The following is a 72089-nucleotide window of genomic DNA, read 5'->3' as shown; positions in this document are numbered from 1 at the left end:
TGGATTCCCAAGATACCGCTCCTCCATCGATTGTGAATACATACCCACTAGTGGATTTGGAATCTTTTGTAGCTGATATCTAATTAGCATCACAATATCCCTCTAAGACAGCGGGATACTTTCCGTAATGTAATCCATAGTTTATAGTATATTTCAAATATCTAAGAACTCGCATCAGTATTTTCCAATGGGTGTCGTTTGGATTACTCGTAAAATGACTCAGCTTGTTGACCGTACGGGCAATATCCGGACGTGTGCAGTTTGTGAGATACATCAAGTTACCTATTATCTGAGAATATTCCAATTGCGATATGGGCTCACCATGATTTTTCGCTAAGTGTTTACTTAGATCCATAAGTATTTTTACTGTAGAGAGATTGTTCGCATTGAACCTTTTCAATACTGACTCTACATAATGGGATTGTGTCAAAACTATCCCATCGGATGTCCTGATAATTTTAATTCCCAATATAGCATCTGCTAAACCCATGTCTTTCATATCGAAATTCTTGGTCAACATTTCCTTTGTACTCATAATTACCTCATGATTACTGCCCATTATAAACATGTCGTCTACGTATAGACAGATCATTACATGACCTTCAGGTGTATTTTTGACATAAATACATTTGTCACATTCATTTATTTTGAATTCGTTTGACAGCATTATTTTGTCAAATTTTTCGAGTCATTGTTTAGGCGCTTGTTTAAGTCCATACAACGACTTAACAAGTCGACACACTTTTTCCTCTTTTCCTGGAGCTACAAACCCCTTGGGTTGCTCCATATAGATTTCTTCTTCCAACTCACCATTTAAGAACGCATTCTTAACATCCATTTGGTGTATTTCAAGGTCATACAGTGTTGCAATGGCTATCCGCACTCGTATGGATGTAATTCTTATCACCGGTGAGTAAGTATCAAAGTAGTCAAGACCTTCCTTTTACTTGTACCCTTTAGCTACAAGTCTGGCCTTATACTTGTCAATTGATCTATCAGCTTTATACTTGCGTTATAGTATCCACTTACAACCTAATGGTTTGGTACCAGAAGGAATGTCTACTAGTTCCCAAGTATGATTATTTATGATGGACTCGATTTCACTATTGACAGCTTCTTTCCACATTGGAGCGTCGGGACTAGAGAGAGTTTCGCTTAATGTTCTAGGGTCTATTTCCGACTTAAAAGTCATGAAGTCTGGCTCGAACGATTTCTCAACTCTAGCTCGTTTGCTCCAACATAGCTCTTCGCTTTGATTGTCAATAGTCCTTTTACGACAACTAAGTTCAGAAACATTATTTTCGTTAGAACTTCCGTTGTTATCACTTTGAATGTTTCCCTTCTTATTCGGGAATATGTTTTCAAAGAATATCACATTCCAAGATTCTATGGTTGTTCCCACATGAATATCAGGAATGTCTAACTTGTGAACTATGAATCAATATGCACTACTGTTATGGGCATATCTAACAAATATCGCATCGAACATTTTAGGTTCGATCTTTACTTGCTTTGCCTTAGGTACTTCGACCTTTTCTAAGCACCCCCATACCTTTAGGTATTTGTACGATGGCTCGCGGTCTTTCTATAGTTCATATGGTGTTTTATCATTTTTCTTATGAGGGATTTTATTGAGAATGTGGTTTGCTGATAGTATAGCTTCCCCCACAAGTTCTGGGGTAAGCCTGAATTTATCAACAAGGTATTCATCATTTCTTTTAGTGTCTGATTTTTACGTTCAGCAACACCATTTGATTAAGGCGAGTAAGGCGTTGTTGTTTGATGGATAATGTCAGATTCTGAACAAAACTCATCAAACGGTGCACCATATTCTCCTTCTCTATCGCTACGAATTATTTTAATTCGTTTATCAAATTAATTTTTAACTTCTGTTTTATAGGTTCTGAAAGCTTCTAAGGCTTCATCTTTATTTCTTAAAAGAAAGACATAACAGAATCTCGTGCAGTCATCGATAAAAGTAATAAAATACTTTTTACCTCCTCTTGTTTGCACAAATTTTAAGTTACATAGATCACTATGTATTAACTCTAGAGGAGTCGTTGACCTTTCCACCGAATGAAAAGGTAGTCTCGCCATTTTTGCTTCCACGCACACTTCACAATTGTGTGTTTCGTCAACATTGATGTTTGGTAATAAATTTAACTTGACAAGACGTTTCAGAGGATTATTATTGACATGCCCAAGTCGATCATGTCATAAATTAAAACATTCAACAACATGCTGGAAGCTTTTATTTTATTATCATCAAATTCACGGTGTATAGTCATTACAATCATTTTGAACAGACTCTGTTCTAAGTACCCTTTAACCTATAAATACATCATTTTTCGTAAATACAAAGTTGTTTGACTGGAACACTAGTCTGAAACCGGCCTTAACAAGTGTTGATCCAGAAACTAGGGTCTTCCTGATGTCGGGAACATGGAGCACATCAATAAGCGTTAGCTCTTTCTCATACGTCATTTTCAGAACAACTTTCCCGAGTCCGACAATCAGGGATGTCATGGAATTGCCCATATAGAGCTTTCTTCCACTTATCGGAGTATACTTAGATAACATCGCCTTATCATAACAGATATGACAAGGTTCTCCAGTATCGATCCATCACTGTTTCGGGTTATCCACCATTGTGTTGGCTTCAAACACGATCGCAGTGAGATCCAATTCCATGTTGTCAGAAGTTACGACTTGGTTCGCAACATCCTTCTGACTCTTGGTTGGTTTCTTTGGGCGTCTGCAATCCTTGGACATGTGTCCTGGCTTTCCGCAGTTGTAGCATGTGCCCTTGAATTTCTTGCCTTGAGCATTCTTTTTGGATTGCTTCAGCTTTTTGGCTTTTGGCTTAGCCAGGTTGGACATCTTGTCGACTACCCGCTTCGTTCCTCTGGAGTCGGACATCTTTCGATTATCTTCCTCTATTTGTAGCCTCAGGATTAGGTCTTCAAGTCTTATCTCCTTTTGCTTGTGCTTTAGGTAATTTTTGAAATCCTTCCACGACGGAGGGAGTTTCTCGATTATCGCGGCTACTTTGAACGTCTCGTTCAGCTTCATGCCTTGGCATCCAGATCATGCATTATCAGTTGCATGTCTTGGACTTGAGATGTCACGCTCTTGGAATCCAGCATTTTGAAATCCAGAAACCGACCGACGATGAATTTCTTCAACCCAGCGTTTTCAGTTTTGTATTTCTTTTCAAGTGACTCCCATAGAGATTTTGTCATCTCTATTGAACAATACACGTTATACAACGTGTTGTCTAATGCGTTGAGAACGTAGTTGCGGCATAGGAAATCTCCGTGCGACCACGTATCGCATGCAACCTTACTATTGGAATTACCTTCCGTAGCGGTTGGCGGGTCTTGATGCAAAAACCGTATAAGGCTTAATGTTGTCAGGTAGAACAACATCTTCTGCTGTTATCTTTTGAAGTCGGCTCCGTTAAACTTTTCCGGCTTCTCTCCGGTTGGAACGACGGTTGGAACGTCGTTGATTCCAGCCATCAGTTTGCATGAAGAAAATTCATCTTAAAAATGTTGGGTGCTTTATTGCTGATGCAAACTGAGCGCAGGTAGAATGACGGTATACCACCGTTTTCGGCTAAGTCAAGACTAGAGTTAGACTCTATCTCTTTAAGACGAATTTTCCCCACACACGGTGCTCACAGAATATGGCAATCGTCTCCCAAGATACAACAACTTTTGTCTCGCGATAGCAGCACTACAAATCGTAAGACCTCTAAACCGAGGAAGCTTCTTGAACTCTTCAATGCAAGAATGCAATGCTTGCTTTGCTTGGAAGGAAGTGAGTGAATGAATGAATGAGTGAATGAGTATGTGAGAGACTTTATTTATACATATGAAAGGGTATAAGAACCTCTTGGTTCAATTAGATCTCATCCATCCATTTCAAAATGGGTGATGTAGATCACATCCTTTCCTAAGAGGCATACTACCTCTTCATTAGATGCACCCTTTAATCATCCAAAAGGTATTTAAACATTTTTGATTATTTTTTCATTTATAATTTCTAACATATTGTCCAGATCCTCTATAGCACGAAGTTTTTGGGTGTTCGCCGACTTGACCTTGGAGTCAAAGTCTTGGGCTTGCTTATTCAGCCAGTCGAGTAGCTTGACCTGATCCTAGCTCTTATTCTTCTCGAGCGCCACCGCTCTCTCAGAGCCAACGAGCTACTCTGAGGATTTCTCCAAGTTTTCTTTGCGCTTAGCAACCTCGGCGGTGAGCGCTCCGATAGCTGATCGAGAAGCACATGACATCTTGATCGGAGCCCTCAGTTGCTTATTCTCACACTCAAGGAAGGCCAACCACTGACACATGGTCAGACTTTCTACCTAGTACTGAAAGAAAAAGGAGTCAGAGCGGTGAAGCAGAGACAAAAACTTTTGAAGGACATTGCTTACCCCAGTAGCTTTCTGAGTAAAATCGTCAGCGAGTTCACCGGGCGGGATGGTCATCGCCTTGTCTTAGGCCTCGACCCAGGTCTGGGCCAAGGGACCCTGGATACGGATCGTGTGCTCGTGAGATTGGGGCTCGACATCGTCCAAAAAGCGCTAGGCCTCGGTGGGCAAGCGAATTAGAGTCGTGATGTGCCTACGACTGATCGGATTAGTGGGCTCGGAAGTCACCTGACCCTTGGATTTGGACTTAAGGGAAGAGCGGATGATTGAAGTAGGGGCCGCCGGATCGACCAGTGGTGGCGGGAGATAGGAGACCGGTTGCGCCAAAATGGTACCAGCCAGTAGCTTGAGCAGGGATGGAGTCCGGTCGGAGAATGGGGGCATGGGCAAAACAACCGTCCTTTTGGGGACAACAGAGGAAGAACTTTCACCCCTTTCGGAAGGGGGTCGGGAAACCGGCTCGCTTGCTGGAGCTAGAGTAGATGCCCCCGAGCAGGAGTTATCCTCCGGGCAGTGCCTCTTTCTGTGTTGGCGGTGGAGTAGAGGCTCACCGGAACTAGCCGACTCGGACGGGACCGATTCAGAAGGCACGACTACCGAGACCATGATAGGTCATGCCAAAGGAAGTTTCCTCGACTACAAAAAAAACCCCGTATAGGAGCAGTTGTTTAGGAGTGATTTTAACACTGCTCTTGAAAATCGACCAACTGAATTAATTTGAACTAAACTGTTTCTATTACTTGACCTTTCATAACAATTTTGAAACCGCTCTTGTTGAATAGCTTTAGCGTCGATTTGAAAAAACTCCTGCCGTAAACCGCTCTTAATGATACAACTATTAGAAACAATCTTAAAACTGCTGATATTGGGTACTTTAAGGAGCAGTTTTGGATTAAATGTTGCTACTAACCATTTCTGTTGCTCTAACTTCTAAGCGTAATTTTCAAACTGCTCATATTGGATTCTTTGAATAAAAGTTTGTGTAAATTGTTACTACAAACCACTTCTATTACTTTAATGGTTTATAATTTATTTTTAAACTACATCTATTGCATAGTTTAGCATTGATTTACATAAATGCTACTATAAACCGCTCTTATTGATATAACTTTTAGAAACAATTTTGAAACTGCTAATATTAGATATTTTTGGCAAAAATTATATGTCAAATACCACTATTAATCATTTATATTGATCTAATTTTTAGGAGTAATTTACAAACCGCTCATATTAAAAGCATTTAACCACGTGTTGTGCAAACTGTTGCTATAAATCACTTTTATTGCTCTATTGTTTTAGGATTGATTTTGAAATTACACCAATTGCCTAGTTTTAGCATCAATTTGTATAAACCGTTCGTATTAATATAACTATTAGGAACAATATTGAAATTGTTCAGATCAGATAATTTTAACGATGGTTCTATGTAAAATGCTGATATAAAATATTTTTATTGCTCTAATTTTTAGTAGCAATTTACAACGACTTTTATTAAATGCTTTTAACAATGATTTGTATGAACTGTTGTTGCCATAAATTGGCTCTATCGCTCTATTTTTTAAGAATGGTTGTGAAACTACATCTATTTTGTAGTTTTAGTGATGGTTTATATAAATTGTGGCTATAAGTTGTTCCTCTTAATATAACTAATAGGAGTAATTTTGAGACTACTCATATTGAATATTTTTAGAATTCTCAAAATACCCTTATTTCTTATAATAATATCCTAAAATCCTCATCTTTTTATCCACTAAAATTATTTTAACCATGTGATCATTGCTAACTTAAGATCGTTGATAAAAATAAAATTTAAATAAAAAGTTTAAAAACGTATTAAAAATAAGAAATTTTTAAATTTGATTTTTTTATTTTTTTTAATAAGGGTACTTATATAAAAAAAAAATTGGCCATGTACCTAGTATTTGAAAATGATACAAATTATTTAATATAGATAATTATATATTTATATTATTTTTCTTTTTATTAAAATTAAATTAATTATATATGACTAAATATTTATAATAAAAATATTATTTTAGATATACAAATATTATGCTCACACGTAATGCCAACAAAAGGGAGGGGGTGTTTTACTTAAATTTTAAAAAGATAGGGTTGTATATGATTATTTACTTTTAGTAGGGAGTTTTATGCTCTTTCTGATTTTTTACATAGGTAAAAAAACATGATTTTTTCCAACAATTAATTAAAATTAGTGCTTCAAATTTATTTAATTTTACAATACCTTTTATTTACCTTATACATTAGATTCCACACCATCTGAATTTTTTTATTGATTTAAATTTTTTACTTAATACTATACTCTGATTTTTAAAGATAAAATTTTATTTATTTAAAAAATTAAAAATAAAAAGGCGTCGAGCAGTGCACGCATCCAGCTCAGAGTTGGTGATTGATTCTAAAACTAAATTTTAATTAATTAAAACTAAAACTAAGATTTAATTAACTCTCCACCTGCGTCTATTCTGCTCGTTATTTCACACAACGTTTTGTTCAATTGTGACAAAAAATAAATACATTCATTTCCAATATCCCCATCAATCCGTCCCAAATGTAACTTTCAACATCCCCATCAACCCATCCCAAATGTAACTTCCAACATCTCGTCAACCCGTCCCAAATGTAACGCTTTGTTCAAGCAACAACACCTTTGCATTTGCCTTTCTCCCCTCCTTCCTCTCTTTCATAGGTCCTGTCTAATTAGGAACCGCACAATCATGTCCTATTATTGTCGGCCATCATTTTATTTCATCCGTCATGTGCCATATATTGGATTATATATATTTATTTTAATATTTAAACTAATTTAATATTTTTTCCTTTAATATTTAAAGTTTAATTTTTTTTTAAACTCAACTAGATAAGATTTTATATTCTATATTTTAAAAAATTAATTTTAGATTTAATAATATGACTAATTTTTTTCTTTTCTTAATTTCTATATGGTATCATAACAGTTATTCTTCTCTAACCTAATTTTTTCTGTCACTCCCTGTTGTCGCTATCGTCTCCTATTGCTGCTATCGATTTTGATGTGATATCTTTTTTTACTGATTTCGGCACCGACACCTTGTGTTGCCAATTTCAGTGCAACGATCTTTTCTGCCGATTTCGATATCGACGTTCTATCCTACCGATTTCGGCGCCAATGCTCTTTTCTGCCGATTTCGGCATCGACACTCTTTTCTGTCGATTTTGGTGCCAACACCCTGTGTTACCGATTTTGACATTGTCGTCCTTTTCTACTGATTTCGATACCAACGCTCTGTGCTGCCGATTACTACATTTGACATTATTTTTTGCCTCAAATTCTTTGTGTGATCATGGGTCATCATAACACCAGTTTTTACGGATCATACAGATGTGTATCCTTACAGTTTGGTTATTCTGAGTATTATTCGTTCTGCCATCATGTCTGATCGTGCAAATGCTTCATGAAAATTTGATCCGTATATATTAGAACAGTTTCAACAGTTCCCTACTTCACAACCCTATATTATGTCAGCTTCCTCTCATATAGGTTTGTCATTGTCTAATATTTCGGGTATATCTTCATCCTTATGGATTTTGGACTATAGTGTCTCCCATCACATGTCATCTAATTTATCATCTTTTATTTTTTTTTCTCCCCGTTCATATATATCTATTGTAACTGCTGATGGTACTCCTATGTCATTAGTAGGTGTCGGTTTAATTATTGCATCTTGTTTATCTCTTATCGATGTTTATTATATTCTCAGTCTTATTTTCAATCTGGTTTCTGTTAGTCAATTATGTAAGTGAGGATACCTAGTCTCTTTTTCTTTATCCAATTGTTATGTTCAAGATCCGCAATCTCAGAGGTTGATTAGGACAGACCGTAGGCAAGGAGGACTCTATATTTTAGATCAACTCAAAGTACTAGAAGTTGTAGCTTCGAGTGTGAATTTATCATCTTTTCGTCTAAGTCATTCATCTTCTGATTTTTATTTGTAGCATTCTCGTTTAGGTCATGTTTCACATCTCGTTTGCAGTTTGTAGCTTCTACAGGAGTATTATGACTTTTAAAAAGTTCTGATATTTCTTATTGTAGTGGTTGTAAATTAGTCAAATTTTCTGCATTACCATTTTCTAAAAGTCTTTCTTTTTCTACATTTGTTCTTATTCATTCCGATGTGTGAGGACCCTCTCCTATTCCTACAAAAGGGGGGGGTCAAGTTATTATGTTTCGTTTATTGATGATTACACTCATTATATTTGGGTCTATCTTATGAAACACAAGTCTGATTATCTTACCATTTCAACCACTTCAGAACTCTTGTGAAAACTCAACATTCTAGTGTCATAAAGTGTTTTCATTGTGATTTGGGGATTAAATACACTTCGAATCATTTTTCATAATTACTTGCTTCTGATGGTACTATTCATCACACCTCTTGTACAGATACTCTTGGACAAAATGGTATGGTTGAATGAAAATATAGATATCTTGTTGAAACAACTCGTTCATTTTTATTGTCTGCCAGTGTACCTCGTATCTTTTGGGGGAAAGCAATCCTTACCGCTGCTCACGTAATTAATGGAATTCCAACCTCACACAATTTATGCTTGTCACCTTTTGAAAATTTATATGGTCATGCTCCTCTCTATTCCTCTTGCGTGTTTTTAGTTGTACTTGCTTTGTTCTTCATCCACATGTCAAGCGTAATAAATTATCTTCTCGGTATGCTTTTTGTGTCTTTTTGGGTTATGGTGTTACTCAAAAAGGATATCGTTACTTTAATCCCGTTAGTTAAAAATTATATATCTCTTGTCACGTTATGTTTCTTGAGCATATTCTATTCTTTTCTATTCCAGGTAGTTTGCATAATATGACAAAGTCAGATTTACTTTGTATTAATCCTTTCAATACCGATATCGAGGAAGTTTCATCCACAACTCCTACTGGTAGCTAACTGAATATGGTACTTTGGTTCCCGAGATATCCGCTCCACATGCTCCTTCTTCTGCCACTACCCAATCATCTCCTAAGGTTGCGGATGATTCTTCTCTCCATCGTCGTCAATCCACTCATATTCGTAAGTCTACTAAAGTGCCAGATTTTGCTTACTCTTGTTATTTTCATTCATTTGTTGCATCTATTAATTGTCTTTTTGAGTCTGTATCATATAGAGAAGTTGTTTGTAACCCACTTTGGTAGAGTGCTATGGTGAGGAACTAACTGCTTTGCATCGGACTCACACATGGAATTTGGTCTCTGTTGCCACAAGGAAAATACACTATTGGTTCTCGTTGGGTATATAAGATTAAAACTAAATCTGATGGATCTACGAGCGATACAAAGTTCGTCTTGTTGCTAAAGGTTATTCTCAGGAATATGGCATGAATTATGAGGAAACATTTGCTCCTGTTGCAAAAATGACGACTGCTCATACTCGATTGCTGTTGTTTCTGTTTGTCGATGGAGAATATCTCGGATGCATGTTAAAAATGCATTTCTAAATGGTGATCTTCATGATGAAGTTTATATAACACCTCTTGGTATTTCACACCAATCTGGTAAAGTTTACAGACTTCGTAAAGCGCTTTATAGTCTCAAACAAGTACCTCGTGCTTGGTTTGAGAAGTTCTCTACAGTGATTGCTTCGCTTAGTTTCCATCCTAATAATCATGAGTCAGCATTGTTTGTTAGATGTAGAGTGCAGGTCGTATTCTTTTATCATTATATGTTAATAACATGATTATTACTGGTGATGATTCTGATGGAATTGCTTCCCTGAAGTCTGAGTTGGTTCGTTGTTTTGCTATGAAAGACTTGGGTATACTACGCTACTTTCTAGGCATTGAGGTTGCTTATTCTCCGAAAGATTATCTTTTATCCCAGTCAAAATATATATCTGATCTATTTAAGCATGCTTATCTTACTGTTAATAGAGTTGTCGATACTTTTATTGAGACTAATGCTCAATATTCTCCATCTGATGGCTCACCTTTGTCGGATCCTAGTTTTTACAAAACTATTGTTGGAAGCTTTGTTTATCTCACCATGACTCGTCTAGATATTGCGTATGTTGTTCATGTGGTTGGTCAATTTATCACTGCACCAACTACAGTTCATTGGGTTGCTGTTCTTAGTATTTTCAAGTATCTTCGAAGCACTTAATTTCAAAGCCTTTTATTTTCTTCTACTTCATCTCTTGAACTGCGTGCATACTCTGATTCAGATTAGGCTAGTGATCCTACGGATCATAAATCTACCACTAGCTTCTATATTTTTCTTGGTGATTCCCTCATTTATTGGAAGAGTAAGAAGCAATATGTTATTTCTATATCTTACACAGAAGCTGAGTATCGTGACATGACCTTAATTACTTGGTGAGATAGTTTGGTTGTGTTGGTTACTTGCGAATATGTGTATATCTCTTTATCAACCTACTCAATTATATTATGATAATCAGAGTGCTATTCAAATTACACATAATTCAGTTTTTCATGACGGACGAAACATATTGAAATTGATTGTCACATTATTCGACATTATCTTCAGATTGGCACCATCATATTGCATGTTGTTCTTTCAAAGCTACAAATTACTGATATGTTCACTAAGTCATATTCTGCTTCACACTTTCGTTTCTTATCTGACAAACTCTCAATACTTTTAGCTGTAGCATCGTGAATTTGAGGGGACATTAGATTATATATATTTATTTGTTTATAGTTTTTAGGTTAATTTGATTTTTTTTATATTTAAAATTTAAAATTTTTTAATCGAATTATATAACATCTTATACACTGTATTTCTAAGAATTAATTTTAAATTTAATAATATAATCAACTTTTTTTTGTTTTTTTTTTTAATTTCTACCAGACCAACGGCGCAGTTTGCCACTGCTGCCACCAAAAACTTATGGAATTTTTGCCGCCTGTCCGACACTAGCCAAATACAGCCATCAATCCCAGGTTTTTTTCTCTTCCCACGTTTTTTTCTTCATTCATCTGTCTTTCATTGTTTTTTTTCTCTTCCCACAGTCGCGGCTCCACTGCTCTCTCCCCTGCTAGGGAAAAGATTCATGTCCTTGTCGGGGATCGGTAATGCAAAGGATGGCGTACACGATGTTGCAAAGGCCAAGGATGAGCTCTCTGATGATGACATACAAGCAAGGGAGAAGAGGAGGAGGCTGAACATTGAATAGGTGAGGACACTGGAGAGTAGCTTCGAGTTGTAGGGAAACAAACTGTAGTCAGAGAGGAAATTACAGTTGGCCGCCGCGCTAGCGCTGCATCCAAGGCAGGGCATGGTCATAACAAATTAGAGGATGGAAGTTTTTATAACTTGCTATACGGCATGGGGGATCATTATCGGGTACCCTTTTGGTCATGGTCATAACATCTCGGCTTCCATTGACGCATCATGAGCTAGCTAGGAATGGAAAGCAGTATTTGTTGTTTCATCTTTTTGTCTGGGAGGGTCTGACTCCGTGTTTGATTTAGTTTTTGTTCCTTTGGTCAAGGGTTTGATGTTTGTGTTGATGTGCGGATGTACACGTGTGCGTTTCGAAATTAATGTATCGTGTTTTAAAAAAATACTTAGGATGCAGGAGAAAAGCAATAAGTTAGAGGCTACAATAATTCTTATGCAATTCTTCAATTAGCAATCCAATCATGCTAAATATGAAAGAATTAAAAACAAAAAACGTCACAAACTTTGAATAATAAATAGTGCAATATGTTTGTTGTGACTTTTAATTTGAAAATGGCATTCGGTGGCTACTGGCTCTAAGGGATGCCAAGGTGTGTCTTGCCCCCCTATAACTTTGTGTTAATCTTTGTTAGAGAAGACAAGTCCCTCTGTTTGCTGGATTTCAGAAGGATATCATATTAACTCACCAACTATTGACTATTGACTATCTATTGGATCCTAGTTGATTTGCTGGCAGATGACTTGCCAATAGCTACTCATTGTCACCTGATTTGCTAAAGCTTAACTCATCAAAAACGGACTCGGTTGAAGGATAGTAGCTGATTCATCCAAGGAAAACCACTCGGCAAGGAGTTACCCCATCCTTCATTCTCGAACAAGAACAATACCCTTTTATATTTTTGTCCTATAAAATCTCATCTCCACTGTCGCTTGAGGCGAGCACATCCTTCATCACGTTCCATGAACCCAACAGCGAGCTCATGATGGCTGTCTATTGCGAAATTGTAGCTTGGCTGCGAGCTTATAGTGGCTGGTTGACCATGATCTAGCTTAGCTGCTCTCCGACCATGTAAAAATAAATTATATTACATTTGAGCAAAAGATGACGATGTCCATCTCAAACACCTAACAAAATATTTTACATCCGGATTTGATTTCAAGATCTATTGAAGCAGCTACTTTTGTTTTATTACATTGTGACAAAAGGTGATTTGTTCGCTCCAGTGTCTCCATCAATTCGTCCATAGACTAATACGGAGAAGGTAAATCATGAAAGTTACTAGCCCGGATAATGACTAGTACATAGGAAAGGACAGGAACCTGACTACTAGCCAGGATTTTACCCCAGATCACTTTTATTCTATTACATGTCTTATTGCAATGTGGATAAAGATAAAATCATGTATTAATTGTGATTATGCTCATCCTAAATATCACTCACCGTCCCTCAAATTATATATAAAAAATAAATTATAAAATTAACTTATAATCGATAGTCGTTTTAGGGTGCAAGGAGTTTTTGTTAAAGTCATACCTTAACTCATCTTATTACATGGGTCATTAAAAATATCAACTCAGTGGGTAAAGGTTTGTGGGTAAATTTGCATACAGCCCCTAATCATAAATTCATCTTTGCATGCAGTCCCCATCCATAAAAATCTTTATTTCCACTCCATAGTCAAATATATTTACCTAATTGCTCATGATACTTTTCGGTATAAAAAGTCTAAAAATAAATATATTTCCTTTTAAATTCAGTACATTAAATTAGAATCTAGTATATTTTCTATCAAATTGATTATGATTCTTTTTTCACCTCAATTGGATAGAAAATATACTAGATTTTCTTTAAATGATACTCAATTTGATGAAAAATATACTAGATTTTTTTTTAAATGGTAAATGGTGAATTTATGAGGAATTATATTAAACAAGAAAAAAATCGTGCTCAATTTAATAGAAAATATACTCAATTCTAGTTTAATGTGCTGAATTTAATAGGAATTATAATCATTTTTAGACTATTTGTACCGAAAAAATATGATGGATAATTTTGATAGAAAATATACTCGATTCTATTATAAAGTACTGGATTCTAGTGTAAAATGCTGAATTTAACTCCCTGCATGAGGGGCAATTTAGGTAACAATATTTGCATGAGGGAGTTGAAACAAGTAATAATTTATATGCAAGGAGTGGAAACAAAATTTTTTGTGATTGAGAACTGCATGCAAAATTAAGGGGGTGTTTGGTTCTTTCCTAGGAAAAGGAATCGGAATGAGAATTATTATATTGTGGAATGAGAATAGGAATGAGTATGAACATGATATCACTCTTAAATGCAATGTTTGGTTAGTTGCATATTTTCTATCGGAATAAATCAAAATTTCATTTTTTATCCTTAAAGGAAAATAAGAGAAAAAATTATATGTGAGAGAAAGATGAATGTGAGAGGAAAATATGATGAAAGAGAATGATGAGAGAGAAAGTGTGATGAGAAAAAAATGAAGAGAGAGAAAGTGTGATAAGAGAAAATGAGAAAAGAAAGTGTGATGGGAGAGAGCGATGAGAGAGAAAATATGATGCGAGAGAAAGTATGATGGGAGAGGATGAAGAGAGAGAAAATGTAATGAGAAAAAATGAGGAGAGAGAGTGATGAGAGAAATTGAGGAGAGAGAAAGTGTGATGAGAAAAAAAGAAAACAGCGAGTGTGATGGGAGAGATTGAGGAGAGAGAAAGTATGATGAGAGAGAAAGTGTGTTGAGGAAAAAAAGGAGGGAGTGACAAGAGAGATTGAGGAGAGAGAAAATATCATGAGGGTAAAAATGTGATGAGAAAAAAAGAGAAAAGAGAGTGTGATGGGAGAGATTGAGGAGAGAGAAAGTATGATGAGAGAGAAAATATGATGAGAAAAAAAAAGGAAGAGAGTGCGATAGAAGAGATTGAGGAGAGAGAAAGTATGATGAGAGAGAAAGTGTAATGAGAAAAAAAAGGAAAGAGAATGTGATAAGAGAGATTAAGGAGAGGGAAAGTGTGTGATAAGATGATGAGAGAGAAAATATGATGAGAGATAACAAGGAAAAAGAAATGATATGAAAGAATAAATAAATAAATATATTTTGATATTTGATATTAAGGGAGAAAATTTTAGTTTTAGGTCAAAGGTATTTTTAGAATAAGGGAATATTTTGATTAATGAAAATAGGGTAATAGCTCATTGAAGGGGAGGTACATGGGAATGAGTTATTATCCAATTTCAAGGATTTATTCCCTTATTTATATTCTTATTCCTATAATCCAAACATTAACAATGAGAATCAATGATTCACAATCCCATTCTCCTAAATCAAACATATCCTAAAAATTTTTCTCTACTTTACCGAAGGTTTGTTGTACTCGATTATTACACACACAATAGACAAATACTGAATAGATTTATACAGATGTTTTTCTACTAATAAAAAAATTTTAAATAATAAAATCAGAGGCAATTTATGCCTCCCTCTTCTCCTATTTTCGTGCTTCCGTGGGACGGCGAGGGTAGGCGGCGAGAGGTGGCGGATCTGAGAAGAGATAGAAGAAGGCGGCTAGGAAGTTGCGGACGAGATCGCATCAGATGTCCAAAGGGAGCGTGGTGGTCATCGACAATGGGGCGGGGCTGTGCAAGGCGGGGTTTGGCGGAGATAGGGATCCCGTGGCCATCGTCCCCAACTGCGTCGGTAAGTCTCCTGCCTCCAAGAAATGGCTGGTGGCGGACGAACTCCGCGCCGCCGACACCGACGTCACTTCCGTGTCCCTCCGGCGGCCCTTCGATCGCGGCTACCTCGTCAATCCGGAGCTCCAGAGGGAGGTGTGGGACAGAGTGATCCGAACCCTCCTTCGCGTCGACCCTAACCATTCCTCGCTCCTCCTGGTGGAGCCTCTCTTCAACCCTCCTTCTGTCCAGCGCGTCACCGATGAGATCGTGTTCGAGGATTTCGGCTTCCGCTCACTCTGCGTCGCCGATTCCCCCTCCCTCGTCCACCTCTTCGAGGCGAGTCGCGGCCACTCCCACTGTCATCAGACTCAATGCAGCCTCGTGGTCGACTGCGGCTTCTCCTTCACCCACGCCGCCCCCGTGCTCCAAAACTTCACGCTCAACTACGCGGTCAAGCGCCTCGACCTCGGTGGCAAGGTCCTGACCAACTACCTCAAGGAGTTAGTCTCGTACCGCTCCGTCAACGTCATGGATGAGACCCTCATCATTGACCACGCCAAAGAGAAGCTCTGCTTCGTCTCTCTCGATGTGTCACGGGATCTCCGCCTTGCAAGGTTAGTTATCAATTGAGCTGCCCTTTGTCATTCAATCAAAACGCCTATTTTTCGTGGATATCCTTGCCAGTAGTGTTGAACCATTATGTTCTTGCTGAAAACATAATGGTTTATCAATTTTGATGGAACATTTATCTTTCCATCTAAACTATGGGAAAATATAGAAACGTTATATCCTGACAACAACATTTGGGCAACCCCTTAATCCCACCTACTTGGGGTGAGCTACATGAATCTTATGCCCTCAACTCACATCTATGATCTTAAAATGTTTTTCAGAGTTTTGAATTGTTCTTTTATTTTTGGGAGGTAGTTATTCCAGAGGGTATTCAACTTGTTTTCTTCCCGTGATACCAATGAGTTAGCACATGAACAACAAGCATTCCTGCAAAACAAGATACTCTGATATGTACCCTTCTTGGTTAGGGTTGCCTTTCTTTTATTTTTGTTTTCCACTACTCAGTTTGGACCTGCTTTTTCTATATAGCTAAAGATTTGAATGGTGAATGAGACTAGTTCTATAGGTTTTATATAGGTGATGCTGTCTGAGTAGTGAATTTCAAATATGGATTTGTTTCCTACAATGTGTAGATACTCTGATCTACTGAAGTGCATGTATGAACTTTTTTGAGCATTCTGTTCCTGCACCTAAAATTTTATGACTTCTGAAACATGCTTGTGCATCAAAAAGAAGTTACGACATGTTAAAAAATTTGGATAATGTGGTGCTAGAGTAAAAACAAGTCATTTGTCCCAATTATTTGGATCAACTAAGTAGATCTCATCACACCATTAAAATTAAAGGTTAAGTTATTTTGACCTGGTTTGATCGGTTAAGCAGCTCTTTTTTACATGATTCATCCTATTTTGACTTGTTTTATTTTCAAACAAAATTGCATCTAATGTTTTCTATTGTCTCCTAGTAATCCTACACATCTATCTCCAGAATTTATTTCTTTCTAGTAGTCCTACACCTCTATACTTTTCTTCATCTTTTTCATCTTATCCTTTATAAGCAACATGTATTTTTTTTTTTTGTAACCTATTGCTTTATATCTATTTAAAATTCTTTTATCGTCTTTATGATTGTAAACTTGAATCTATGTTCTTATTTTCATAATATTTTAACTAAACTGCCTAGACCCCCACCTAGGACATGCCTTCTGATTAGGCGCTAAGTAGTGGGTTGACTACCTACTGCTTAGAATTGCCTTTTAAGTTTTAATATCTTGATTTTAAATCATAAAGTAAGATATATCGTAACATAGTTAACTGAGGGGGTTATACGACAATTTCATGTGATGCAAAAGTTTTTACCGATGCTAATTGTCCACTTTTTATCCTATTAATGGTATCTTTATTAATATCATTTCAAAGTTTTATATTGGTACCAAATGATTGTACCCTCTATATTATCACTGATTGTGTGTTGCATAGTTCATAAAATTAGTATTAGAATTAGATTAGTCAAATGAAAGACCATTCTGACAATCTTATTGATTAGTGGGGAGGAATGAGGAACACAATAATTGTGATAAAAATAAAACAAATCGAAATAAACATTTTTTTAAAATTATTAATTATTTTGTAATTATTGAGTTGTAAAGTATTAAATGTAGAGCTATAACAAAAAATTATTGCATAGTATTAAATTATTAATACTAGTTCTTACTATTTTATGCCTAAATTGATGTATAATGAAATTTTGATATTTTACATGATATTATATAAATTATTATATATTATCAAGCGTAAAAATCACATTGGTGTTCATTTTGAAAATTATAAAATGTGTGACCTATCTTGATTATTGTTGAAGGATACCCATCATCTTTAATATACCCATTAATAAGGTTCAACATCTCGAACCATATTGAAGTTTCAGTATTTGATTCAAACAATATTGTTTTGATACTAATCCTATCTGAAGGCTGCGAGATGGCGTGTTGGCTCTGGCTAGTTGAAGGGTAGTAGACTTCTTGAGATATGAAGAAACTCCTCAACGATCCTGCGCACAATCAGATGATCTAACAAAGCGTTAGTGACCTAGCACCAGGGTAGGGATCCCTAACTAGACCCTCCGACGCTCAAGTTAGTACAATCTCCCGGAAGTGGATGAAGAACAATAGTGGAAGTGTTAGCGAGGAAGTAGAGTTCAGATGCGAATGTTTGAGTTCGTGTACCTTGCCAGCGGGGAGGATCCCCTTTTTACACCGCCTCACATAACCTACGCGATCATGAGGTGGTCCCCGGTTTGTTAGAGTTTGTTAGGTGATGGAAGAAAGTACAACCTGTGTGTTTCATGATAAACCAAGGAATCTTTTTCCTACCCAGAGATGTACCTCTTTTATCGTTTATACTCTGCACCATTACTGAGGTAGTCAAGAGAATATGCTGCTACAATTAATATGAGAAACATAATAATCTTTGAAGAAAGCCTCAAAGAAATATTCCCTGACAAGTTCTCAAAAGTCGTTATGGTGTTGTCGATTGTTGTCTGCTGAGCATATCTCGGTCGGTATATAAGGCCGGCCATATTATATCACTTTGTTCTGTCATATATTAAATATTGCAAATATCTGTTCAGAAACTTATATAGTGTACAGGGTACCAAAGATCCTTTTGAGAAACCATAGGATAAATTATGTATGTTAGAACTTCCTTTTAGGAGTAATATATCATCAGATATTTTAAACCCTGGTCGAGCCTTGCCTGATCGAGTGTTCACAGAGTGCCTTATATTTGTTTGACCTTTATTTGGCCACGCGCCTATTAAGTGCTTTAGAAGGCTAAGTATCCTTAAGTCCGCCCGGTCTTTGCTAGGCCATGCGTACAGAGAAAGTCTTATATTCACTCGGCCTTTATCCGGTCGTGCACCTATTAAGTGCTTTAGAAGGCTAAGTGTCCTTAAGCCCGCCCGGTCTTTGCTCAGCCGGGCACACACAGAAAGTCTTATATTCGCTCGGCCTTTATCCGGTCGCGCGCCTATTAAGTGCTGTAGAAGGCTAAGTGTCCTTAAGCCTGCTCGGTTTTTGCTCGGCCCGACGCACACAGAAAGTCTTATATTCGCTCGACCTTTATCAGGTCTCGTGCCTATTAAATGCTTTAGAAGGCCAAGAATCCTTAAGCCTGCCTGGTCTTTGCTCGGCCGGGCGTACAGAGAAAACCTTTTATTCGCTCAGCCTCTATCCTGCCATCCTTACATTGAAAGAGACATATAAGATTAAGTATCTCTGGGCCTGTCCGGCCTTTGCCCGGCTGGGTGTTCACAGAGAACTTAATATTTACCCGGCCAGTCGTTTTATTTTTTATTTTTAAAAATAATGTACTAGGGTTCTTATATCCGACCAAGTTTATAACCAGTCGACCCCATTCGAGTGTTTTACACTAGAATCACCTTAGTGAGACCCAAAAGCTAGGTGATCCACAGAATTAGATGGAGATTGCTTTCCTATTTCGACCTTAACCCCCACATCACCTTGACCAGAATCTTTACGTCATCTCCGGAACCCGCTCGATACAACTCGTATCAGATACCATGCCGATGTTCAGATGTATAGTGTCGGTGGCCAATTGGAGGGGAAGGAGATGAAGAAAAAAAATGATAAAACAACCATATCCCTAAGTTTGGATTTTGTATTCCATTTACAATGGTACATTTTTAATAGTGTTGTTATGAACACAAGCTAAAAAAACCAATGTTCATCTTGATGCATATTGTTGTATGCCAAAAGTTGTCGAATGTCGACATGACACGGTACTCATCAATATGACATAACAACACAATATAGATTACTTGTGCTAGGTAGTATTGAGTTTCAACACTACATCAGAACGTTTAATTGTGTCGCCTGACACGGGATGAGATTTCCAACCATTCCCATTATAACCCTTTTATTCAAAAGAGAACATGTTCCATGAAGTAGTTAACATTTTTTAATTTAAAGTTAAAACATTCAAATTTCTTCTATAACTCTAGACTTGTGCTATAGGAGAATATGCACTCAGCACTCCTTTATTAAAGACAATTGCAATTTACAAATGTCTTCACTATTGCTAATTTAAGTTAAAAGCTAGTGATAGAATTAGTGACATGATTAGGGAGGTGGAAAGCTAAAAATTTAAAATTATAAAAATTGACTACTCTAGTAAGACCAGGTTTAAACAAAGTTAGTACAACATAAATAAAATAATGACAATGTAAACAAAGTATTTAACGTGGTTTGGACGCCCTTGTCCGACTCGACAACCTAATGATAGGCGACTCACTCTTGAAAATTCAGAGGCGAAAAAATCTGGTACAATTTTTTTTTTCTTTTACAAGATAAAAGAAATTGGGGTTCAACAAGAGCACTTGGGGGTTGTTAGAAATATAAGAGAATAATTATTCTAAGGTGTAGTAGTGTTGTTCTTGAGGTCCCCTTAGCCCCTTTATTTTTACCTTCAAATCAAACTTGGATAAGTTTTATACAACCATTCTCTCTAATTTAGTCGGTTTAAATGTGCTCCACTTGACTACTATGTTGATCACTAAAGCTTTATCTGCCAACAACTAATCTCTAATTGGATATCTGTTCAGTTGATCTTCAATTCCATTGTAGTCAACTCAAACTTATCCATTTGATAGGTACTTTCACAAGTCAACTCAAAACATCTTCAATTGACTCAATTCAAACGACAAGCAAACTATTTTCCTATTTTCATTAGTCAATTTACCTACTCAACTCAAGTCACTTTAGTTAACTGAACTTTCAATTGATTCAAGTTGAAGTAGAACCCTTTTGTTTGTGAGCAGAACGCTTGCATTCAACTATCCAGTCAACTCAATTGTTCAGTCAACTGAAACATGCCTTCAAATGACTAGATCTGCTAGAGGATCACCAGTGTACTCAAGGTCTAGCTTTTTCGTCAGCTACAACCCAGAATAATTGTTCCTTGATCGAATACACAACCAGGTAGATCTCTATCTAGAAGCAAATCCAAGATTATAGGCCCTTGTAATCTCTCAAAACTCACTTGTCTTCTTGTCTAAAGCACTTGCCTCCAACTCTTCATCCCTTTCCTAAAGTATCCTTAAGGTCTTCGTTCACTTGCCTAGAAGCTTCGTCTCTAGGTCTTCATCCATCTGCTTTTAAGTCTCGCCTCCAGACTTTCATCAATTTGCCAAGAAGCCTCACCTTTAGGTCTTTATCCATTTGCCTAGAGACTTTGAGCCTTTAGGTCTTCATCCACAATACCTGCCATGCTCTTTTCAACTTGACCTTTTAAGTGTCCTAAACCTCTTAAACTTCTGCATCACCTGCCAATCAACAGGACCTCTTTGGATTTGTGCCAATACTTCTTAGACTTCTCTGTCTGCCAAGAGCTCTTGAACTTTTTTCTCTACTAAAACCTTTTGCACTTTTCTATCTACCAAGTATTTTGTCAACCTTGACTTAATTGGAATCTCTTGTATAAATAATTCTTTTACAATGTGTGGTTGGTTGTTGGTGTTGTCCTTCCATGCACTGTTCTTCTGAATTTTGTTTATATTGATTCTTCAGGAGAAGTGGAAAACAGAACCCATTCAAGTGCACATATGTTCTCCCTGATGGTATTGAACATACTAAAGGCTATGTCAAAGACTTTGATGAAGCACAGAGGTACCTTTCTCTGCCGTATGAGACATTGCCCACAGTTTCAGGACAAAAGGAAGAGCTGACACTCTCACCCTCCAATTTGGAAAAACCAGAACAGAGGATGAAAGTTGATTTGTTGCAAAATGTAATTTATCATAATTCCTATATCTAGAACTTAACCAGATTTTCTATATTAATAGTTTTTCTCCTGTGAAGGAATTTACCCTGACAAATGAACGCTTCCTTGTGCCTGAGATGCTATTCCATCCTGCTGATTTAGGTGGGTAAAGCTTGTGCTACAAATAACACCTTAATTTATTTGACATAAGATGCATTCAGAAGAAGGAACAGATGAAAATTACTTGTGTTCCTTTTTCCAATTTAGATAAGTCAGAAGTGTTTTCATATGCTAGTAGTATGTCTTGCCCTTTCTACTGGATACTTGGGAATAACATGAGAAATAGAATAGTGGGTAATAATGCAGATGTCTAATTGCATTTTTGCAAGATAGCTATCTTTTATGCTTCAATATCTCTGAAGAGGTGATATGAACTCTTTTAATTTATATTTTAGCTTTCGCTTTGGTATGTGGTTCTTATATCTGACTCTGCTTCATTTATCTTATAAGGTTTCCAGATTTGCAAGTGTCAAAGTTATACAGTAGTACAGTCTTTGCAATTACAAAGAGAGAGAACAAATATATTCTTGTATATTCAAATCAAGGTTCAACTGGTTCAGTCTGCACCAGAACATTCTGCTTGTCAACCAAAACAGGACAAATTAGTGTTTAAGTTAAAAGATATAAAGTACCACATCAATAGCTTAGTTTATATTAGTGTTTCACAATTAGAACAACTAATCCTCTATAGGAAGATAAAAAACCGTATAAAAATTGGCTAGCTGGAGGAATAATTAAGGTTTTTATTCGTCTGTTTATGCAAATTATATACCAGCAAAATTGCTTGGGTTTATTTTACTCCTCTTCCTGAAGCTGTGTTTCCTTGGGTGGAAAAACACAAGGAATTGTGCTTTGGGAAAGATTTTCTTAGTGTCCTTTCCCTCTGTTTCCTTGGCCAGAAACAGGAGCAAAGGATGAGATTGGAGAAATCTTTCCATCTCTTGTACTGCTAGAATGAAAGGAAGTGTCAGATTGTGAAAAATATTTCTGGCTCAATTATTTTTTATATGCTTGGCATTCTCTTTGTGGCTTGCCTACTTCTTTGCAGGTGACTTTGGTTGATTTTTCACTCTTTTGGTTCTCTTTTGACTGCAACTCTTTTCTTTTTCATGAACTGAATACTGGGAGCCTTACCTTCTCAATAAAGGTCAACTACATAGATCTGTATAACTATATCAAACAAGAACATTTCTAATGAAAATCGTCCTCTAAAAAAAGATATAATTATAACTGAAGTCCAAGTGAATTGAGAAAATCACTATTTTATATGATATCAAATTCTTATTTTTTCCATAAAAAAAAAATACCAATGAAGGAACATGTTAGATGATTAAGTAATCTAGAGCTTCAGTTGAGATCTTCATGTATCAGGCATATGTGAGAACTACCTTAATGGTGGCTATAATATATACTCTGTTACACTGGTCCTATGTTACTTTCACAAAGGAAGGTCAGATGATTTATTGTAAGACTAACTCTTGTGAGCTTGTTCAAGCATTGCCTTATAAGAGTTATTTTTCTCCATGCAAAAATTTCAAACTAATTTCATAAATTGTTCTAGGGAAGCATATGAGCCTTCTAAATTTTTTTAAATGATGACTCAGCTCCATTTAAGTTGTTTTGTTGCAACTAGGTCATGTTTGTGGTTGCAGGTAGTTAATATTATGCTTCATGTTGCTTCCCTCTAATAAGCACCACATGATAAATTACCTCAGAGACCTGCATGGAAGAGCTTTGGGGCTCTATTTAGTCGATACTTCCATTGAATTTGAATAGTTAATAGTTACATTGTTCTACAATATCCTTCATATTGAATAGCTAAGTTCATTATCTGGACATTTGTACAGAAACTACAAGATTCCAGATGAAGTTTGTAAAAATAAATTATGCAGAAATTTACTTTTTTTTCTTTTTCTCAATCTTGTAAGGTATGAACCAAGCAGGATTAGCTGAATGCATTGTCCGAGCAGTTAATTCTTGTCATCCTCTTCTTCATCCTGTACTCTATGAAAGGTAGTCTTAATTTTCTTGTGCACAAGGTGAAGGTTATTTCTTAGTTTATCTAAGATAGCTCGAAATCTTACAGGGTGTATGTTGTTTTTTGCCTTTTTGTGAGTCCTGTTGCAGCATTCTACTGACTGGTGGAAGCACACTATTTCCTCGTTTTGCAGAGAGATTGTAAGAATTCCTCTTATGTATTTGCTGAACTGATGCAAACAATAAGACCTTAAAATTAGTAGTAGAAATAAACTTTTCACAGTTAACTGTATTTCTATTTGCTCTATAATTCATTTTTATTTTTGTTTTGTTTCAGTCCAGATGAATCAGTGTTGTAAAGTTTATAAAAGAGGCCACAACTTACTATTTTGGTCAATCAACCTTGAAGACAATTTCACTGCAACTTGTTAGGAAACAAGTTTTGCTGGGAAAAATGATACAAATGGAAACAAACCACTTTAAACAAGTTGTCTAACCAAATGAATAGGATCAGACCTGAGTTACAATAAAATTTTCTACTTAGTCTGTGTGTATTTTATTCTTCTTTTATTTTCGATTCATAGTCTATTATATTTATCATTGCAACTAGATTGTAAAGCTTGTATAGAAGTTCATCTCATTGTTCTATCCATCTAGCGAATAATACAAAATTTTCTACTTTCATATTTCTCCTCTTGCCATATCACTTGGCTGAAGCATATAATCCTGCAAGATTGTCCATTGAGATACAGCTTTACCACTTTTGGTTCACAAAGCAATTTGCATTTAAAATGAGGTCATTCAAACCATTCATTTTGTTTTAACATGGGTTTAGGATGACAAAAGAATAATCAGTTTAGGAGATATTTAGAACATCTCAACCATGGGAAACAATATGACAAATCATTCAACAAATAAGTAGGACTATGTTAGCAAACACCAAATGAAATTTTCCATGTTTATTTGCCAGTGATTGTTTCAACTCTCAGTAGTTACCACCTAGAATTGGCCATGAAAATGCATGAACTCTCACATAACTTGTTTGAGTGCTGCATAATTTTTCTATTATTGCGTCTTTTTCTTCTATCAATTTTGACTACACAGGATACTGGTTATACTGTACCATCTTGGCATAGATGGTAATTATTAGCAAACTCATTGCTGACTTGTAAATCAAATTTGACACATAATTACTGACTACTCGTTCCTTCTTTCAGAAAAATGGAGCTTCGACCTCTTGTTCCTGATGATTATCAAGTGAAGATTACTTCACAAGAAGAGTATGCCCTTTACCTTGTTGAGTTCCCTGTGAAACTGTGTGCTATGCTAACTTTATGATTTGTGGTCCTTATCCAGTCCTATTCTAGGCATATGGAGAGGTGGTTCACTGTTAGCATCGAGCCCTGATTTTGAGTCAATGTGCGTGAGCAAGTCTGATTATGAAGAGCTTGGTTCAACTCGTTGTCGACGCCGTTTTTTCCACTGAGTATTTTAGTTTTAGGTTATATTATGGTTTCACTGCATTCACTATTTGTTTGATGAAATAGTGTGCTGAAGGATATTTTTCCACTTTGCAGTCGTTTATTAGCTGCTCTTTTTGGTGAGATTGTTAATCTCTCTTTAAGAAGTTGGGCTGACAAACGTTTCATCATCATTTATCAAGGTGGTAGCATTGGCATCTCATTTTAAGGACTATGCCCAAAGGGCGGCCAGTGTCGAGTTGCTAGTTGCTGGTAAATTCGATTGTTTTAAACTCAACCATCAACTGTTGAATTAAAATTTTGTACTCAGTCAAGTGACTATATGATGTTAAGTATGCAGGAATTTTTTAATTGACACTTTATGTTCGCCTGTTGTATTTGTGTTGTCTTTTCCCCATGTAAATAGCTAGTGATATCAGTGTAGAATTAGATAAATTCTAAAGAGTCATTACATAGAGAAAAAGTCGAATGTTTTACGAATTATTTTCTTGCCATAATGTGGTCTATGTTCCTCAAATCGCCGTTGTAATTCGTATCTTTACTCTTTTCTTGTTATGACCTTAGCCTTTTTTTTTATTGTCAAGTATCTATAATCTGTGGTTTACCTCCAATCAATCTGTCAATGAGTTTCATATGTTTTTGTGGGTGTGTTGGAATCTTTCATCAATAGTGTTTCTCGTTCTTCCTAAAAGTTAGCAAAGATTGTGAAGGCTCTTTACTTGCTTAAGGTTACCGACTAAAGCATATCGTTCTTGTCATCGAAGGAAATCTTGGTAACCCATTTGAAAACTTTGTTTTTCTAAGTTCATGGCTGGGGAGGCTCGTATGTCGCAAAACTTTGGGAAGGTAAGTGTAGATATAAGTCGTTGAAATGTCATTAAACTTGTGAGTATTATTAGGGCAAAAAAAAAATTATATATCTTTATAATAATATTATGATACCATCCACTTTGAGTTTAAGGTGTTCATGGATTTATTTTTAGGCTATATTTAAAAAGTTTTATATCAATGAAGATATTTTTCATCTTTTAAATTTATGATTTTTTTTATGTATTTCTAATGTGAAATTTTGATTATAATTTTAATAATTTTCTCTCCAAACGAAGGGTTGTCATCATTCTTATTGTCCAAGCCCTCTCTACTTTAGGTTACCCTTTAAGCATTCGATCATTATCGACCTTTCTCTCAAATGAAGGATCACTATTATTTTTATGGTTCGGGTCTCCCCTCAAGCATCTAATCACTATCAATCTGCTCCAGATCTTCTCTCAAGTATTCGATTACTATTGACTTGTTTACTCATCAGGATTTTTATTAAGTATTCGATCATCCTTGACTTGTTTGGATTTGATATCATATATAGCTCAATCCGGACTATAGATCTGATATCATTTGTTATAACTAAAAGAATTCATATATTTTCGTAATAGTATGATATTATTTATTTTGTGCATAAATTTTCATGGATTTATTTTTTTAGTTATATCAAAGGTCTTATTCCAATGGATTTCAATGGATATATCTTTCAGTTTTAAAATTCATAATTTTTTTTTTGTAAAATTTATTTTATTTCCAACGAATATTGAGGCTTAGTTTTTCCTACTTATTAAGGTTAAAGGAATATCAAAATTGCTGAAAATTCTTTGGCAGTTTCTTTCAAAATCCAGCTGGTTGTTTCTTATACAGGACAGGCAGATCAAAATTGCAGGTTGTCCAAGATGCCTGCCCCCTTGAATTCCTAGTCGAAGGGACAAGATGCATCTTCTCCATAGGCTCAAACCATCCATCTTCCGTCAAAGACAACAAATTGGTAATCCTAGTTCACCGCACACCGTCTCTACACTTTCAATTTCCATCGATGTGAAAAATCTTTACAGGTGAGAAAAGTACAAACCCCTCTTTGATGTCGCACAAATCATGGTTGATGTTTAAACCCTAATTTACATGGGTAAAACTAAACCTTTCTTTGGTGCAAAATGATGCCTTGCAGCATTCTAAACACAAATGCCAACAAAATTGCATTATGTTGCAAATGCCAATTGTCCATCGTGTTGTATATTTTTATACCCTTATCCATTTGGATAACCAACAAAAACATGTTGTAGGAACTATGGTTGTGCCTCGCATTGTTCGTGCCCATCGACTGCAAGTAACTTGTACCTTTTGCTGTAGAAGAAGGAACAATAGATTTATGCTTCTTTGGTCTACAATCAAAGGACTAGGCATGAAGGATTGGCGCCATTCGCGGAAGTGAGGTTTGCCTCTTGGCAAAGAGTTAGTACACTCTTGTCTTACATGTATTCCTATAATGGTTTTCATGATAGATTATAGATCAAGAGCACGAGACAGAAGGCATGTGGAATTTTTCAAGTGGGTTGATCCATCTATAGGTGTTTTAGAATCTTTTCTATAAATATGCTCCTTCTTGAAGATGACAAACTTAGGATTTACGAGGAAATGATACTAGATATTGACTTCGATAAAATATCTTGGAGCCATGAAGTTAGGCGATGGATTCTATGTATGTCAACAAGTATAAACTTTGGCTGCCCACGAGGTCATGGTGCGATGATAATGAGAGATTAAATATCACCCAGGACACATTACATATGAGGAGTTTGAAAAACTTATGATGTCGTTTGTCAGGATTCATCTGTGCTTCTTGATTTACTTTGATGATTGAAGATGAACTTCTGTGGAGATAAATTGGTCACCTCTAAAATTAATTGGAACAGAAGCGCTAAATACTTGAATTATAAAAAAAAATATAGACTTTGGTTGAATGACTAGATGGAAATAAATCCATCGGGTGCAAATGGTACATGAAAAGAGATCAATATGGATGATAATTTAGACTAAGAGTTACCTATAATCATGATTAAGGCCATTCAAGTTCCCGCAGGATACACAGTTAGTTAGAGGGTGTCAGACTTATTATAATAGGATAAGAGATCAATTCTCAGCGGGTGCATGTCCTTAGGAAAAAAACTCTTCTTATCCCTAGTCATTCAGTGATCAACTATAAAATGATCTCGTGATTTACCTTCCTTCACATAATCTGGGGACGGGCTATGAGGGGCATCTAGAGTTAGCGTAATCACCTTTTGCTACAATTATTAAGTTCATTCAAGCCCCCCCGGGTTGGAACAGATCGTTCATGCAGTAGTATTGTCACAAATAAATTTATGGTCGATTTCCAATGGGTTACCTCACTCTACTGTATGCATTACTATTCCTGAGTGAAATTCTTCATGATTTACCTACATATATCTAGCTGAGAGTCGAGGTCATTTAAATTTTCTTTACTAGTCGAATATTATGATTATGAGATACGAGGAATGCATAAGACCTTGCAGAGAATGTGGATATGACACAAGCTAATGGCCTTGTTGATCCCCAATTTGTAAAGTAAATATGCGATAAAAGGTGATTCACTCACCCCCAGTATTCCCACCAACTCATACCTAGGTCAACACGGAGGAGATAAATCATTAATGCCTACTAGTCTTTAGTGCAACTAGCAAGGTATGGGGGAGGGCATGTTCGGATGCCCCAAGTTTTAACCCTAAGATTTTATATGATAATACCCTATGTCTCAACCATCGTATCACCCGAGAAGGCAACTTGCAAAGCAAATATAAACCTTATGTGTACAAGATTATTAGTGCTAGCACAATTACTTTCTTATTAATAATATATTATATAATGTACATTAATATACAATTATATTACATAGATTATTAATATTTAATTTTTATATAAATGAAAGAAAAATAAGAAACAGAACTCTGTTATTCGAGCATGCACAAAGAATATTCTTAGCCTTATCGCACAAGAATTAAGATGAAAAGATGCCTTATGCCATAGCTTTTTTTCTTGTTTCTGTTACTACCTTTTGCAAGTTATAGTTTTGCTTTTACATCTACTAGCCATAGCCACATGCATTCAAACTCATAATATTAAACTTTGAAACACTAAATTAAGTATTTTAAACATTAAAAATACTAAAGAAATGAACAAAAATTTCCTTTGAACAAAAAAATTAAAAATAGTCTACTAAAATATAGGTCCGTTACGTTAACGTTCCCTCTAATACTGACCTAAATATTAAATGTTAAATGATGAAACTATGAGCTCCCTACAAAATCCTATCTAAGTATTGGAATCATTAATCAATCTCCCATAATCTATCGTGTTATCTTTATTCCTTAGCATCTAAGTCATGCAAAATACGAATACTACCACCATCCGTCCAATGTCATGTAAGCTCACCAAAAGCTACTTTTCTTTTTATTCGCTTCTTTAATAAAAAAAATATTCTCTTTTATAATTTTGATACCTTATTCATTAACTTAATACTATCAACTTAAGAACTTGAATTTAGAAAGGATTGAGTAGTACTGATTTGTTAAAATTTATTTTTAATTGACATCATATATTTAATTTATGTTGAATAATTTTAAAAGTGATCAGTACGATTTTACAGAATTTTTTCATTGACTATTAAGATAAATCAGAAAATACTCAAGGTGGATGGTCCATCAGTCCAATGTTCTTATGTCAATCGCTAATTAAAAAAAAATTATCCATTAATTTATCAAATTTTGGACTCGATTTTTAAATGTCTAAAAACTAAAAAGGCGTCATGATGCACTATTACCTCAGGGGCAGCTTAGTACTCATGATTGTCATTTGATAACATTGATTATTTTGTTTGATAACTCAAAAATTATATAAAAATCTATAGAGATGATTAATTGGTAAAATATTTTTCTAATTAAGTAGGTTTTAAATTATTTATATCCTTAAACTTTAAGTTTTTTAAAAAATTTATTATTATTTTTATGAATTTCTGAATTTAAAAATTTTAAATTCAATTTTTATAAATATAACTTCTTTTTTAATCTGGACTTTAAGCCATCAAACTATCAACATGATACACCAAGTCATGCTCTTGAGCCACTTCAACATTATTTGAATGTTTTTTTGTCTCGTAATCCTTTAGATATTCTATTCTATTCTATTCTATTCTATTTTATTCTTTGATTTCTACACATCTCTTAGCCATTGAGTATATTATTTTTGTAAGATCCATATGTGTTTTTTATAAGTTTCTACACAATCAAACACACACATCAAATGCAAGACTTAACTTAAAATTTTTGCTCGAAGATCAAAATCCAAGGTCGAAGTCAATTAATTGGGCATCACTGTGCCAACAAATAACTCCTTAACTAGCAAATACATTATTTTTTATCTTCCCTTTCACTCGTGCAAGGCCAGATAAATTTTCATTAATTAGTTTGCGTGGGGTGTTCATGTATTTCTTCATATCTAGTATGTAAGCACAACATAAACAAACAAACAAATACAACATCATTACACTTTACGAGTATCGTTGCGCTAACATATGCCACACGACTACATAGTGCATCTTGAGAATGCCACTTGATGATATAATCTTTTATGCAACCTTTCTATATCTCCTATGGTTCCACCTACAATGAGCCACATGGAGAATTCCACTAGACACATTATAGTAGAAACCACATACAATACAGTTAACTCCATAATATCAAGTCATCCTCATATCTATGATAAAGGCCACCTCTCCAAGATGAAGTGTACTCCTCTACAAAAGAAACGAGTTGATTAAGCAACAAAGTAAGAAAAGTTTATGCCAAGTAACCATTTAAGATCTCCTCTTCAACCCACACCAAACACTTATAAAGGACCACCAAAAGGGAACAATTCTAGTAAAATTGACGCTTGAATTTGATATTGATTTTACTTAATATGAATCAATCCTTTAAATGTGTAAATGCAGTCATTGTATCTTCTACGAACACATATTCCAAAAGTTATATGGTCTTGTTTTATTTTTGAGAGACAGTCAACAATTCCATTTAGATTCCAAAAGTTCTGTTACTGAATATGAATCTTTTTAACCGTTGTATATAGTGAAAAATTTGTCCACACACTTAAAGATGTGGGAGCTAAAGCCAACTTTGTCATGTACGATGGAAAAACTCACACAGATCTGTTTCTTCAGGTAAAACAGCTTGTTGTCTCAATATGTTTGACATGGTAAAACTACAATTTGATGTTTCTTTGATGAAATCTAGTCTTTGTAAGTTTCACTAGGTCCATTTTTATAATTTTGTACTTTTCAGCTCTTCTTAGAAAATAGTCTTTAATTGTCGCCTGAATAGTTTTCTGGTTATGCCATGTATTGGAGAATGGATAATGCAAATTAGGAATTTGGTTTTCAGAAGCTATAGAATTCTAAGTGTTTATTTTGGTATGATCTCTGTTTTTGGTGAATAAGTTTTTAAAGAAAATCTCCAAATTGGTAATTATATTATTTAGGAATGTAGTTGAAAAGTTTATTTTAATTTGATTTGTTTTCGAGTATGGTACATTGTTTCCTCTAACAGCAAAGAAAAAACATTGCCCCGCATCAGATGATTGACAGATCAGGCTCTACATTAAAGGATAAGGGTTTGGGAGGTCCTTTTTATCCATCTTTGATCGAACAAATATATTAATTACCCTGGCAAATGACTCCAGAAGCCATGATTTCTACTTGTATGTTCTCATGTATGTGCCTGATGGCTGACTGACCAAAAGGACATTCAATGCTTGTTATAGCTAATTTATTCTGACTACCTAATCCCAGAAAAAAAAAGTTATTCTTACTACACATCGCTTTTTAATGTTAGTCTTGCTTTAGATAATAGCTCCGATGCTTTCTATTTATATTTGTCACTTATAGAGTGATAATTGATTAGGGACAAAGAGTAAGTATTCTTTGAAAGCCATATCTTTGATGGTTAGGAAGAGTTGTCTTGATCATTGACTTTGAATGTGTTAAACTTCTAATATACAACAAATGTGTGTATTGGTTACTAGTTAAGATTTTGTTGCTCTAACACTTTATGAATTGGCTATTAGGATCCTCTTAGAGGTGGTAGGGATGAACTTCTGGAGGATATAATTAAAGCCATTTATGCTGGTGATGAAGTCGAATGTGCCAATCTTGCTCTAACACCATTGCCACGCCGCCTTGTTCCGGAATTCATGTTGAAGCTGGCTCATAAAATAAGTCCCTTCTAGGAATTTGTTTTCCAATTTTATATGGTAATCCCTAAACAACTAGTCACTGTCATTACCTTGAATTCTATTTTGATATAAAAAATATAATGGCAAATTAGGAAATAGTCCATCCTTGATTTTTTTATCGGAAGTCTTCTTTTGCCATTTCTTCTTTTTTATTTTCATATTTTATGGAGTAAGAATGTGGATAAGAAATAAATTGCATTCACCTCATTGTCTTACTGTGATTTTACTATTTTTTTTTTTAAAAAAAGCTTCAGAACCTTACTGTATCTGTGATCATCACCAAGTGCTGTGAATAAATTTGCCATTTTTGATGTAAAAGACCGGCAAGTTTTGCTAATTGTATATTCTCAGCATGAACTTCCCAATAATTTAGATTTCAATCTTTGAGAATCTATGCCGATATATGGTTTAGTTATCTCTTCCATTTTGTGGCAATTCATCTAGTTTATAGAGTGACTATACATAAAACTAAGTTATTTCTCATGACTAAAAAATTATCTTAATTTCTTTGTTTGCTTTTGGAAAAGAGTTGAATTTCATAGGTTGTAATGTGATTAACATTGTCTAACTAATCTGATTAAGAAAAGAAAACTGTCTACTTATTAAATTTTTTGTAGTTCAATTTTAATGTGAGTAATCTGGCTTTATTTATGAACAAGATGTGATTTTATACACAGTAGTTTGTAGAACTAGGTGTCTCCCCGCACTTGGTTATACAAGCTGAATCTGTAGGGCGGAGCAGGTTTTAATTCTTCTATCATAAACCCTAAGTTAGTTTGAACTATGTGATGATAATTTCCTATAAAATCATTAGTATAAAACAGTTATTTGTTTATAAAATTATCAAGTTATGATTTCTCTGCTATGTTATCTACTATCATGTTCTCTTCTCAAATTCTCAACTCAGAAACCATCATTCTCATAATTCTGATTCCTCTACAATATAATTCCTTCCATTGTTTACATTGGTGGATAATAATATATATATATTTTTAATGCAATTAAATGATTGATGGATCGTTCCTCTTCTATTCACTTCTCTTCATTCATTCACTCAAATAAATAAGTTTTTTTTGTTAATCTCTTCCCTCTTCCTTTCCCTTCCTCTTTCTTCCCTTTCAATCTTCTCCATTAAAGATCTCAAACTAACTCCTTAAGAATCAACAACCAAAGGCAGCACTTTTTAAAGAGGGCAAGTGCCCCACATAGTTTAGACTTAGCAAGCATTCAAACAGAAGCATGTGCTTGCTATCATTGTTTGAGTATTCCTTTGGCCAATTTGATAAATATATATGTAATCAAAATATTCTTGGTAGAAAATAAAAAGGGGTGTCTCATTTTTAAAAATTATCAAACAAACACCCTTCTTATAATTTGATATCTGAAATACCCTTTATACTCCACTCAAGAACAACTTTGATCAAAGATGCACCACTTTAGAGATACATTGTTTCAAGAGGCACAAACAATTTTGACAAATGGTATCACTTTGAAGCACAAAGGGGTATTCTGGATATCAAACTATGAGCGGAAGTGTTGTTTTGATAATTTTTAAAAGAGGTATACCCTTTTAACGGTAGAAATAACTAGAGGTGTTTTTTTTTTTTCATACTTTGCAAATATTCTTCCTGTTTGGCATATATTCTTGCAGCTTATCAACTGATTTATATTACCTGTAACTTCTTTAATCAACTGATTGCCAAGATTTTTGAGGCATAACTAAATGTGCAAAAGTTGGTTGTCTATATTATACTTGTGATCTTCATTGCCCAAGGGATTTAAATAGTCAAACTACCAAGCTTTATTAGTCTATTGATAACCTTCACTAACTGCCAGTTATTCTAAGGCCTTATTTATAAGAAGAGAGGATAAAGAATCCAAAATGAAAAGTTAGAGGAACATCAAAAATCTCCGAGGATATCGTCAAGTGTTCTAAAATTCTCTTGAGAAAGTTTATATATATATATATATATATATATGAACAAAACAAAAGTACACAAATTGAACATTTATCTGAATTTAATGTTGGCTCTCAACTTAACACAATCTTTTTTCATTTGGGCTTGGGACCCATCATGGCGGATTTAAAAAATGGTACAAAATAAAACTTAAATTTGGGATTGGCGTGTCAAGGATCTCTAAGTAACTCAATGGGGTTTGAAATCAAATATAACTTTGAATTTCACCTTTGCCTATGAAACTAAAGGCCAAAGAGAAATAAAAAATGTGTACAAAATGTGAAGTGGCAGATGAAAAAAGACATGTATTTAAAGGTTGAGAAAACTATATAAATTTAAATTTCAACTTTAAGTTCTCATTTGAAATCTTTAGTTTATATAGTCCTCACGCATTCACACTTGATTTCAACTTTAAGTTGAAATCTTTGTTTATAGTTCTCATTTGAAATCTTTGTTTGAGATCTTATTTCCATTTCACTTATTTATCATCAATTGAAGTCATCAATCTTTCTTTATATTTTTCATCTTTTAATCACCACTTATAAGTTTATCATTGATCTATCATCAACAAATCCAATAAAAAGTGAATCATTAGATTCAGGTATTGGTGTAATTGTTGTAGTAAAAGGTAGAATCCGTTACTCTAACAACTCCACATAGCCGATTCTATGACTAGGAGATAAATCGGAAAATTACAGTTGACCACTGAACTATTAACGCAATCATGCTCTAAGTGATAGGATTTGATCATGAGTTTTCAGGTAAAGGATTCAAGTTAGACCTTAAATATACGTGTCTTTAAGTTGTGCATGAACTTGTATGATGCACATGGAACTCGTGGAATTTGTGACTCAATGAGATCGAGTGTGGATGATAACTCAGTGTGGCCAAGGAAGCATGTTCAATGGATTGGAAGTTTAATGGAGTTCAGAAAAGAATGCATGAGGTATGTAAGAGAGTGCAAGACGAGCAACATTGAGTAATGGTGGAGTAGCTCTTGGAGCTTAACTTGGTGTGATCAAGTTGGTTTGCTTGTGATTTGGAAAAAAAAAAAATAATAAACTCAATTAATTTTATTGACTAGTCTTGGGATGATCAGTTCGATTCCACGGAATTTTTCTATCGGTCATTAGGATAAATCGGGAAGCGCACGTGGTAGATAGTCCAAGAACTCAGTATTCTTTAGTTGCACGTCCTATTTTAAAGAAATTTTTTTTATAAATACATCATAATTAGCGATCAAACTATGGATATTTGAATGATAATCTAAATGTTCTACTGTAATACCACCATAGCTCCGGAGATTTGCTCGTGACTCAAGATTTGATAAAGAGAGAAGTATCAAAGTGCCACATTAACCCTCGCTAGAAAAGGTGAACTAGGTGGATAATTAGTAAAGGATAGTACAAGGAGTCAGATGTTGACTCAGTGCATCTGTGGGATTCAAGATCCGACAAGAGACAATTTTAGTGGCAAAGTCGAGCTACGGCAAGTAAGCTTATGAGAGTCAAGCCACTTGGATTTTGGGATTAGGGTAACACTTAACATAGGTGAAGACTTGATCAATAGGATGATGGTAGTTGAGGCTTAAGTCAATTAGAAAGTGTCTCCAACCAACTGAATTGCTGAGTTGATTAGGCTAGCTCGCAAATAAAATATATTCTTAATTAAATAAGTTTTAGATCCTTCCTTATAAAGTTTAGATCCTGGGCCAATGATGGAGTAACAGGACGTCTTTTCAATTTTTTGTCTCTAAGAATTAAGTCCCAGTTTCAAGAATGAATTTTTTTTAATAGACAGTTGATCATCTGTTGAGAGTGTTTTTAGATTTATCTTGATCGCCGATAAAAAATTTTCATAAAACTGGATGAGTTATCCTTAGGATTAATGACATAAGCCGGATATATGATGCCGATTAAAAAAACAATGCAATAATCATTTATCTTTGCCAAATCTTTAGGCATTTGATTTTCACATGATAAACAAGAGCATCAAGATCCGCCCAGAATAAACAAACCATTATAAATTCCAGAGGTTTGATAGCAAACACCATTTTTTATAAGGCAGAGATTCTCTTCAATCACATGAATACCCTGAATATCTCAAAAATATCTCCAGCGGTAGCCATGCATGACCCATTATAATAATTCTGTTAGCTAACAAGAGTGACGAATAACTTCACATGGCGATTTTCCATTTGCTTAACCCTAGTTTTCTTGGAGGTGTGGAAGGAAGAAACGACGGATTCTATATCTTTTTCTTTATTTATTTATTATAAAATTATAGACGGAGCAATTAATAAATCCATTTATGGATTGTTTTTTAACATAACAATTTTTTTCACCCATTTCTGGTCGAGCTGGTACTTCGTCCTTGCTTGAATCTCTCCCACAGCACGTCGAACAAACTCATGGTCGCGAGTTTTAAAAATGTAGTTTAGTACGGTATATTATAATTAACAGTAGTAATTATATATATATATATATATATATGATCCTGTCCGAACCAGGGGTCAACGAACGCTGGGGACGTGGCACTCCCTACTAGATCCTTAGATGCTCCGGCGAACCTGCAACAAAACCGAGCCGGGAGGGGTGTCCCGGCGACGGCCCTCCGACGCTCAAGTCAGGCGAACGCTGTCATGCGAGCGGAATGATGACGATCGGTCGGATAAATGCCGGGCGGACGATACCGCGCGTGCGACTGGAATGAGGTCGATCGATCGGATAAATGCTGGGCAGACGATACCGTGCGTGCGACCGGAATGATGTCGATCGGTCGGATAACTGCCGGGCGGACGATACCGCGCGTGCGACCGGAATGATGTCGATCGGTCGGACAACTGCCGGGCGGACGATACCGCGCGTGCGACCGGAATGATGTCGATCGGTCGGATAACTGCCGGGCGGACGATACCGCGCGTGCGACCGGAATGATGTCGATCGGTCGGATAAATGCCGGGCGGACGATACCGCGCGTGCGACCGGAATGACGTCGATCGGAAGAATAGATACCTGGCCGAGCGGCTCAGGCCTTCGCTCCCTGAGGTAGTACTCAGCTAAAATGTACCTGGCCGAGCGGCTCAGGCCTTCGCTCCCTGAGGTAGTACTCAGCTAAAATGTACCTGGCCGAACGCTGCTTACATTCAGGCCGCTCATATCCTTCCCGACCGAACGGCTCGGGATCTTCTATTTCAAGCATCGCTCGTATCCCATACGCAGCCCGGCCAAACGGCTCGGGGTCTTCGGGTTCGAGCCCGTGGCTCGGATATAAACCTCCTGCATCCGGAGGTTATATATCTGGTGCTCGAGTCAAGGCCCCCGAGCCGATCGACGGAGGTTCGAGCCACGCGCTCGAAGCGAAGGCCCCGAGCCGATCGGTAGGAGGTTTATATCCGAGCCACGTGCTCGGTCAGGCCCCCGAGGCCGATCGCCGAGGTTTATATCCGAGCCACGTGCTCGGAAGGCCCCCGAGCCGATCGGCCGGAGGTTTATATCCGAGCACGGGCCGAAGGCCCCGAGCCGATCGGCCGAGGTTTATATCGAGCCACGGGCTCGAACGCAAGCCCCGAGCCGATCGGCCGAGGTTTATATCCGAGCCACCGTGCCTCGAGCGGCGATCCCGAGGCCCGATCGGCCGGAGGTTTATATCCGAGCCACGTGCTCGGCGAAGGCCCGAGCCGATCGGCGGGAGGTTTATATCCGAGCCACAGCCTCGAAGCGAAGGCCCCCGAAGGCCCCCGACCCGATCGGGAGGTTTATATCCGAGCCACGGGCTCGGTCGCCCCCGAGCCGATCGGCCGGGAGGTTTATATCCGAGCCACGCTCGGGTCGGCGCCCTTGGCCGATCGGGAGGTTATCTCGAGCCACGAGCTGGAAGTCAAGGCCCCGAGCCGATCGGCCGAGGTTTATATCCGAGCCGGTGCTCGGCCGAGGCCCCGAGCCGATCGGGGAGGTTTATATCCGAGCCAGCTCGGTCAAGGCCCCCGAGCCGCGATCCGGAGGTTTATATCCGGCCACGGCTCGAAGACGGCGCCCGAGCCGATCGGGCCGAGGTTTATATCCGAGCACCGTGCTCGGCAAGGCCCCAGCCGACGTCGGGGAGAGTTTATATCCGAGCCAGCCTGGTCAAGGCCCCAGCCGATCGGCCGGAGGTTTATATCGAGCCATAGGCTCGGCGAAGCCCCGAGCCGATCGGCCGGAGGTTTATATCCGAGCCACGCTCGGCCGAAGGCCCTGCCGATCGGCCGGAGGTTTATATCCGAGCCACGGCTCGAACTCAAGACCGAGCCTTGGCGGGCCGCGTAAGGATACGAGCGATGCTTGAATAGAAGATCCCGAGCCGTTCGGTCGGAAGGATATGAGCGGCCCGAATGTGCGCGGCTCGCCAGTACATTTTATCGAGTACTACCGGGAGCGAAGGCCCGAGCCGCCGCTGTGTACATTTTAGTGAGTACTACCTGTGGAGCGAGGCCCGAGCCGGCTCGCCGTATCTATTCTTCCGATAGACATTCCGGCCGACGCCGATTATCATCCGCTAAGATTTATCCGACCGATCGACATCATTCCAGCCGCACGCGTGGTATCGTCCGCCCGGCAGTTATCCGACCGATCGACATCATTCCGGTCGCACGCGTGGTATCGTCCGCCCGGCAGTTGTCCGACCGATCGACATCATTCCAGTCGCACGCGCGGTATCGTCCGCCCGGCAGTTATCCGACCGATCAACATCATTCCGGTCGCACGCGCGGTATCGTCCGCCCGGCATTTATCCGATCGATCGACCTCATTCCGGTCGCACGCGCGGTATCGTCCGCCCGGCATTTATCCGACCGATCGTCATCATTCCGCTCGCACGACAGCGTTCGCCTGACTTGAGCGTCGGAGGGCCGTCGCCGGGACACCCCTCCCGGCTCGGTTTTGTTGCAGGTTCGCCGGAGCATCTAAGGATCTAGTAGGGAGCGTCACGTCCCCAGCGTTCGTTGACCCCTGGTTCGGACAGGATCAATTTGGCGCCGTCTGTGGGAACGCGCCTGATCTGGAACGTGAAGATGGACGATGCCGGAGAGTTCTGCCATTCTCATGACCTAGGTCAGTTTTTCCGTTATTTGTTCTCGGTTAGTTATATGATCTGTATTATTTCTTCGAGTCAAGGCCCCCGAGCGCCAGGAGGTTTATATCCGAGCCACGTGCTCGAGCCGACGACCCGATCGGGAGGTTTATATCCGAGCCACAGGCTCGAAGTCGAAGGCCCCGTCAGCCAGGAGGTTTATATCCGAGCCACGTGCTCGAAGTCAAAGCCCGCGAGGCTGGTCGAAACCCCAGAGCCACGCTCAACCCACGGAGGTTTATATCCGAGCCACAGCCTCGAAAACGCCGATCGCCCGGGAGGTTTATATCCGAGCCCAGCGCTCGATGTGCCGATCGGCCGGAGGTTTATATCCGAGCCACGAGGCTCGGCCGAGCCCCGAGCCGATCGGCGAGGTTTATATCCGAGCCACGCTCGGTCGGCCCCGAGCCCGGGGAGGTTTATATCCGAACAGGCTCGGTCAAGGCCCCAGGCGAGCCGACCCACGGAGGTTTATATCCGAGCCATGTGCTCGGCCGGGCGCCCCGAGCCGATCCGAGGGAGCGAGATCGGGCGGGAGGTTTATCTCGAGCCACATCGGACCCCGGCCGCTCAGATGATGGGCGATGCTTGAAATAGAAGATCCCGAGCCGTTCGGTCGGGAAGGATATGAGCGTCCTGAATGTAAGCAGCGTTCGGCCAGGTACATTTAGGTACATTTTAGCTGAGTACTACCTCAGGGAGCGAAGTCCTGAGCCGCTCGGCCAGGTACATTTTAGCTGAGTACTACCTCAGGGAGCGAAGGCCTTAGCCGCTCGGCCAGGTATCTATTCTTCCGATCGACGTCATTCTGGTCGCACGCGCGGTATCGTCCGCCCGGCATTTATCCGACCGATCGACATCATTCTGGTCGCACGCGCGGTATCATCCGCCCGGCAGTTATCCGACCGATCGACATCATTCCGGTCGCACGCGCGGTATCGTCCGCCCGACAGTTGTCCGATCGATCGACATCATTCCGGTCGCACGCGCGGTATCGTCCGCCCGGCAGTTATCCGACCGATCGACATCATTCCGGTCGCACGCGCGGTATCGTCCGCCCGGCATTTATCCGATCGATCGACCTCATTCCGGTCGCACGCGCGGTATCGTACGCCCGGCATTTATCCGACCGATCGTCATCATTCCGCTCGCACGACAGCGTTCGCCTGACTTGAGCGTCGGAGGGCCGTCGCCGGGACACCCCTCCCGGCTCGGTTTTGTTGCAGGTTCGCCGGAGCATCTAAGGATCTAGTAGGGAGCGCCACGTCCCCAGCGTTCGTTGACCCCTGGTTCGGACAGGATCAAAATATATATATATATATTCAATTTAGATAATTAATTAATTAATTCTACAGAAGTTTTCCAAGTAATTACATTATATTATATAGCTGCTCTTGAAGTAATACTTTTTACTAAATTAATTAAAATCGTTTTAACTTATTTTGATATGATTTTAATTAAGATAAATTAATTTTATAATTAAAAAGGATATTTTAATATAATAATACTTTTATGTACAGTTGATGCGCCTTTGTGAACTTTGTGACGGGCAGCGCCGCCATGGGAAGGCGGTTCCAGTGGAGGACCAAACTGAAACAGAAGAGCTTGGAGGAAGAGGCATCGGAGGAGCCGGAGAAATCAGTCGTTTCCTTTTCTAGATTCTCGTCGTGTCCGTATCAGGAGGAGTCGAAGAGGTGGAGTTCTTCTTCAGTAGTGGAGACCGCTGTGTGCCGCATCCGGTCCCTCGTAATGGCGGGCATCGATTCTCTGCGCCACGACAACCCCGCCGGCCTCGTGATCGGGACGCTCTACAGCCACCGCCGTGGCCACGTCTGCTTTGCCTTCTAGATGGACGTCACGGCGGACCGCCCAGCGGTGCTCGTGGAGCTGGCCACGCCCACCTACTCGCTGGTGCACGAGATGGCGTCTGAGCTCGGGTGGATCGCTCTCGAGTGCGAGCGCGAGCCTCCCATCGTCGGGAAGCCGGTCAGGGCTTTGACGGAGGAGCCGATTTGGAAGGTTTATGATCCTATTCGGAAGTTGAGTCAGACAAAGGCCGCCGAAGGTGGCGTCGGCATTGACGGAGCGATGACTTTGACACACCCTATATGTGTGTCGAACACTTGGACCCCCTCTGGAATCAGGGGCCTGTGATAATGGAACCGGTGGTACTTGAGTCCTGCATATACTCAGACAAGTACACGGAGCATTACAGATCAAAATCCAGGGAAGAGGTCCCTGGCGCAGACATTCCGACGCTCAAGTTAGGTCATTTTTCTATCAAAACAGTGTATGAAGTAAGAAAAAAAGAATTGTTGAAGATGTGTGCGGAGGGTTTGTGCTAGGGACCTCTTACTTGGTTTTTGGTATTTGATGCGGTGATAAGGAGAGACCCCACCCTGCTATCACGGTGGAGGTCAAAGGAGGTCAAAGTCAAGACGGTCAACGCGTATAGGGCATCGGCTGGTCGGGCGAAGCATTCCCCGACCGGGAAAAAGGATCCGATCCACCGTCGCCCACAACATGAGGAGTAGTCAAAGATCCAACGCTCAAGGATAGAAGCCGAGCCGAGCGGCTACCTCGCTCGATCGAGCAGCGGACTCAATATCAGTCGAGCACGCAGACAGTGAGCTTCCGGCCGAGCGACAATCCTGCTCGGCCCAGCGACAAATCACGACAGAGGATTTTCGGTCGAGCGACTATCCCGCTCGACCTGACAACAAACAGTACATGGGCAGTGGACTTCCGGCCGAGCAGCTATCCCTCTCGGCCCAGCGATAGATCACGACAGAGGATTTTCGGTCGAGCAACTATCCTGCTCGGCTCGACAGCAGACAGTACACGGGCAGTGAACTTCCGGCTGAGCGGCTATCCCGCTCGGCCTGGCAGCAGATAGCACGCGGACTATGGAGTTCCGACCGAACGACTATTCCGCTCGGCCAAGCAACAGACATAGCAGGATATCTTTCAACATCTTTTTGGGAGCTTGTGTCATTGACAGGCGGCATGGTCAGACAAAGGATCGTACGGCGGAAGCTTCCACTGTCACTTCAGAGATATGCTCGATCCGTTAAGGTACTATGTCAGAGACACTTTACTAGCATATTTTTAGGGGAAGCTTTGAGATGCGTGCTCGTCTTGGGAAGCATGCACACGCTCTTCCGGAGCTCTATATAAAGGGAGTCCAACCATCAGCGGAGGTATGTATTACATGCGATAGTTACTGTTGCGCTACAGTTTTCTTATTGCTCCACTCTTTGCTTTACCGGAGATTGACTTGAGCGTCGGAGGGCCATCGACGGGGACCCCTTCCCTGGCTCGGCACTGACACTGCTTGTGTTGCTGGCAGGAGCGAAGTCCACAGGAGCGCCATATCTCCAACATCCATCTCATCAACTTTCGGACAGGATCAGTCTCTAACGCTCCGTGTGCTTGTTTGAGTGTGTACATGACCCAAGTACTATCAGCTGCATTATCATAGGCCCCTGGTTCCAGGGGGTCCAAGTGTTTGACGCACACATACAAGGTGTGTTAGAGTCGCCACTCTGTCAACGTTGACGCCACCTTCGTCGGCCTTCGTTTGACTCAGCTTCTGGACAAGATTAATTTGGCACCGTTTGTGGGAACTCTATATCTGTTCTTGAACATGAAGATGGAGGACACTGATAAGATCAATGTAATCATGACAGCAGGAGAATACTTGTTGTTCAAAGTCACCGCTCCGTCAACGCCGACGCTACCTTCGCCAGCCTTCGTCTGACTCAATTTTCGGACAGGATCAACCTATGTCTACGGGAAGAACTACGGGTTTGCCATGCGTCGTGAGTGTCAAGAGCTTGATTAGAAGCTCATGCGAGCTGTGCGACCGATCTCGATGGGGGTGGGAGTCATGTAAGAAGAAGAATAGGGAGAGAGCAATAAAATCTATTGTTCATTGATATTTGTCCTAAGCACAATATAATATATAATGTTCAAAAAGTACTTGGTCAATTGATCAATTAATAAATAATAGAATTATTTTAAAAATAATTCTGAGAATTATTCTAATAATTATAACAGAATTATTAGAATAATCTAAATACTAATTTGATTTGATTTGGTGATTTGATCCGGTCAATTCTGATAAATCTCTTTTATTCCTTTTACCCTCCGACAAACTTAATGGGAGATCTTTGACGTTGAGTTTGCTTGCTAACTTGTTGAAACGTTGTCCGAATAATGACTTAGTAAATATATCAGCGATTTGATTTTCAGCAGAAATATAAGAGATGGATAACTGATGAGTTGCCACACGTTCACGAACAAAATGAAAATCAATTTCCATATGTTTTGTACGAGCATGAAAGATTGGATTTGCTGTGAGATATGTTGCTCCAATATTGTCGCACCAAATTTTTGGTGCAATATTTGATGCAAGATGAAGTTCAGAGAGAAGTGATTGAAGCCAAATAATTTCTGACGTTGTATTTGCTATAACTTTATATTCTGCCTCAGTGCTTGAACGAGATACTGTAGGTTGCTTTTTCGAAATCCATGGATAAGATTTCTTCCAAGAAATATTGCATATCCACTAGTAGAACGTCTATCTTCAGGAGAACTTGCCCAATTCGCATCACTATATGCATGTAAATCTCGAGATGATCGGCGATATAAAAGAAGACAATGTAGAATAGTACCTTTGAGATATCGAAGTATTCTTTTTATATTATCCCAATTTTGTTCAGTTGGAGCATGCATGAATTAACAAGCACGATTTACTATAAAAGTAATATCAGGGCGTGTGATAGTGACATATTGTAAGACTCCAACAATACTTCGATAAATCTGTGGATCAGACAGAGCAGGAGAGGATGAAGTTGGAGAGTTGTTTATAGCAATTGGTGTAGAGAGCGGACGTGCTCCATCCATTTTGGCTCTTTGAAGAAGTCTAGTAATGTATTTGCTCTGAGAGAGAAGATAGTCATCCTCATGTAGAATAAGCTCACTATCAAGAAAAAAACGAGCAATACCCAAATCTCGAGTAGGAAATTATTGATTGAGAAGACTTAATAAAGTTGTGATACCCTTGTGAACACCGGCAGTTATCAGAATGTCATCCACATAAATAAGAAAAAATATCATAGATTCATCATTATATTTGTGAAATAGAGATGAGTCAGTCTTTGATCCAGAAAATCCTTGAACTTGTAACCAATTAGATAGTCGATGAAGCCATGCATGAGGAGCTTGTCGAAGACCATATAAGGATTTCTTAAGTTGACAAAAATGAGATGGAAATTATGGATGAATGAACCCAGGTGGTTGCTCCATAAATACAGTTTCCTCAAAATGACCATGGAGAACGCATTTGAAATGTCCAATTGTCGTACATATTAGGATGTATACTAAGAGCTTAGCTTTTGGTATAAACATTTATCTAAAAATAAGAATCACATTGGTCAAATGTCTACATTTATGATAAATGTAGTTGCTCAATTAATTTATATTGTAGATAACATGGTGTGTGGTGTCACACACAGAAGATCATGTTATCGGTTCCTTATAAATTATAAACAGTAGCTCACGACCAAGATGGAAAGGAACAAACCATTGGAAGGTCATAGTGTAATTAGGTATTAGTTTATCTTAACTATATAATTACACTAGTACACTTAGAGTGTATTGAGTAGGACCATTTGAGGTCGTTCCTTTTATACTGACTTTATGAAGGAACAAAGACCTCAGTTATTATGGAAGTGCGTGCTCTTAATCCTAATATAATAACAAGCACATATATTTGATATTTATTTCTTTAATTTATCATTGGGTGAGATTTAGTTCGATAAATCAATAAGCCCGATAAGTTGGGAAATGATATCACTTATAGTGTGTGTTGTTGATTATAGAAGGAAACTATGTCCTAGTGATCTAGGTTGAGAATGTCCCCAAGAGGAGCTCATAAGGATTGTCATATTAAACCCAGCAGGTGGACTTAGTCTGACATGACGATGAAGTTGAGTGATACTACTCTTGGAGCTAGATATTAATTAAGTGAGTTGCCAATAACTTACTTAATTAGTGGACATTTGTTATCTTAAACGCAGGGAGACTAACACACTCATAATAAGAAGGAACCTAAAATGTAATTTGAAATTGGTGCGGTAGTTCAATAATAGTTCTCTAGTGGAATGAATTATTATTGATAAAATTAAGTTGTGTGTTCGGGGCGAACACAGGATGTTTAATTTTATCGGGAGACCAAAATCAATTCCTCCTCTCGGTCCCTATCGTAGCCTCTTAATTATAGAGTACTATACCCACCTTCTTACCCATCCCATAAGGGTCGGCCAAGCTAGTTTGGAGACCAAGCTAGGGCCGGCCAAAGTTTGGTTCATGGGTGCTTCAAGGTGGCCGACCCTAGCTTGGGTTCAAGCTTGGTGTGGCCGGCCCAAATTAAAATAAAAGGATTTTTATTTTTAAAATTTTTCTTATGTGGATAACATGATTTAAAAGAGAGTTTAAAAATTTAAATCTTTCCTTTTATAAGAATCTACAAAAGATTAAGAGAAGAGCTAAATCTCTTTCCTTATTTGTAGATTAAAAGATTGATTTTAATTTTGGTAAAAACTTTCCTTTTAACCATGTTCATGATTTAAAAGTTTAAAAAATTAATAATTCTCTTTTATTAGTTTCTACAAAAGATTAAAAAAAGATTTGATATATTTCCTTATTTGTAGATTGAAAGGAGATTTTAATTTTTAGAGATAACTTTCCGGAAATTATCCACATGTTTAAAGAAAGATTTAATTTATAAAAATTCCTTTTAACCAATCATGAAGGGATAAAAATTATTGGAAAATTTTTTTATAAAATTTGGAAGCAGATAAGGAAGTTTTAATTTGTGTTTTTATTTGCTTGGAGATTTGGTTTGGCCAGCCATTATAATAATGAGAAGAAAAATTATTTTTTAATTAAATAAATTTTTCCTTTTCATGGCAAAAGAATTAAGGAAGTTTTTATTAAAATTTCCTTATTTGCCAAGACCAAGGATTATAAAAGAGGAGGTGGAGGAGCCTTCATGGGTGAACAACCTCTATTCTTTTCCTCCCTCTCTTCCTTGGTTTTGGTGGCCGACCCTATTTCTCTGCTCTCCTCTTGTTGGCCGAAACCTATCTTCTTGGTGGAGCTCTTGTTTGTGGCCGGATCAAGGAAGGAGAAGAAGAAGAGAAAGCAAGCCTCGTCTCTAGCATCCCTTGGAGCATTGGTGGTGGCCGAAATTCTTCATCCTTGAAGAAATTTATTGTGGCCGAAATCTAGAAGAAAGAAGGAAGGTGGAAAGGTGGTTCTCATCTCGGAAGATCGTTGCCCACACAACGTCCGAGATTAGAAGAGAAATACGGTAGAAGATCAAGAGGCTTTTATTTTCAAAAGAAAGGTATAACTAGTAATGTTTTTCCTCATCATGCTAGTTTTATTTCTTTGTAAAAATACCAAATACAAGAGGCATGCGATTCTAGTATTTCGAATTTATTTTCGATGTTGTGTTCTTGGCTTCCTGTGCTCCTAAGTTCCTGCATACTTAGACACAAGGATATCAAAATACAACAGAACCTAACTTAACTTAGTTTATCATATCAAAACTACCACGATGTACTTACAATCTCTTCTTTTTTGATGTGAGCAACTCAAGTTAAGTTTAAGTAAATCAAACATAAATAATAGTTAGGTAATAAGTATAAATTTTGTAATTTTTAATAATATGCAAAAAAAAAAAATCAATGTTACCCTCACCTAGACTTAACCTTTAATCCTCTCCTTTTGATCACATTAAAAATAAGAGTACAGTAAGAATATAACTTTGAAAAAGTAATGTCAAAGGGATAAAAAAAACATGAACTAATATCCAAAAAATGAACTTTTAAATTCTAGATAATTTTTTTTAAAAAATAAGATAGTTTAAAAAGTGTTTTTAGACTTGAAAAATTTTGAAAGTTTTATAACGGTTCAACAAACATTTTTAAAGTAGATATAAAATTTTTCACAAAATATTAAAATTATTTTAAGCAAAAAATAAATTCTTTTCCTTATAAATACATTTTTTCAAAAAAATAATCAAAATAGTTATTAATTTTAAAAAAACATGAAATATTTTCTGAGCAACATGTATCATAGTAAGTAATTTTCCAAAAAAATAAATTTTAAAGAATTAAAATTTTAATGTTAAAAATTTATATTTGGATAAATAATTCATATAAAATTTACGAATGGTCAAAAAAATTCTAGAAAAATTTTCTTAGATAGAGAAAAGAATAAAGTTTGATAGAAAATAAATTTTATAAAAAATAGCACTACAAGATATTTTTAAATCTAAGAATACAAATTTTGTTAAAAAATATCATAGAAAAATAATACTACGGTAGAAAAAATTCAAAATTATTTTCTATAAATGAGTAATGAAATTTTCTTTTTCTGAAAAATTTAATTTTAATTAATTTCTAACTGAAAGTACCTAGAACAATTTATTTGATAATTCTAAACAAAAATATGAAATTAAAAATAAAACATGCATAATGATTTTTCAATTTAACCATGATTTTGGAACCCAATATAGGTTTCTTCCAACTAGGCTAATTAAAAATTTCTTTGAGATATATTTTGTTGATAATTTTCTGATTTGACCCTTATGATATCTAAAGTGCCAGTTTAGTCATTGATAATTTTTGAAGTTAGAAATAGCTATATTCGAACATACAGAACTTTTTAGATTCTCTATTTTAATTTTTAATTTTTAATTTTCAATTTTCAATTTATATCTTGTCAAAATCCTCTAGTCGACAAGTTGTTGCTAAGGTTAATTTTAACTCTTCATTTTATTTTTTAAATTTACAAGCATTTTTCGATAATAATTTTATAAACTAAATAACTTATCAGGAGATAGAAGTCGTACTTGACTTACCTTGTCGACCCCATAATCTGAAGCTCCCCTGAAGTGCTGATTTATTCTGATGTTGCTCCCCCTTCATCGATGCTCTCAATACTCATTTCGGATGAGCTTGCTCCGTTTTCATCTTCTTGGTGAGTTGCTACTAGCGCAAGTCCGACGATGACTTCGATCTCTGACTCCGACAATGTTTCGTCCGATGTCGCCTTTAGATTTCGATGCTTTGTTTGGACTGATCTTTTGTTCTTGCTCTTGTCCTTGCTCTTTAATTTAGGGTAGTTATCTTTCACGTGTTCTTTTTCATTACAGTGGTAGTATTTTATCTTTATTCTTCTTTTATCCTGCACTTGATTAAATTTATTAGTTTTAAATAACTTTTTAAATTTCCTAACCATGAACGTCGTTTCGTCATCATCGAGAGAAGTTTCGGATTCCGGTTTATCCATTTTTGCTTTTAAGGTAATGTTGTGCTTGAGCTCTTTCTTCAGATCTACACATCTAGTTTCATGAACTTCAAATATAGAAAACAACTCTTCTAAAGTACTACCTCTAAATCTTTAAAGATGTAATATGCATCTACTAAGGATACATATTCAGAAGTCCTAGGAAATGTGTTAAGTGCATACCTTAGCGAATTTCGGTTGGTTACCTTTTTTCGAGATTTATAAGTCCGGTGGTGAGTTCCTTGATCCTTGAGTGAAGGTGTGCAACGATTTCGCCTTCTTCTAATCGGAGGTTGCTGATCTCATTTCGGAAAAGATCCCGTCTCACTAGTTTTTCCTCCGAGGTCCTTTCGTGTAGTTTTAGAAATTTCTCCAAGAGCTCATTAGCTCCAATCCGGTTGGCTTCTTGAGGTGGTAAAATGCTAAGAAGATGAAACTCTTCTTTGTTATTTGCTACGAAGTCATCTTGCTCTTTTTTTGTCCATTGGTATTCTTCTTTGTCCTCTGGTGCTACAAAATCAAATTTCATAATTAATAATAAATCAAAATATGTTTTAAAGAACACTTCCATCTTTTTCTTTCAGTTTGCGAATTCCTCCTCGAACTTCGGTAGGTAGATACTCAGTCCGACCATCTCTTGTGATTTGGTCGGCGATTAGTCTTTCTGAAGCGTCCCTGCTCTGATACCACTTGTTGGTCCTTTGGCTCTGGCTAGAGGGGGTAAATAGCCCTGCATAATAAAAACAAATACCTTTCTCGGAACTTTGGAAATAAAGCACTTGTATAAAAAGAAACTAATAATTAATAGACATGTAAAAGAGGCACAACAATTTACTTGGTTTGCAATCAAGGGATTGCTAATCCAAGACGCTTGAGAACTCACTAATGTCTCCTTCAGGCTGAGAAGTCTCTTACAACAGTCAAAGCTCACAACTACAAAGCTAAATTCAATTAGGATTGATTACAAGTGTTCTATCTAGCTTCTAGGATCATGACTGTATTTATAGCCCTAATCGGGATGTCTGGAAGGGTTTCAGGCGCCTAGGATCGATTGCAATGGATCGCGACAGCTGACATTTCGATAAAGTTTTTGGTCAAGGCACTTAGACCCGCTCCAGGCGCTCGGACCAAGTTGCGAGCATGGGTGCCCTGGGTCTAGGTGGTCCGGACACCTGGACTCGATCCGGGCGCCTGGAGCACAATCAACCTCTGGTGGTCCCTATGGTTGTTTTGATGTGATCAATCAAGTTAGGTTAGGTCCTGTTTGGTTTTGATCCCTGTGTCTAAGTGTGCAGGAGCTTAGGAGTGTAGGAAGTCGAATGGAAGACGCAGCTAACGAGAAGGATGACACGAGAAGGAAGCCGACGAGTTCGGTGTGTTCGAAGGACGAAAGAGCTGTGGAAGAATACACCGATGGACGAGAAGAACGTGCGCGACGTTCGAGAGACAAGAAGTCGGGGCGGAAGCCTGCTCGAGGAGAAGGCCGGAAATTGGGTTCGGGTGAGCCCTATTTTGATTGGCCGCAATCACCCAAGCAATCGAAACTTCGGAAGCTAAAATGAAGATGAAAATATGCTGTAAAACTAGCTAGAGGCGCCCTCAACGGTCGTTGGAGGTGCCTCCACTCTCACCAGAGTAAGGGCGTCCTCACTTTGGTGAGGGCGTCCTCAATGAGTGAGGGCGCTCTCAACAACATTGAGGGCACCCTCAGCTGGGTCAAATTGTCCGTTAACGAGCGGATAAAACTTTATCCGCTTATCCACTTGGAGGTGCCCTCACTCCTTTGGAGGCGCCCTCAAGACTCGAGATAGGATTTCTAGGAACTATATAAAGGCTTATGGAGTTAGGAATTATTCATTCAACTAAGTATTCAATTCCTAATAACTCTTAGAGCTTTCTAAGTATGTAAAAGGCTTCTCCACCTACAGTGAAGGAGACATTTCTAGTGGAGTTTTTCAACTGCTTTGGATTAACAACCACCTAGGTTATAACCAAGTTAAATTTTTTTGTTTCTTTTTTTCTGTTATTTTATTTTATTATTGTTGTTGTTTTAGAGTTGAAAGAGCGAGGAGCGTATTTTTTTTTTTGCATGCAATTCACCCCTCCTCCCCTCTTGCCGGCTCCGCTGCACTAACAATTCGGGCACCTTGACTCGATTCGGGCGCTCGGAGCACAATCAACCTCTGGCTGACTTTTCCTCCGGGTCTTCCGCTCCAGCTCCGCTCGCTTGGATGATTTCGGCCATATGGAAGATGGCTCATCCGAACTAATCTTCCGATCTTTTCGAGCAACCTTTTGCTCCTGCTTCTCGTCCATAAGAAACACCGCGCGCCTCCTTCTCTTTTGCTAGCATATTTTTCCGCAGCGCCCTCAAACGCACCGAGTATGTCGACTCTCTCTCGTATCGTTCTTTTCGCTAGTTGTGTTTTTCGCTTGATTTCTTGTGCTCATAAATTTTGATATACTTAGGTATAAGGATATCAAAATATAATAAGATGTAATTTGACTTGATTAATTATATTAAAATTATCATGAGTACTTAAATAGCGATTATTTTTTTTATAGTTTATTTTCATGCTGATGAATAGTAATCTTCAACCAATGAGGCTCGGAGTATCTTCGCCATGGTGTAAGACCACATTACAAAATTCCTATTGAAATATGAAAAAATTGCTTTCTTTTGTATATAAATTTTATATTGTTGATGGCTATGCGACTATTCCACCTGTCGTGCATGGTGATATCATATTTGTCAATATATTATGGGAGCCCTCTTTACTGATAAGGATATAATTTTTTATTATTTTAATTAAAAACAAACATATTATTTTTTCTAGACCCAGACTGGGCCCATAGAAGTTCCGCACATGAAAGAGTAGAAAAGTGTCCCCAACAACTAACAAACTAGACAAAACAAAAGTAAAAGTATCTAAACAGGAACGATAATATACATCGTAAAAACAAAAATCAATGTATCGATCACAAAGTGGTGAAACAATTTTTAATTATAGGAAGAACAAATGATACTATAACTGATAGATAATGTAATGTAAAATATTTTTTAATAATAAATAAAAAAGAAACGCTATCAAATAAAAATACAATTTTTATAAAAATAAAAAAATCAAATAAAGAGGCGCTCCACCTAATTAATTTAATGAAAAGGATATTCCTTTTCATTCTTCAATAGTCCTGTATTTTACCCTCCTACATTTACATTTTAGTACTATTTTTATAATTATTTTCCACTTAAATTTTAAATTAGTCGGACATATTACAGTATATTCAAAATGATAGGTGAATAATATTGAATTTATATTGTGAAAATTATAGTTATTATAATATAAATAATTTTAAATAGTTTAAATATGCATGGTAATAAATATGGTCTATGGAATTATAATTATTATAATATATTTAATTGATTTAAAATTTAGGCCGAAGGTAATCATTGAGGATAATAGTAAAAGATAATAGAGCCAAGGGACAACCTTTTAATTAAAAAGCAAAGTCGTTTGATGATATGGAAAAAGGGGACGCTCAAGACGTCCTTCGACTTTTGCCCTAATTTTTTACTATAAATTATAAAAATTAAACTCTAGGGTCCAAATTGTAAACTTGTCTTGATATAAACCCTACGGAAAGTCTCCTTTTCAGTAGCCCTAGTGGACGCCAAGCGACCGTCTTCTGTCCATCTCCGCCTCTGCCCGCCGCCAGCTTCCCGCAGCTTCATCGCCGACGAACAATATCGTTTTTCTGGTGACCTCGTTTTCCCACGTTTCTATTTCTTCATTCTTTCTCGCTTTCTTCTCTTCGCTGACATTTCTTCACCTTTTCGCCACCGCCCCTCTTCGCCTCCGCTTATTGGCGGCTGGGGTTGATTCCGGCACGAGCCATCGTCCTCTGCTCCTCATTCTCTATATTACGTCTATAAATCAACCCTGCTGTCCGCTCCCTTCCTCCCTTCCTATTTTCTTACCCTATTTAGACTCTCATAGAGCTGGAACAGCCACCCATCGGTGCTGACCTCAACTTTTCTTACATTTGATTAGTTGTTGGTAGATGTTATGAAAGATCCGAAGTGAATCCTTCTCAACAGAGTAGACTTGGCATTTGGTTTAATTGTCGATGTGATTTTTTTATGTTGATTTTGTGCTGCTTCTCTGAAACTTTTTTCCGACATGACTGGATATGTTTTGAAATGTTGATGAAAGTGTTACAGATTACTTCATGATTTCTGTGCCAAATCATAAAATATTTACCGATTGTCTGTTTCACTACTAATTACATTGTTCTCGACAGAGATTGTCTGTCTTTCACGGTGAAAGAAACGTTTATTCAAAATAAAATAATAGATAACGTAGTCAATAAAGCTTAAAATCTTGAATCTTTCCCTCCATGCATCATATAAGAGCTGCAGAAGATGGCAAACTAGCAATGAGATCGATCAAAACATCAGGATCTAAAACGACGAACTTAAAAAAGGAATTGATTCCCGTTTATAATTTTTCTTGCTAAATCAAGGAACTAGAACTCAATATGGTTTTCCTTTATCCTTGTTATTCTGTTTTCCATTTATATTCATATTCCAACCAGGAAGAGTTCTCTAGGTCCTTTATAAGTTTAACTGGTTATTGAAACGGAATTCCTTTTTAAATTAGGTTTGAATTTGTGATTCTTTTTTGTAGTTTAATGACTACTGTGTAAAGCAAGAATAACACAGGAAAATTCAGCTGGAAGATATTCAGTTGTCTATGTTTTATTATTAGCATTTTGGAACAGTAAAATCAATGTTTGGGAAGACAACTACAGCTAATTGTTATGAAACTAACCTTGTAAATTTACTATGAAATCAATGGAAACCCTGATTCTTCTTTACAGAATTTCTGTATCTTAACCATTGAATTATTATTATTATTATTATTTTTTCTTTTACATTGTTGCTTTAGTTCCTTGTAGGCTGTCATAAACATTCTCTTGACAGTTGAATTACCATATAGATGGTGCAATAATTGATTCAAAAGCATCAGATGACATATTTCATGCATTATTCTTTGCACACTAGTTTCCTCAAATTACTTATGATTGCTTTCGCTAAGTATCTAATATTATAATATTGTTTCATTCCATCTCTAAAACACTTAACAAACTATACTAACAAGGAGGAAATAAACTTTGAAAAACTTTATAGCCACTTGATTAAATGTTGTGAATTTGTTTTATGCAGTAATTTGAGCTAACATACTATGACATCATTTTGATTATCTGTTTAATTAATTTTTCTGCTTGTTTATCTGTGGATATTTACTTGATGTTGCCAGTTATCAGTAATATGTAATCAGTAAAAAATTGACTCTTTAAAATAACATGTATGTTCTTTGATTCTCCTCCCAACAAAATAATTGATCTAATTTTTAAAATTCTCTAGTATTCTATCTGCAATCCAATCTCATATGTGTCAATGGAATATAAATTTGCTTGATTCAGATTCTAGTTTATGAAATTTGAGGAATGGCTGAAGAATTTATGCATAAGAACAAACTACAAGAGTATGCTCAAAGATCTGCTATTCCCTTGCCAATTTATAATACTGTGAATGAAGGATCTCCTCACGGACCACGGTTTAGATCTAGTGTGATTGTGGATGGATCTAGGTTCACATCAAATTGCACCTTTTCAAACAAAAAGGCTGCAGAACAATATGCAGCTAAGTATGCGCTGGAGGCTATTAGAAGCTTCATCAGAAACAACAGTTTGTCTCTTATTCCCAATGTATGTTTCTTCTCTCTTGTCTTGGTACTCTTTTCTTTTATTTTAAAACTTATAGAATACATAACGTTATTATTATTGTTAGATGAAAGAATAAAATTTGAAATAAGTTAGTGTTATACAATACTTGAAATAGTTACAGTGACTAAAAGATTTAAGATACAAAATAATTTAAAATATCAAAATTTTACTGATATTTGTTATGAAATAGTATGTTACATAGGAGTGCACATTGCTAAGTATCCTACTATCCCGGCGCTGCTACAATAGGACTATCATCTTGAAAGATTTTTTTATTCTAAATTGATATCCTGAATGTACATTGACAAGTATCAACACATAATACATATGATAGTTGTCTGAGCACAAAGAAAATCATAGCTCATTGTTCATGTCAGTAATCTGTTTTATTTCTTGATTATTTTTATGTACATATTAAGTTAATATGCATTGGCCATTGTAAATAATTTTTGTTTTATTCAACATAATTTTGGGCTTTTATTGTAGTAATTTTGTTTTGTATAAAGTGGAACCCATAGCATTCATATGTCATTTTATTGTTTATGTAATTTTATAAAAATATAGATAATGTTACTCAGTATTGATTAACAATGTATAGTGTGTCATAGTGTAATGAAACTAATTGTTTAACTTTTATAACCATGTTAGTTAGCCACTACAAAATGAAGAATTCATCAACTTCATTTGGTCATTGTCAGGAAGAACCTGCTACTAAATATTTCTGTCTTTGTTTTAGGTTTTAATAAAATTTCATTGCTCACGAATGGCTAATGCAAGATAAATAGAAGAGACCTTTATTATTAAGGTGCTTGTTGGTAATGTTGAGTTCTGGGATGTTAGTTGGTATTTTTGAAGAAAGAAGAGTGCCTTTAGGTAAATTGCTTAATCTAGTTCTTCAGTTGTATTTTAGTTTGATTTGTTTTTCCTTCTCAGCCCGAGTTATTATGGGATGTTAGGACCAATGATAATAGGAACTAGGAGCTTACATGAAATGAACCAAGATATTAGGATTCAGCTTGATGTTTTTTTATTGTTTTCGTTGCAGATGGCAATCGTCCAATCAATTATTTAGTTTTTTTATCTGTAAAGTGATGTTAGTCTATGACAAGTTCTAACATTTTTATTAAATAGATGGTACAAGTTATTGCTTTTCTGACATATATTTATTACGTTCCAGAACTCGGCTATCTTTAAATCTATTCTGTATGAGTATGCCGTCAAGATGAACTTAAAATTGCCAACATATGAGACTTGCACGGGATTAGGGACCATTCCCATGTTTATTTCCTCTGTTTCGTTTGATAACAATACATTCAAAGGTGACTTTGGGAGGAGCAAAAAAGAGGCCGAACAGATTGGTGCACGTGCTGTTATCAAGTTTATTCTAGGTTTGCTCTGAATTTCTTGATCGGTGTAGGTTTATCTCCTTCTAGATAGAAACTATATTCAAATACTGTTGAGATTTTACTCTTATTTTTCTGATTGATATTGATCTATCTCCTAGATACAATGTATTCAGGTACATGATGGTTTGGGTCATCGGAGAGTCTCCCAACAGTTGTTCATTTATAGTTATTTCCATTTTGTTATTTATGTTTGTGAAAGTAAGTCTCCTAAGTCTTTGATTTCCCAGGGAACTCTGATTCTGGAACTGTTATGACACAGATCATAAAATCAAAAGCTAAATTGGATGCTTCAGTTCCTAAACTCAATGGTTCATCTTCTTCAGAGATTGAAAATGCTGTCATGATCGGGCCAATGGTTCACCAAACTAATGTTAACCAATTGGAAATGAAAAGTACTCCAAATTGTGACCCATCTACTTCTTTTCAGCCTTGTTATCCGGAGCCACCTTCCATTGCAACGTTCACTAATGCTTCAGCAGGTGACTCTGTTCCTTCAGGAACTGTGTTAATGAACCTATGCCAGCGATGTTCCGAATTAATCAGTAATGAGAAATGTCCAGAAATTCCTGATGTAGCTGTTGCAACTGGGAGATCAACAAGTGACGTTTCCAACAATGCCCATAGTGAACAAAACACTCTCCACCCTGAACAAGGGAAAACTGAAATGCCATCAGATGACTCTGGGAATCATTCCAGTGATTCCCAAGGTAATGCTAGCAAAAAGCGTCACAAGAGAGAGAATGAGCAATCACTAAAGAAAGCTCGAGTTGATGAAGCGTAAGTTAACTGCATCCCTATATCTGTGTTTGATATTCACACCATGTCAGACACTAGCATTTAAGTCCAATTAAACATTAGATAGATTGAAGTGCTTATAGAACAGAAATGCAGAGAATGAGAATAGCTGAAAGATCTTTCATCTCAGATTGTTATTCAATCATTCTACTTTCTCTCTCATTGGATTACTTGTTCTAATTTATCTTAACTTTTAACATGGAGCTAAGTTTGATGATTCCTATGTTCCTTGTATCAGATTGACATCTGAGCTGCATGCACCTGAATGAGGGAGTGTATTCAACTACAGATCCCGACAGTGGGGTTTGGTCTGCTTGAGAATGCCGCCATACTTGGTTTGCTTGAACTGTAGGTCATGTGGCTTCCTTGTTAGAGTGCACATAAGAGTTATTGGCCACAGGAATCATCTCTTGTACGGTATTTTGGACTATGGTCATACTGTAGTATATAACCTTTGGATTAAGACTCATCATTTAGCAGATGTAGGTTTCTTTATGATAACTGCTGGTACTCGATCTTTTGTTACAGCAGCTACTAACATGCCAACACACACATGACCTTGTAGATCGACATTTGAGCATGCTGGTCAGATCATTGAAATGATATGCATGTGATACTCTGACAACAGTCGAATGCTATGCTTATTCTATGTTTATGGTTTTTCTGCGTTGGTATTCAGAAGATGCTTGGCATGGAGACAATAGGTAGGGAGGAGTTTTATTCAATATTCATTTAGACTCGTCAATGAGGAGGGTGCTTGACACCACACTAAGAAATGAGGTTGAACACTGAGGCTTCTCCTTTGTAAAGAAAGAAATTATTATTGCATTTTAGGACCATAAGTTCCAAAGTTGCATAGGGAGACATGGGAGATAATCAATTTCCAGTTAAAGCTTGAGTGTGATAGCACATAGATGATTCTCAATTGTCATTCGTAGTAACAAAATGACTAGATGATGTTGAATTAGGCATTTTCATGTCTTATCTAGTATCCTTATAGTTTGTCCATCTTGTATGAGAATGCTGAATGCTCAGTCTGAATTGATAGAATTGAACTCTTAGAGTTCGAGGAGTTTATGTTAGTTCAACATGAAGAGAATCCCTTGGGCTTATCAAGTGTCAGTTGTAGCTTCAAGGTTCTATCTAATTAAAGCCTTCACCTTAATTTTATTCTAAAAAAACGGCAATCCAAGATCTATCAATTATTTTTCTCTTGTTCTTGAATGCCTAAACCTACTAAGTTTATGTAATGTTCAAAGTTGGCAGGAGGACCAGCATCAAGCACTTAATGGCAATTAATAGCCAGTGGAAATGCAGCTCCTACTCCAGGCATCCATGTCCTTCACTGTCAGCTCACACCTCGTTGGAGGACCACAAGCTCCATTCTCACCACTAAGTGGTGGCTCTTTTCAGTCAGGAAACCTAAAAACATTGCCTTCATGGAGCAAGTGTGCAAATACTGAAGGACATGCCAATAACAACATTTGAGATACAAAACTGATAAAAATTATGATCATGCTCCTGATCCAACCATATTTTCCAAGCCTTTGATGATGCCCTTCCAGCATGTTTAATCTTCAAACACAATAAGTATTAACTCTCTTCCTGACAAGTCTGTCTCATCTTGCTCCACTGTTGCTGTTGCGAAAAAATTGCTGATCCCCTTCTAGTGCAAAATATGCTCATGTCAACGTCACTGTGAAGCAAGTGGAAAGTGCAGATCACCATCCTTCCTGGTAAACTATTGGATGAATACTTTCATATCGATGACCTAGAAAGAGGGAAGGAATGATCATTAGCAGGGAATCTAGGTATGAATAAAATCTCGATTAAATCAATTTATTTTTTTAATAAAATTTAGAATTTGATTAAACCAACTAAATCTAACTCTCAACTTATATATTACGATCAATTTTTATATAGGTTCTGTTTATTTGATTCTATTTGTTTGAAAAAGAAAAAAAAATCAATTGAGTCGATTCTATTTTCCATTAATCAAATATAGAAGTTGAGAGCTTCTGCCATTAGTCGACCATTAGAATCCTACCAAACAGAAAGGCGTGAGTGAAGAAGGATGAAGAGCCATAGGAGTGCTCAGAAGGCTGCTGTGCACAGGAAGACAGGGAATGCTCTCTTCTTCCTCGCCATGCTCATGGCCCTCTGCGTCCTCTCCCTCCTCAAGGCTCGCTGCTTCTCTGCTCCTCTTGGCCGGTCTCTGCCTGCAGCAGATGCACAGGAACATGCCGAAATGGAAAGGTCGAAGGGCTCCGCGACGGCGGCGGCGGAGAGCGAAGCAGAGGCTGCAGGGAACAGGGCGATATGCTTCGAAACGAGCAAGAGATCCGACGTCTGCGAAGCCCAAGGAGACATCAGAATCCATGGAAGCGGCCACACAATCTTCCTAGACCCTTCCATTACAGATCGAGAATGGAAGACGAGGCCGTACTGCAGGAAGCACGATCCGCTGGCGATGGAGAACGTAAAGGAGTGGGCGATGAGGCCTTTCCCCGGCGGCGACGTCCCGCCGCTTTGCACCGCGAATTACTCTGTTCCTGCGCTTGTCTTTTCGATCGGAGGGTTCACCGGAAACCTTTTTCATGACTTCACCGACGTCATCGTCCCCCTCTTCGTCTCCTCCTACCGATTCAACGGCGAGGTCCGGTTCGTGATCGCCGACGCGAAGCCCTGGTGGGTGAGCAAGTTCGCGTTGATCCTCAGGCGGCTCTCCAAGTACGACGTGATCGACGCGAGGAGCGAGGAGGCGGAGGCGGTGCGGTGCTTCCCCCGCGTGGTGGTCGGGCTGAGCTTCCACAAGGAGCTCGGCGTGGACTCGTCGAGGACGCCGACGGGGTACTCTGCGGCGGACTTCAAGGCGATGCTGCGGGAGGCGTACGGGCTGGAGAGGAAGACTGCGGCGCCGGCGGGGGACGAGTGGGACATCCGGCGGAAGCCGCCGCGGCTGCTGATCATCTCGCGGAGGAAGACGCGCGCGTTCCTGAACGAGCGGGGGATGGCGGACATGGCGGCGAGCCTGGGGTTCGACGTGCGGACGGCGGAGCCGGAGAGCGTCACCGACCTGGCCAAGCTCGCGCGGCTGGTGAACTCCGCCGACGTGATGCTGGGCGTGCACGGCGCGGGGCTGACCAACCTAGTGTTCCTCCCGGCCGGCGCCGTGCTGATACAGGTGGTGCCGATGGGCGGCCTCGAGTGGCTGGCGAGGGACACGTTCGGGCGGCCGGCGCCGGAGATGGAGATCGAGTACATGCAGTACGTGATCCAGGAAGACGAGAGCACGCTGACGGAGCAGTACCCGAAGGAGCATCCGGTGCTGAAGGATCCATTGGCGATCCAACGACAAGGATGGAGTGCGATGAGCAAGATCTACCTGGACAACCAGAACGTGAGGCCGCACCTGGGAAGGCTCAGGAACACGCTCATAGAGGCGATCAAGCACCTGCCTCACGCCCGCCATCAATCCTGACTTCTTCTTCAAATTCTACATTTTTGCTGCTGTTTTTATTTTTTCTCTTTCACATTTATCGATTTTTTGTTTCCTCTGACGTTAGAAAATTTCGCACTGTTGTCTGAGTGCTTAGCATTGTTTAATTTTGGGACGAGCGCATTCGTCTTTTGTCATAATTGAGTTTCATTTAATTTCGACAACCGACTTGATCTCACATTTTGCTCATCAAAACGTCCCGAGGATCCTTGCATCCGGTTATATTCAATAAACGAGTTGACTCATAATCCGACGATTCAACCATTTTTAGCATCGCAAGTAGTGACAGATCTAAAAATTTAAGCATAAAAAAATGATGTTTACATAAAACAAAGGATGATATTTTTTATTTCTATCGATAAAACTCCATAATACTAGATGTTTGACTGTCGATAAGAAGATCCGCCCCGGACCGCAGGCATTTGAAAGTGTGTCGGACAGAATTTAGAGGATTTTGTTCCGACTGAAAATGGAGAGAGGACGATCATTGAAGAAGAATTTTCAGTGGGATCCCACGTGTAAGAAATGTTAGCTAGAGTTGGTAGAAGATGCCACGTTCAATGAATGGTTTTTATTAGAGAGTTCAGCGTGAAGATTCTAAAATTATTTTTGGGTTTTTTTTTTTTTCCGGAATCATTAAATAGAGCCAGCCCCTTTTGATCGTTGAAGATTATTAACAAAAAAAAAAAAAAAAAAAGGGGATAGTGATACGGTGCGTATTTTATGGGGTCGGTAGGATGATGTAGTTATGAGTCAAGACTACAAGAGGGTCAGCAGTCAAGCCGACGTGGAGGTCAAGAAGGTCAAAAGTCAAGCCTCTGTGGCCAGTCAATAGTTAAGTCGACGTGGACGTCAAGAAGGTCAAAAGTCAAGCCTCTGTGACCGGTCAACAGTTAAGCCGACGTGGAGGTCAAGAAAGTCAAAAGTCAAGCCTTTGTGGCCGGTCAACAATTAAACCGACGTGGAGGTCAAGGAGGTCAAGAGTCATAAAGTCGTGGTCGGTCAGCGATCTGGCTGATAGGGACAGCAGGGAGGTCAAAAGTCCAGCTTACATGGCCAAAGTCAAAAGAGAGAATTATAAGACCCATCCCTGATAGTAAGTAATAAATGAGCTCGTGGGCCAAGTATAGCTAAGGATGGAAACTACCAGGAGGTCTGCTTACAGACCCAGCGTGCAGGTCGGGATGTGCATGCCTTGAGGATAGTCAGACAGATGAGGGTTGAGAAGCCAACCCAACGTGCAGGTCGGGACGAACATGCCTTGGATAGCAGTAAGCAGATGAGGGTTGAGAAGCCAACCCAACGTGCAGGTCGGGACGAAACATGCCTTGGATAGCAGTAAGCAGATGAGGGTCGGGAAGCCGACCTAACGTGCAGGTCGGGACGAACATGCCTTGGATAGCAATAAGCAGATGAGGGTCGGGAAGCCGACCCAACGTGCAGGTCGGGACGTAAATGCCTTGGATAGTCACACAGATGAGGGTCGAGAAGCCGACCCAACGTGCAGGTTGGGACGTACATGCCTTGGATAGACAGATGAGGGTCGGGAAGCCGACTCAGCGTGCAGGTCAGGACGTACATGCCTTGGATAATCAGACAGATGAGGCTCGGGAATCAGACCCAGCGTGCAAATCGGGACGTACATGCTTTGGATAATAGCAGACAGCAGCAGACAAGCGGGTTAGGAACCAGACCCAGGGTGCAGGTCGGGACACCCAAGCCAAAGATCATCGGTCTGGACACAGACCCGGAAGGCAGATCGAAATAGCAGACGACAATGGTAGATCCGGATACGAGCTTAACATAGATCAGGACATACAAGTCGAAGGGAACAGTATGTAAAAACAGGGCAAGTCCAGATCCCAGATCGGTCATACGTTACAAGATAAATCAGCCAAGGAATCGTAACCGCTTGTCAGAGGGAATAATCAAGGTGTCAGGGAATATGCCAACAGTCGGGGCTCAATACACCTTTGGTTTTGCCGCCAACCTATTATGGAGAGCCACGTGCCAACTACCGCCAGACAAAGCCTGACAGCCGACATTCCCTAACACCCATCAGACCCAGGAATCTTCATTGCAGTATAAAAAGGGATGCCTTGTCCCTTATGCAGGTACGCACACTTGTCATTTCTCACTAGTCTTTACTTTTCGTCCTTTCTCTGTGATTTCTGAGGAAAAAGTACCTGACTTGAGCGTCGGAGGGCCTGACCCGGGGACTTTTTTTCTGGTTTCTGGTTTTTAACGACTGTGGGACTCGTCTGAGTGTGTGCAGAGTGACAGCATCATCGTCCTGATCACCCCTCTCTGTCAGCCACCCGTGGAAACCTTTTTCAGGGGAGTACCCGGTACATTCAGTGCTTCAACGACTCTCCATTAACTTTCCGCACAACAAGACCCGTCTTCATCCGACTCAGCTTCCGGACGGGATCAGATAAAAATAAAAAAAGCGACCTTTGTTTTGATCAAATCCTAGCCTTGTAAGGTCCCAAACTCCTACAATAATTCTAATTCTCATATATAATTGTTATTAAACAGTTAAACTAATAAATTAATTTTATCCATTGATTTTAACTTTTAGGTAGAGTTTATTGTCTAGGCAGTTTCATCCTAAATCTTAGAGGGTGTTTGATAGATTATCTTGGGGGTTTATAATTAGAGTAAAAAATTTTTTGTCAATTTAGCTGTATTTTAAAACTGCTCCACACTAGGTGTGTAATCCATCCAAATCAAGTTGAACTGTTGAAAATTTGAGTTTAACTTATTTATAATTGAATCGAACTTTATTTAACAAATATATTCATGACTCATGAGCTTATTCGAATTTTTATTGAGTCTAAACATAAATTAAAATTTTAAATATTTATTAAAAATTAAATTATATACTTAGAGAAATTTTCTTATTAAAAGTTATAATTTTATTCTACTAAATAAATTTAATATATTTACCTATAAATTTCTTAATATATTTACCTATAAATTTCATAAGTAAAATGTAAAATCTATAAATTCAATATCAAAATTATTTTTTTTATTTAAAAGTTGATTCATGAGTTTAACGAACATGTTGACGAGCTAACGAGCCGAATATTATGAAACTTGAACTTGATTTATTTATCTTAACGAATCTTATTAAATGAATATTTATTGAATCGAGTTTCAAATAGTTATTAACGACTTGATTCATTTACATCCACATCCCACACTCTCTTAAATTAATTAAATTATGGAAATATTTGTCTTAACGTAGCATTAAAATAACAAAATAGTACAGAACGTCTTTCATTATTATTTTTAAATAAAACCAGATTCTCTTTTAATTTTTTTCTCATATAAAAATATAAAATTATAATATATAAATATATCAAATTGTAAATAGGAGAAATGAGTTTGGATCCAAATCAATTTTGTCGGCAGGGATCTTATGAAGAGTAGTAGAGTACCCAAACAAAAGTGGGTCCCACACTTGGTCCAAAAAATAAATTCCCATCGCCTTTAATTTTTTCCGCCCAACCAAACAACTGCATCAAAAAGAATTCCGAATTCATGACTCTGTTTACAATCACTGTTTACTTTAATTCCCAATTCAAGATAAACAACGAAAATAATAATAATAATAATAATAATTTGCAAATTGATTTGATTCACACTTCAATTGTGTATCGCCGGAGATGCTCCCGAGCTTGGAGTAGGAGTGGCCGGAACCTTCCGACGTCGATCTTCACGTCCTGGTGGTCCAAGTAAACTTCGCCCATCTTCTTCCATCCGAGCCTGTGGATGGATTTGGGGTCGGTAAACACCGGGTCGTCCCTCGGGTACTGCGCCGACAAGCTGCTCTCCGCCGGGCCGATGGAGTAGTCGAGGTAACGCAGCCCTGCGTCCTCCGACGAGTTCATGAAGCACGACCGCGATATTTTCTCCAGGTTCCCGAACGGGATTATTTGCACCACCGCCGCGCCGGTGGGCAGGTACACGAAGTTGGTGAGCCCGGCGCCGTGCACGCCCACCATGGCGTCGCAGGAGTTCACCACCCGGACGAACTCCGCCAGCCTGGTCGTCGTCGCCGCCTCCGCCAGCACCACCTCGAACCCCGCCGCCTCCGCCGCGCTCACCACCTCCTCCAAGTTGGTGAACCGCCGCGAGCCCTTCCGCGGGATCAGCAGCAGGCGCGGCGGCTCCGCCGCGCGCCGGGCCGGCCGGTCCCTCTCGAGCCCGTAGGCGACGCGCATCAGCTTGGTGAAGTCGAGCATGGAGTAACCGCCGGGCGTCCTCGCCGGGTCGATGGACATCGGCTTGTGGCTGCGCAGGCCGACGATGACGCGCCGGTGGCACCGCACCTCCCCGTCGCCGTCCAAGTACACGATCTCGTGCCGCGACAGCTGCTTCAGGATCGGCTTGTACTTGTCCACCCACCAGAACTTGCTCGTCGAGATGACGAATTGCACGTCGCCGTCGAACTGCCTTGCCGTTATGAACAGAGGAATCAGCACGTCCGTGTAATCATGGTAGTAGTTTCCGGCGTATCCTCCGATCGCAAACACCAAAGCAGGGACGGACGTCTGATTAACGGTGCAAGCCTGCACGACGGCGCCGGCGCCGGCCGAACGCACGGTGACCTCCTTGATATGCTGCATCGCAGACTTGTCGAACTTACGGGCGTAAGGCTTGATCCGCCACGCCTCCTCCTCTGCTTCCGAACCCACGACGACGACGGCAGAGGAATTGCCGTGAATCCGAACGTCGCCGGCCATCTCGCACACGTCCGACCGCCAATCGGAAAAATCACAAATACTCTCCTCTCCGATCCCTTTCCTCTCTTTTCTCTTTTGCTCTGTAAATCACGAATCAATCTCCGATTAATTACATTCTTCTCCGACGGCGACGTCTCACCTAAACCTTTTCCAGTCCTTTTCCGGCAATCAATGGGAATTAAAGACTCACCTAACTGCTGATTCGTAGCGTTGCCCTTCGCCGACGTTGACTTCTGATTCGACTGGAAAACAGAGACAGCGCCTGGATTGACCACCTCCCGGTCTCCCCCTCCACCGTCTTCTCCCTTCCTTCTTTCCATGATCAGGTCGATCGAGCTGGACGGAGACTCACCTGACTGCGCAGCAGTAGCAACGCCTTGAGTGGATCCGCCGGCGGTGCCCTCCCGGTCATCTCCTCCGCCTGTAAATCGACAAAGATTGAAGAAAACCGCGAGAAATTGTTTCTCTGAAGAACATTTCGATCGAATCCTCACTTGATATCGGTGGATTGGTCCAAGCTCCGTAGAACAGAGACAGTTGTTGGTCGACTGTACATATCGGAGCAAACAGAAAGACAACAAGCGGCCCAGTTCGTCAGATTCTCCATGAACGAAAGGAGGAGGAGGAGGAGGAGCAGAGATCGAGAATTCGAAGTCACCTGAAAAGACAGAGACGGCGAGGAAGCAGGTCAAGGCGGCGAGGGAGACCCCCAGGAGCAAGCGCAAGGCGAGCTTGCTGGCCTCCATCCGCTTCTTCATGGCGATCTGTTGCAGGGAGTAACCGAGGAGCTGGCGGCGGCGGCGGAGGTCTAGCTGCCTGCCTCCATGGGAGAGTTAAAGGCCCCTGGCAAGTGGCATGATTAAGGGGATTGGGGTGAGGTAAATGGCCACGGAACTCGACAAAAAACTGGCGGAGTTTGGAGAGCTTCTCCGGTCAATGTTTCATCTTCGTCCTCTTCTTCGTCTCCTTCCATGGCCGAACCAGAAAAGGACAGATGAATTTTACTGCGAACTCATGGTCGCTCGGAATATTCTCTAACACACTCAAAATCCCATGTTCTCATTTTAATTATCTTATTATTTAATTAAAAATTTAAAACTTTTAATAATTAATTTTGATGAACCCAAAATTAAACTATATATGTTAATGTTTTTTTCTATATTAAAAATAATTTTAAAATATTTATTAATAATTTTTTGATTATTTTTTATATAAAAAATATGTATGTTATGATTCTCTTTAATTAATTTCATATCTTAAAATTGATAAGATCATAAACAAAGAAATTTTATAAATATTTTGGACCAGTAATATTATAAATTATACATTTCTGTCCATATTAGTCTAATTTTATTATTATTATTATTATTATTATTATTATTATTATTATTATTCATTTTTTCTATAGTAAATTTCAATTCAAATCTCCTGTCCTCAATATTACCTGTCCTCGTGTCCCACTCATCATCTCAGCCCACCACCGGCAGCCTCCGACCATCGTCCCAATCAACACTATAACCCTTAGAGAAGGTGAACCCAAGGAAATCGTCATCGGCATGATCGGCGTCGAAATTCAGCTGGATCTGAACAGACTTTCCTCTACCGTCGATCTGAGTCCCTGCTAAAATCCGACTGGATTCCGGCACCGATTGTGCTGATGGTGACCTCCTTGGGTTCACCTTCCTTAAGGATTATAGTGTTGATCGGAGTGGTACCCAGAGGTCACCGGTGATAGATTGGGATGACGTATGAGATACGTGGACAGAAAAATTTAACGACAGACGATTTGAACAAGTAAAATTTGCACTTGTGATATATTCAAACATTTAGGCTGCCAAACAAATTCAGTAAGGCGGACTTATAGAATTAAAAAAAGAATTCACTGATCTATATGTCACTTCTTGGACACAAGCAAGTTAGGCACAGTTTGGTGCCTAACACTGAGATCAAACTTGACCAGTAAATTGGTTAGTTCTCTTAGCACTCACTGGGTTGACATATCGTCACTTGTTCGAACTCTCCCAGCTTCATCCTCGGCCAGAGTGCTTTCTTTGACTCAAATATGCCCAAGGCAGTAGTGTTCAAACCCGAAACCCTAAATCATAAAGTCTGAAACTCTAAATCAAGTCAATAGCGTCTAAATGCATTGCTTGGTTTAATTAAGGGCAGGAGACAAAGCTTGCAGCTTGCAACGTGGGCTGCCTCCAGATATCATAAACTAAAGGCCAATGTTTCGATATGCATACAAAAGTAGTCCATCTATTTATTGGTGAGATGATGATGATGATCTATGGGGTCGACTTTTGCGAATTTGTAAAATTAATATAGAAAAAAATTAGAAGCACAGTTGGTGATGCAAATATGTAAATTCTATTGTCAAATGGATCTCATTGATTAAGCATTCTAGTTGTACTCTTCTAATACGTCAAAATAGATAGGCTCCATGCAGACGGGATATTTAATCCGTATTTTATGAATCAAAGGATAGATCAGCAAGGATGATTGATTAATTTAGATGACCCTATCTATTAAATAGATAGGATCCATCCAAATTAACTAATTAATATAGTGGTCTATTCTTTGAACCGTATTATATGATCCAGAAAATCTGCAAACGGAATCCTCTAGTTCATACTTTATGGATCAGAGGATAGATCATAAAAAATGATTGATTAATTTAGATGGATCCGACCTGTTAAACAGATAGGGTCCATCCAAATCAACCAATTAATATACTGGTTCATCCTCTGAACAACATTATATGGTCCAAAAGATCTGCACTCAGCTCCAGACGGGACTTCTGATCCCTACTTTATGGATCAGAGGATGGACCATAAAGGGTAATTGATTAATTTAGATGGACCCCACCTGTTAATAAGATAGGATCCATCCAAATCAACCAATTAATATACCGGTCCATCCTCTTGACCGCATTATACGATACAGAGCATCTGCACTCGGCTCCAGACGGGATCCTCTGATCCATACTTTATGGATTAGAGGATGGACCATAAAAGGTGATTGATTAATTTAGATGGACCCCATCCATTAAACAGATAGAGTCCATCCAAATCAACCAATTAATATAGTGATCTATTCTCTGGACCACATTATATGATCTAGAAGATCTGCACTCGGCTCTAGACGGGATCCTCTGGTCCGTACTTTATGGATCAGAGGATGGACCATAAAGGATGATTGATTAATTTAGATAAATCCCACCTGTTAAACAAATAGGATCCATCCAAATCAATCAATTAATATAGTGATCTATTCTCTGGACCGCATTATACAGTCTAGAGGATTTGCACTCGGCTCCAGATCCTCTGTTCCCTATTTTATGGATCAGAGGATGGATTATAAAGAATGATTGATTAATTTAGATAGACCTCACTTGTTAAATAAATATGATCCATCTAACTTATTCAATTAATAGTGTGTTCCAATATATATATATATATATATATATCGGACGCGTCTCATTAATCATGCTCGGTAATTATATATATATATATATATATCTCGGACGCGTCTCGTTAATCATGCTCGGTAATTTACTCGTGCATCTACTAAACAACATTAGAAACGTTAAAAAAAATTTGTTTTGCTAAATTAAAAACATTATTCCATATTGTCTTTTTTCTATAAAGCTACACAACATGTGAGAGATATACTTATCAATATTCCACTGGTAAGTATGCAATATTAATCTTTGATCGAAATTTAATATCATGGCATTTTCAAAAGCAATCTATCGCGTCTTAATCTAACACCGAAGTTGAATGCAAAGCAATTGTTCTAAGTTATTTGACTTGAATTCCTTCTCTCCGAGGTATGTTTGCCTACTATTGATGCTCCTAAAACTTGATGTAATAACATTGGAGTGATTATTTTGTTACAAATCTAATCTTTCAGGTTCCCACAAACATATGAAAATGTATGTTTACTTTCTTTAGGAACATGTGATAATCAACTACTGTTTGTCTCTTGTGTCTCTGCACATATGGTAAAAAGTGATTCGTTCGTCCCCAATATCCCCATCAACTCGTCCCTAGACTAATACGATAGAGGTAAATCATGAGTGACTACTAGCCATTAGTGCAAGTGGATATAAGGGAGGGCATGCTCGGATGTAATTTCGACCTCAAAACCTTATTTGACAATATCTCATATCTCAATCACCGTACCACCCCAAGAGAACAGCTCACCCTCAAAATTCTCGTCCTTCATAGTAGCAGCCACCGCAGCAGCCATCATAGCGACCACCACAGCGTCACCACAAGTGTACTCTAAGGCCCCTGTCAGATGTTATCAATGTGATGAACAAGGACATATAGTGTACCAATGCAGGAAGCCCTCTTCTACTGATATGAAGGGTAAAAACTTGTTGATCAAGAAAGAAGTGATAGAAGATACATCAATAATTGGTGATCCGATGTGTGAAGCATTTGACGAAGTGATTTACGACTATGGTCATGAGACTTTGGTTGTTCATAAGAGTTTGCTAACTCCCAAGAGCGATTTGGGGGACGATTGATTGAGAATCAATATTTTTTATACTACCTGCACCATTACGGATAAAGTCAGCAAGATGATTATTGACAGCAACAGTTGTGAGAATGTAATATTCGCAGAGGCTGTCCAGAAATTATAACTGAAGATAGACCGTCATGTTAAACCCTATAAGTTATCTTGCCTGAATAAAGAAAGTGAGGAAACAATAGATCAGCAATGCCTCATTTCCTTTTTAATTGGCAAATATTTTGATAGTGCTTGGTGTGATGTGGTGGTCATAGATACATGTCATGTATTGTTGGAGTAACCTTGGCAGTATGATCACAGTAATGTTCATGATGGATGAAAGAATACCTATACTCTTAACGTCAAAGGAAAAAAAATTGCGTTGGCGTCATGGTGGGAAGGAACTACTCCAATTCTGATAGCTAAAAATACTAATATGCTTTCTATGTCTAGATTTTTAGATGAAGTGGAGCGAGGAGTTGTATATGCCTTGCTACCATGGCAAAACATAGCTCCAACCATGGACGTTGAGTTACCAGCCGAAGTACAATTGCTGTTAGCGGATTTTGATGAGCTGATGCTTGAGGATCTTCTTTCCAAGCTACTGCCTATGTGAGATATCCAACATCAGATTGACCTTGTTCTGGGGTAGAGTTTGCCTAATCGGCCAGCTTATCGCCTTAGCCTAAAAAAAGTAGAAGAATTGCAACATCAGGTGGTGGAGTTACTAGAAAAGAGACACATCCGAGAGAGCATGAGCCCCTATGTAATTCCTGCCTACTAGTACCGAAGAAGGATGACTCATGGCGTATGTGTGTCGATAGTAGAGCCATCAACAAGATTACAGTGAAGTACATGTTTCCAATTCTCCGCTTGGATGGCATATTGCATCAACTATCTGGTTCTAAGATCTTCTCCAAAATTGACCTTAAAAGCGGATACCACCAGATCATAATAAGGCCTGGTGATGAATGGAAGATAACATTCAAGATGCAGTATGAGCTATATGAGTGGATGACCATGAATTTTGGACTGTCCAATGCGCCCAATACCTTCATGAGGTTTATGCATCAGATATTGCGATCCTTTATGAGAAAGTTTGTGGTGGTATACTTTGATGACATCCTCATTTACAGTCTGACAAGGGCATCACACTTCGATCATCTCCGTGTTGTCTTTGAAAAGATGAAAACGGAGTGCTTATTTGTAAATAAGAAGTGTTATTTCTTTACTACATCGGTAACTTTCATCGACTTTATTGTGTCTACTGGTGGTGTACATGCAGATCAAATAAAGATAGATGCAGTCCTAGAGTAGCCTCAACCGAGGATCTTGCACGATGTCAGAAGCTTCTATGGCTTAGCTTCTTTCTACCGTTGGTTCATCAGAAATTTTAACACTCTGATTGCTCCTATCACTGAGTGTCTCAAGGGAAGGGATTTTAAGTAGTCTGAAGAAGTAGAGACTAGCTTTCAACTAGTCAAACAAAGGATGACCAAAGCACCAGTTCTAGCCCTACCTGATTTTGACAGATTATTCGAGATCAATTGTGAAGTATCCAACATACGTATCGAGGATGTTTTGAGTTAATCTGGGTGACCAGTTGCTTTCTTTAGCCAAAAGCTATCTAAGTCCAAGAAAAATTTTTCTACCTACGTCTTGGAGTTCTATGCCATTGTGCAGTCCTTGAAACATTGACGACACTACCTAGTGCAGAAGCAATTCATCCTATTCACTGATTATAAACCATTAAAGTATATCAATGATCAACATAAGCTGAGTAGGCGGCATGCCAAGTGGGTGGCTTACTTGCAAGAGTTCAACTTTACACTAAGGCACCAAGTTGGAAGTTCGAATCGTGTCGCAGATTCCCTAAGTCGGCATTATTCATTACTCACCACCATGAGTACTAGCTTTATGGGTTTTGAGGTTTTCTCAGATATGTATGCAGCTGACCTATCATTCGAAAGGATATTCCAGGAGGTATATGATGGTAATCGACATGATTTTATTTTGCATAATGGTTATCTATTTCATGCGTTACAGTTGTGCATTCCAGATTGCCCTCTAAGGTAGCAGATTATGAGCACTTCATAATGAGGGGCACTTTGGACTTGATAAGATGTTGACCCTTATTTCTATCAATTTCTATTGGCCTAAGTTGACCAGCGATGTAGCTCACTTTGTTGATCGATATTCTATATGCCAGCGGTCTATGGGGGTTCTAACTAATGCAAATTTGTACACTCCTCTACCTGTTCTTGAAGCTCCTTGGCTCGATATTAGCATGGATTTTGTACGGGATTACCCCACACTCAACGAGCCTTACACTCAGTTCTTGTCGTTGACTGATTCTTAAAGATGGTGCATTTCATAGCTTGTAGGAAGACTATGGATGCGACTCGGATTTTCCATCTTTACTTCAAGGAGATCGTGAGTTTAGGCATTTCTCAGTCCATGACTTCAGATCAAGATACTAAATTCATCCGTTACTTCTGAAAGTGTTTATAGGGGAAATTGGGAACACAGTTAAATTTTAACAGTACCTACCACCCTCATACAGATGGA

General features: G+C 38.6%; 4 protein-coding genes and 1 long non-coding RNA gene across 10 annotated transcripts; 4 read left to right on the top strand and 1 right to left on the bottom strand.

Moving 5' to 3' along the window:
- The first annotated feature begins 15147 nt into the window (after positions 1 to 15147).
- On the top strand, positions 15148 to 25584 carry LOC122020877 (actin-related protein 6-like). 5 transcript variants are annotated; one of them, XM_042578910.1, is made up of 8 exons: positions 15148 to 15953; positions 21497 to 21716; positions 21788 to 21851; positions 23678 to 23762; positions 23877 to 23927; positions 24944 to 25006; positions 25083 to 25145; positions 25304 to 25584. In XM_042578910.1, the coding sequence occupies exons 1-8, from the start codon at positions 15259 to 15261 to the stop codon at positions 25413 to 25415; spliced, it is 1353 nt and encodes a 450-aa protein (XP_042434844.1). In that variant the 5' UTR covers positions 15148 to 15258; the 3' UTR covers positions 25416 to 25584. The 5 variants fall into 5 exon arrangements, with proteins under 5 accessions (XP_042434844.1, XP_042434847.1, XP_042434846.1 ...); XM_042578913.1 differs by having other exon boundaries at positions 15149 to 15953; positions 25083 to 25212; XM_042578912.1 differs by having other exon boundaries at positions 15149 to 15953; positions 25083 to 25227.
- A 5582-nt stretch (positions 25585 to 31166) lies between these two features.
- On the top strand, positions 31167 to 32430 carry LOC122021125. The gene is made up of 2 exons (XR_006122454.1): positions 31167 to 31259; positions 32162 to 32430. It is a non-coding gene; the product is annotated as an uncharacterized LOC122021125 (long non-coding RNA).
- Positions 32431 to 52379: 19949 nt separating this feature from the next.
- LOC122020171 (double-stranded RNA-binding protein 4-like) lies at positions 52380 to 57364 on the top strand. 2 transcript variants are annotated; one of them, XM_042577963.1, is made up of 6 exons: positions 52398 to 52518; positions 54247 to 54531; positions 55727 to 55937; positions 56183 to 56434; positions 56516 to 56732; positions 56989 to 57364. In XM_042577963.1, exons 2-6 carry the CDS (start codon positions 54271 to 54273, stop codon positions 57017 to 57019), a joined length of 972 nt encoding a protein of 323 aa, XP_042433897.1. In that variant the 5' UTR covers positions 52398 to 52518; positions 54247 to 54270; the 3' UTR covers positions 57020 to 57364. The 2 variants fall into 2 exon arrangements, with proteins under 2 accessions (XP_042433896.1, XP_042433897.1); XM_042577962.1 differs by having other exon boundaries at positions 52380 to 52518; positions 56183 to 56732.
- Positions 57365 to 58528: 1164 nt separating this feature from the next.
- On the top strand, positions 58529 to 60373 carry LOC122020170 (alpha-1,3-arabinosyltransferase XAT3-like). Its single transcript, XM_042577960.1, has one exon. It carries the CDS (start codon positions 58825 to 58827, stop codon positions 60229 to 60231), a length of 1407 nt encoding a protein of 468 aa, XP_042433894.1. The 5' UTR covers positions 58529 to 58824; the 3' UTR covers positions 60232 to 60373.
- A 3427-nt stretch (positions 60374 to 63800) lies between these two features.
- Positions 63801 to 65997, bottom strand: LOC122020833 (beta-1,2-xylosyltransferase XYXT1-like). Its single transcript, XM_042578860.1, has 4 exons — positions 65659 to 65997; positions 65495 to 65548; positions 65191 to 65421; positions 63801 to 65080 (listed from the first exon to the last, which is right to left on the bottom strand). Exons 1-4 carry the CDS (start codon positions 65756 to 65758, stop codon positions 63894 to 63896), a joined length of 1572 nt encoding a protein of 523 aa, XP_042434794.1. The 5' UTR covers positions 65759 to 65997; the 3' UTR covers positions 63801 to 63893.
- Between the last annotated feature and the right edge of the window lie 6092 nt (positions 65998 to 72089).

This window comes from Zingiber officinale, chromosome 9A (assembly GCF_018446385.1).
Source record: "Zingiber officinale cultivar Zhangliang chromosome 9A, Zo_v1.1, whole genome shotgun sequence".
NCBI classification, from domain to species: domain Eukaryota; kingdom Viridiplantae; phylum Streptophyta; class Magnoliopsida; order Zingiberales; family Zingiberaceae; genus Zingiber; species Zingiber officinale.
This window is presented reverse-complemented; position numbering and strand designations above follow the sequence as displayed.

What these genes read in the sequence shown, in the direction of transcription:
- LOC122020171 (XM_042577962.1), top strand. Translation starts at nt 54,271, where the DNA reads ATGGCTGAAGAATTTATGCATAAGAACAAACTACAAGAGTATGCTCAA. An exon ending in GTTTGTCTCTTATTCCCAAT is followed by an intron (nt 54,532 to 55,726) that starts GTATGTTTCTTC and finishes ATTACGTTCCAG; the next exon opens with AACTCGGCTATCTTTAAATC. An exon ending in AAAGCTCGAGTTGATGAAGC is followed by an intron (nt 56,733 to 56,988) that starts GTAAGTTAACTG and finishes TCCTTGTATCAG; the next exon opens with ATTGACATCTGAGCTGCATG.
- LOC122020877 (XM_042578910.1), top strand. Translation starts at nt 15,259, where the DNA reads ATGTCCAAAGGGAGCGTGGTGGTCATCGACAATGGGGCGGGGCTGTGC. An exon ending in AAGTTGATTTGTTGCAAAAT is followed by an intron (nt 21,717 to 21,787) that starts GTAATTTATCAT and finishes TCTCCTGTGAAG; the next exon opens with GAATTTACCCTGACAAATGA. An exon ending in CCTCGTTTTGCAGAGAGATT is followed by an intron (nt 23,928 to 24,943) that starts GTAAGAATTCCT and finishes TCCTTCTTTCAG; the next exon opens with AAAAATGGAGCTTCGACCTC.
- LOC122020170 (XM_042577960.1), top strand. Translation starts at nt 58,825, where the DNA reads ATGAAGAGCCATAGGAGTGCTCAGAAGGCTGCTGTGCACAGGAAGACA.
- LOC122020833 (XM_042578860.1), bottom strand. Translation starts at nt 65,758, where the DNA reads ATGAAGAAGCGGATGGAGGCCAGCAAGCTCGCCTTGCGCTTGCTCCTG. An exon ending in CGCCGTCTCTGTCTTTTCAG is followed by an intron (nt 65,549 to 65,658) that starts GTGACTTCGAAT and finishes CGATATGTACAG; the next exon opens with TCGACCAACAACTGTCTCTG. An exon ending in GACCAATCCACCGATATCAA is followed by an intron (nt 65,422 to 65,494) that starts GTGAGGATTCGA and finishes GTCGATTTACAG; the next exon opens with GCGGAGGAGATGACCGGGAG.